Raw genomic sequence first — 72,089 nt, 5'->3', positions numbered from 1 at the left:
ATTTGGATCCAACAAACTTAAATAAATTATAAGAAATTCAAAACTTAAACTTGCCCAAATCACTTCAGCGAAACAAAATAACTTAACACTTCTAAATGAACACAAAACCCCACGGCGGCGACGTGACGAATTTGAGAAGAAACTTTTAGACCCAGCAAGCAATATTTAACAAAACAATAGTTTTTTAAGAAGATTATGAAGAAAAAAAAATCTATTTAATGAGAAAAGAAAAAGAAAAAAAAATATTTCCTCTTGAAAATGTTTAAATACTTCTTCAATATTTTGAAAATTATTAAATCCCATTTTCAGTGAGTTAGTATCTCATAGCTACAAGAGCTTTCATAGAATGAACTATATCTAAACCATCAACCACACATATATAAAAGATACTTCTTTGTGATGAACGAATTATTATTTCAATGAAAATATTAATCCTTGGCAACTATAAGATTGCTGCTCAAAAAGTTTGCTCCTGACAACATCGAAACAAGAAATAATCCTATATACAGTCGGAATTGTTGTAGGTATATGCTTTGGAGATTTGATATACAAGGAAGAAGAGCTTTGTATATAAACAATAATAAACTTCTATCTATATGTAAACCTACCTAACATAAATATTATGAATTGCCCATGTTTTCTACCAAGAAAGGACACTTTCCCTTTCCGATGATATACTAGTATACAAGAGATCAACACAGTGTCAGAATTTAGGACAAATCATAAGAATATTTTCTCTCCCTTTGGCAGGAAATATGCACAAATAAGTTGATAAATCTCAAACATACTCCAATTACAAAACGAAATTGGTATTGTGGGTTTTTAAATAAAAAAAAAAAATACCTTCTTGTGGAAAACTTCATAGCGTTTAAGGATTTATTGAAAATTTTCAATACAGGTCATTGCACTTATTTCAAAGGTTTTTTTTTTTTCTCTTTTGATACTGTTCAATTGATTTCAAATAAAATCAAAAACTTATTGGCCAATATACCTACTGTCCAAAAAATGCAGAAGTACTTTCATGGCACTCGAGTAATAAAGAAATTCTTTTGTTGTTTGGAATAGAATAAACTTTTTCAATATTTTCTCATGTAAAAACCACACACACACACGTGGGTAGGAATTGGCCTAGTTTTAAGAAGTTTAGATTAGATTAGATTAGATTTTTATTTCGTAATAACATTTTTTCAACAAAGCTTACGACCGCACGTTTTACATTCAGAGATTTGAAATACATTTTCTTACTACTGAAACATTATTTATAAAAAGAATAAATTAATTAGTTTAATGAATTTATTTACTTGAGGGAAAAATACGATTTAAAACCCTCATTCAAATTAAAAAAAAAAAAAACGTATGTATAGTAAAAAATTGTATATATATATGTAAATACATATATATATATAAGTATACATGTATAATGTATACATATTCAATAAATAAATAATCAAAAAAGAAAAAACAAGGAATGCTCATTTACAAAAATTGTTTAGCAAGTATATAACAAATATGTATGTACTTTGTTTTTAATACGTCAGGAAATATCACACAATTTATTTGGTAAATAGATAAATAAATAAATAAATAAATAAATAAATAAATAAATGAAAAAATAAATAAATAATATATAATAAATAAATAAATAGTAAATAAATAAATAAGTAAATTAATAAATAAACAAATACAAAATAAATAAATAATAAATAAATAACAAATTTTAAATAAACAATAAAAAAATATTAAACAAAAAAAAATAAATAATCAAAAATAAATAATAAATAACAAATAATAAATAAATAAAGAATAAACTATAAAAATAAAATATATAAATAAATAATAATGAAATAATGGTTAGTAGTGTTATTAAGTTTTTAGTATATAACGTTAGTAGTGTGTTAGTGAGCTTGTAACAATAATGAAATAAATAACATTTATACAGTAATATTGTAAACATTTAAAGAACAATATGAATTACAATATTTGAAAAATAAATAACAAAAAAAAGCAAACGAAATAAATCAATTATTATTAATCACAGGTACATAAAGCTGGCGTACTAGAGGATTTTCAGAGTTATCACAGCTATTGTTAAAATTATTTGAAAGCTTACGAATCCTGTCGGAAATCAATTCAACATTCGCTCTTCTGTGCAAATCAAGAGTGGAGTGATGCCAAGGAAGGTTAAGCATCATTTTTAAAACTTTGTTTTGGGAAATTTGCAACTTTTTTATGTAGCATTTTGCAACATTTTCCCAAACTGGACATCCATATAAAAGTATAGCTTGAAAGATAAGTTTATGTAAAATAATTTTATTTTCATTTGTTAGCTGTGATTTTCGGTTAATGAACGGATAAAGAAGTTTTATTGCCATACTCATCTTCCTTAACGTATTATGAATATGGTCCCTAAAAGTTAGTTTGGTGTCGAGATAAACTCCTAGGTACTTTACACTCTGTTTCCATGGTACTATATCACCACTAATTTGAAGTTGGGTACTTGGAAGATAGCAAGGTTTTCTTTTTCGCGTGAAAAAGATTGCTTGCACTTTTCCAGTATTAAGCTTAATCTTCCATTTGGTATAATATTTTTCTAAAATTTCAATTGCATACTTTAGATTTGTCTCAATATTGAGAGCAAACTTATGCGATGAAAATATAGCTGTGTCATCGGCAAAAATAGCTGATTCACAAAGTGGAAGAACTGGGAAGTCAGAAGTATAAATATTGTACAATGAAGGTCCAAGAACTGAGCCTTGTGGGACACCATAATCAAAAACATATAAACAAGAAACACCAGAGTTAACATGAACTTGAAAACATCTACCTGACAAGAAACTTTGAACTATTTTACACAAATAAACTGGGAAATTGAGTTTTATCATTTTATATACTAGTCCATCATGCCATACAGAATCAAAAGCTTTTTCAATATCTAATAATATCATTCCTGTAGATCGTCCTTCTGAGCGATGATCTTTTACATAGTTACAGATTCTTTTAATTTGATGAGAAGTACTATGAAAACTTCTGAAACCAAATTGTTCATTAGGAAATATATCATTATTTGAAACAATCTTTAAAATTTGTTCCTTAATTACTTTTTCATAAATTTTGCTAATGCTGCTTAGTAGGCTTATGGGTCTATAATTGGCAGACATTTCTGGTGCTTTTCCGGCTTTCAAAATAGGAACAACTTTAGCTTTTTTCCAATCACCAGGGAAATACATGAGTTTAATGCATGCGTTAATAATAATTGTTAAAAACTTTATACCACTCTGAGGTAGATTTTTTAGATAGACATTTTTTATTAAATCTAATCCTCCAACTTTTCGTATCTGAAGGCTGTTAACAATATTTTTAATGCACTTTTCGTCAATGTAGGCATTTAGTGGTGTCATTTCAACTGACACGTTTATGTTTTGAATCGTGTTTCTGACAAGGTTATTAGTTTCACTATCTCCTAAGTTATGAGATACAAGATGATTATTTGAGAAGTTTCTGGCAAGTTCTTCAGCTTTCTCAGTGTCTGTATAAAAAACTGAAGATGAATCTTTCAAAAATGGAATTTTTCTGTTTTTACTCTTAATTACCCTCACAATGTTCCAAAATGGTTTACCATTCTTTTCTAGCCTACTAAGCCTATGATTCCACTCATCATTACGATGTCTTACTAACTCATTCGAAATCAGTTTGTTGAAATGGGAAATCATTGTTTTAGAAAAGGGTTGCCGATAACGTTGCCAGTTTCTTTTATGAACATTTCTCACTTTTATGAGTTCTAAAATGTTAAATGGAAGATTCTTATGAGTATCTTTTTTTGCTAGTTTTGGAACACTTTCTTCTATAGAAGAAAGAATAGTTTTTGTAAATTTTTGTATTAGGGTATCCACTTCATCTGTACAGTTAATTGTTTCTAAATGAGTGCAATCATTTTCAAATTTGACATTGACTGTTCTTCTAAAACACTTCCAATTTGCATTTTTCAAATCCTGAAAATATTGCACTTTTTTTTCACCCGACCATAAAACGTCACAAAAGACCGGATTGTGATCAGAACTGAGAGCAGGAAACGATGTAGGTTCTGTAATTAGACTAGAGACATTTGATACAAATAGGTCGAGGACGGAAGGACTTCCACGGGAACCTGCAGGAAAATACGTGGGACACGGTGGATAGAAAACATTTATTGGTAACGACAATGAAAGGTCTGACAAAATATTACCCCAGGCATTTGCTCTTAGGCAACCCCAATCTCTATGACGGCAATTAAAATCCCCTCCTAACAAAAAATCACCACTCATTGTGAAAAACTTCCTCAAATCTTGCTTCAGCCATTTTCGTTTAATTTCAGATGAAGAACCACCGGGAAAATAAATAGAGAAAATCTTAACCTTCCTTTGATTACGTAACAAAATTTCTACCCCTATGTTTTCAACAATTTTCGTTTGAACTATAGGTAAGAGCGAATGTTGAATTGATCTCCGTATGAAAATCGCAACCCCACCACCCATTTGATCAATCCTATCCATTCGGTAGCATTTGAAAATAGATGATGGAAGTTTGATTTCAGAACTAAGCCAAGTTTCAGTTATTAAAGCAACATCAACATCGTTGCTATTCAAAAAATTTAAAAATTCAAAAAATTTATTGCGTATGCCTTTAGCATTCCAAGTAATTATCTTAATATGTGTATCTGCCATTTTACTTAACATTAGGATTTGAGTACAAAAACTTAGTAGCTAAACGTGCGATCGCATTAAATTGATCTAATTTTGTTTTACAAACAGATAAACTTGTAATCATCTCCATACAGAGCGAGTTGAGTTCTTCCATGGAAAATAGTGTAGAGTTGCCAACGCCCACATTGTTGTTGTTGTTAGCTACATTGCTAGTGGTGGTTGCATTGTTGTTGTTGGGTACAACATGAGTGCTATCATCCCATACATTATTTGTCAAACCCGAATTTGGTATATGGGAATTTGAATTCGGTAAGCTTTTATTTGATGCAATGACCTGTCGCCTACGTGGCAGTGGAAGCGAAGGAAAAACATTCATCGAACCATAAGAAACCGGTTTTTGCACAGAATTCAAAGAAGGAGGAGGCTGTGCTTGTAATGAAGGGAGATGGAGCATTTGTTGGTGATGCTGAGTTGGTCTTCTTCCAGCTGATTTTTCTCTAATTTGTAGGTATCTAGTTCTACTAATACACGTTGTGTCGGTAGACTTATGATTTCCATTGCAGTTTGCGCATTTAGAGACAGTAGCATTATCGCATTCAGAGGTATTGTGTGGGCCGGCGCAGTTAGCACAAAAAGTTTTAATGTGACAATTTCTTTGTCCATGCCCAAACATTTGGCAATTGTGACATTGAGTCAGCTTACCTTTAATTTTGCGTTGAAAGCTCCAACTCACTTGGGTGTGCAAAACAGATCGAAAGTTTTTTCTTAGATCAACTAATTTGATGGAAGCATTAACCAGAGACACAATATAGAACGTATCACTGTATTGATCGTATTTTTTATTTATTTTCTTAAGTTCAATGCACTGTAGGCCAAGTGAAGTGAGTTCATTTTTAAGAACATTTATATCCATATCTTCTAAACCATATAAGACAACTTTAAATGCACTTGTACCTTTGAAGTCATGAGAAAAATATTGACAGTTTTCTTCTTTAAGTTTATTAATTATGATATTGAAGGAATCAAGAGAGTTGCACACAATTTTAATGCCGATTGAAAGTTTCTTAATTGAATAGTCGGACACTTTTAATGATTTCATAAGGGAATGCACATATTCTGCTGACTTTTGCAGCACTTTGATAGGAGGCACATACACTTTTTTAATTATAGGTGTATCTGAGTCATCCATATCTGAATTGTCAGTATCTGGGTGACATTGTAAAGGAGCAAATTTATTATGAAATAAATGTTTGGGAAACATTGTGGAGCACAGTTTTTTATCCGAGGACAAGTTAATGTCCCCGGGTACCGGCGATCTATTACGTTTGGTAATGGTGAACTTTGGAACTAGCGACAGAGATGAAAAACGTCATGCGCAGTTGAAAGCTCGGGTTATACTGTTTTTTAAGAAGTTTAACTTTAATGTGTTTTATAGTTTGCAAGGAGAAGAAAGCCAATATTGAAGAGAAAAATATACTTGAAGTGTGTAAATCAATTTATTTATTTACCTATTTATATTTTTATTTTCTATAGCTACACAAAATTGGCTTTCAGCAAGAATCAAATTTGGAATTGTTTAGCAAACATAGAGAATATTGTGGTTATGCTGAAGGAAACAGAGAACAGAACAACTGAATGTACATTCACAGACATGGATGAAATTATTAGGCACCCCTTAAAAGATGCTGGAAAATAAGATGAAAACAAAAACGATAAATGTAGAAATCCAATACATCAAATTTTATTACTGGCAATGCCTATTAGCGTTGCCACCTTTAATTTTTAATTACTTTAACATGGGTTATAATATAAGCTTGCAGTCTACAGGCGAACTCATTGTATTTTATCCTTGTGTTTCAAAACTATGATACAATTTTTGAGATGCTTCCCGAGTAAAAATGGAATTCCGCCGCACCACCGCTGCACCACGTCCGCAGCACTCTTTGAAACCTTCACCTACGCTGCACCACGTCCGCACTATTATCAAAATTTCTATTGCCCCGCACCACCGCTGAACCACGTCCGCACCGTTTCCTTTTGAAAAAAAAAAAAATTGAAAAAATATGAAAAAATTCGCTGGACCACCGCACCGCGGCACCACGACTGCACCACAATCGCACCATTTCATTTTGTATGAAAAAAATCGGTGAACAACCGCCGCGCCGCACCACGACTGCACCATGTCAGCACCATTTCATTTTGAATGAATAAATTTCTATTCTCGTCCTTATACAAATGTTTAAGTGGTCTTCAAAGATATTTTGACTTAAGTAACAAATTGCTAGTTCTTACAAACATGACTTGGTGGTCGGGTTCGAATCTCCTTTTCGTCGGTAGTTTTTTTTATTTTTAAATAATCCAACATTTTGTATCATGGTGTGGCGAATTTTGTATACAAAATGAAATGGTGCGCACGTGGTGCAGTCGTGGTGCGGCGGTGTTGCACCCAAATTTTCCGCCAAACGGCAGTGGCGCAGCTAAATTGAAGATAAAAATCTTTAGAAAAAGTTGAAGCACGTTCGATTTGTCATTGTAACTTGTAATACCTCATTGCAATTTTAAAACATAGAAACTATCGAAAATTGTACAAATCCGGCCTTGTTTCGAATTTTCATTGAAAACCATACACTGAGCCAAAAAACAACGTAAAATCAATCTAAACCACTTTGAATCAATGGAAAATCACTACATTTTTAGCCTAAAGTGGAAAATGATTGAATCAAAGTAGCACACTTTAAATCAAAGTTGTTCACACATTAAATCAAAGTTGTTCACACATTAAATCAAAGTTGTTCACACATTAAAAAAATAAAAAAAGTAAAACTGGCATCCGCTGGGGATCGAACCAGCTATACCTGGGTTGACAAGCTTGTGCTTTACCACTGTGCCATCTCACTTATAAAAATTGATGTGACAAACTGTAAGTTAAGCATAGGACGACTTTTTAGAAAATTAATGAATATATTTTTCACCATTGATTCAATGTAGAACGGATTAAAAATTACTATGCGTTTTTTCTCTGGGTGTACCATCACTGAGATAGATGGAATAGTTTTAACAGGTGCTATAGGGAGTATTGTAATAGTTCTGTCCTGCATTTATTCTACTTCAACGAAAACAAAAACTACAGAAAAAAAATATAAAAATAACTTTTAAACCAGACAAAACTAAGCCACCACTATTCGCAGGACAACATACAACCGAAATGAATGTTGAAAACTTTCAAGTACTGCCAACTATATATTTTTTTTTTTAATTTTTGTTACCTAAAATATTGGAATGGCAAAAAAAAGAAGAGAAAAACTATACAAAATAGAATACCCTACACTCACCTGAAACATTTAGTTTAGTTGAGCATGGAATTTAGTGTTTCGGTATGTTGCTCCAACTATCTGATTGGACTTGGTTAGCGAAGCATTTCAGAAACTCTGCTGTGCATTAGCAGAAACAATATATACCTACATTCATGCCTATATAGCAGCGGTAGGTTAGGTATATATCTATTTTTATAGAACCACTAAAATTCTACTATTTTATAGAGGAAACATTTTAGCTGGTGCACTGCACATGAATATGTATTAACCGAGCAAGGATAATACCGTTGCAATTTTGACTCTTATCTTTCGTAAAACGGTCCAAGCGATGTACACTATACAGGTAGTTGATATCATCCTGTTGAATTTTTTGGAAGTTGGTATAATGTTGAATCGGGAGTAGAGTGGACGTGTATATGTACGTTTGGGTGAGTTTAATTTTTGTTTTTGCATATTTCCACAACTTTTCGCCGAATATCAGTCGAAGTTTTAGCCCGAAGGAATTTCAGACAAGAAGAATACTCAAGCGAGAAAGCCCAGTGAAGAGATTGTGCAAGTGAATATGAAAGCAGTCAAAATTATTACCAATATTTTGTTCAACTTGATTCGTTTCATTTCATGTCCAGAAGTAGCTGGAAGCTGGATACTTGAATATGATTAAGGATGTTTAGATAGTGGATATCTAAGTACAATACGACGGACCTATTTAGATTCACTATGGCGGAATTCAATGTTTGATGAGGGAAAAGGAAAATTTTGTAATTGAAATGATTTGATCTAAAATTGATCCCTTGCAAATAAATCGAACTTGAATGGGAATCCTAATATTTGAGAAGCTCATTTTATTTCAATTAATGAATCTGTCAATATTTGCTTTGCAATTATGTACCTACATAAATTTACCTATAGAAATTAATTGTTATGATCGAATCGTTCGGGTACTAAAGAAAATCGAGAAAAACTGTGAACAAAATTAAAACGACTGGCATTTTTGGATCTTGAACTTCCAAGATAGACTCCAACATGTAGTTTAAAAAAAAGTTATACTTTGAGTTCTATTGGCTGGATATATAAAATTAAAGTCTTCCAGACTCAGGGAAAATGACAGAGTATCATATTTTGTAATAACACTTTAAAGTTATAATATCACTATAAACTGTTGATTGCAAAAATGCATGCTATAAAGATAAAGGGGTCTCATTTTACCACAATATCCTCGTTCCAAACAAATTTGTCCATTCTCCTATGTTCAGATCTTTTTTGTTTTTATTAGCCCAAAAAAATGTTCTGACTGAATTGCTGAAATTGTGTTTCAAATTAATTATTTTGTAATCTGAAGAGCAAAGTGGTTTTATTTTTATTTCTGAATATTCCCCAAAGCTGTTGATTAAATTTCAATGAAAATTAAAAAAAAAAATGGATTTTTATAGGTACCTAATTGATTTTGTTTTAACCAATTTTTTCATAATTAGGTAGGTGATAAACCAACTTTATTTAATTTTTTTTTTTTAGTTAAACAATTATTTCTTTAAACGGCTCTTACGTGCAAAGTTTTTGAGATATTTAATTTTGAACGTCCAAAACACTATTTTTCTGATTTTTGGCATGGTAATATGTCAAAAACGTGATGTGATAGAATTTTTCTGACTTCGGATTCTAGTTCAACGCACAAAAAACCATTAGAAAAATATACTTTGATTTCTATAAAAAAAACTTTTTGACTAGTGAATTCGAACAAGGCATTCGATTTTTTCTTCCCTGTTCGAATTCACTAGTCAAAAAGTTTTTTTATAGAAATCAAAGTATATTTTTCTAATGGTTTTTTGTGCGCTGAGCTCGAATCCGAAGTCAGAAAAATTCTATCACATCACGTTTTTGTCATATTACCATGCAAAACATCACAAAAATAGTGTTTTGGACGTTCAAAATTAAATATCTCAAAAACTTTGCACGTAAGAGCTATTCTTGCTTGATTCAAATTTAAAAGGTCAATGACCATTAGAAAAGTATAATTTGGTTTCTATGGAAAATTATTTCTCGTGAATATTACTGTCATTTACGGAAAAATCAATCTTAAAAATCGTTTTTTTGTCTTTTTCAATTCTTCTCAATATTTTCTAAAACAAAAGTATAGTTTTTCCACACAATCTTAAACAATAGGTTTTAATCTAAATAATTTCATTCCAAACTTTTCAAAAATCAAAATTTTTTTCGGTAACTTTTTTGATTGAAAAATAGGCTATTTTTTTCAAATTAAACTCGTCAAAAATCTTTCACTTTTTGCTCAAAAAACATTTTTAATAGATAGAAAACATAACAAAGTTTTGCTAAAATCCAACCATTTTTGTAAAAGATAAAAATAAAAAATCAAAAAATCGTATTTTTGCATTTTTTCCAATATTTTTGAGGTTATAGAAAAAAATTGTTTGAGTAAAAGTTGTAGACATTTATACTACCTACAACTTTTGCGTTTGACTTTTTTCGATAGGACGTCTAGTTTTGACAGAAATCGTAAAAAACCATGATTTTTGACACCCACCCCACTTTTTCGCCCACCCACCCCCTTTCCCCCAATTTTTTTGTGGGCAATTTATTTTTCCCCTTTCATATACCATTTGTCCTAAATTTTCCCACCACCCTTATGCTGCTAATAATTTGTTCACCTTTTGCCCTCTGAAAACCGGATTGGCACTGGTCTACATATACCTAATACGTTTTCAATTTTCTTATATCAATAAAAAAATTTTAAAAATTTAAACAGCTTGAACAACTGCCAGCAACTAAGTTCGTGCAGCCCGGTTATACATTTTATTTAAAGAAACAATTTATTCAATTAACTTGCATACTTTGAAATTAAAAGTCTAGAACAAACTGCTGGTTATTATAAAATGTAAATTCTAGATATTTCCTTTACTCTAATATTGTTTTTATGTTTGAACTAGAGATGCCGCTAACATTCGGACACTATTTGGTATTCGGCCTATTCGGTCTATTTTTCGGCCGAATACCAAATGGAGAAGAAAAGAGACATAAATTTTATTATACCAAAATGTGTGTTTTATTAAAAAATTGTAATTTTAGTACTTATAATCTACTAAAGGCAAGTTGTGGTGAATGAAAACTATTATTGTTCCGCATTTGTTGGTAGTAAACGATTACGTTTATCTTCGTAGACTATTCCTGCTTCGAAAAATAGTCTTTCGCTGTAAACACTTGTCCCAGGAGAAGAAAGGTAGACTTTAGCAAATATTATCAAAATATGAAATTTTGTAGTGTGTTGACCACCACTTGTATGGGTCCGCGCCGTTCGATCTTAGCTAACAGTCCTCATATGTATGTATATAATTCGATTTTAGATGTCTACCTTTGCAGGTATAAGTATAGTGTGTTCAGACAATTATCTCAAAAGTAGTTCAGTTATTCATCGTTACAATACGAGTTTGTTGGGAATTTTTTAAACCACATCTATTCTTGAGACAAAGTAGAAAATTTTTGAAATTACCAACGTTTTTTTCTGAGTGTCCTTGGCCGAATATTCGGTATTCGGCCGAGGAGCGTGGCCGAATATTCGGTATTCGGCCTAATCAATGTTCGCGACATATCTAGTTTGAACACAATTTATGTTAAAGTTACTGCTAAGGGCGATTTTATTCACTCAAAGTTGAAAACAACTTCAGGATTTAAATTCTCAACTTGAGAAATTATTTTTATTCACTGAAAGTTGACGTTCTTAACTTTCTATTTTAAAATCTTGAGTTGTTCAATTTAAGATGTTCTCAACTCCTGAAAATATCAAAAGATTGTCGAGCAAACTTGAGATTTTACTTAAAATGTCATTTGAAAATTTTTAATTTTGTCAAAAGTTTATTTTCTTCAAATTAAAAGACGAAAAGAAAACAAATTGTTGCTAAATTATTATTATCTTTTGGAAAATAATCAAAATGCCTAGTTTTTTTTTTTTTTTTTTGATAAAGAAGATAATGAAATTGAGGACCCTTTGTGTTTTAAGTGAAGTGCCAAAATCGAAAACCTTGTTTATTTTTTCAATGTGTTATAAAAAAAATCTTTTTAAAGAAAGTCAATTGCATATTAAATTACTCGTAGACATAAATTTTGTTAAAAAATTTTAAGAAAATAAAAATTTAATTTGTGTGGTGTAAGTCCTTTCACTTAACAGTCAGTTTTCATATTAATTTTGTTTTCTTAAAGAAAAAAAAAACAGGGTTCATATTAAAAAAAAAAATAAACATTACACTGTCGTAGCGGCTTTTTTTTAAGCTGTTAAAGTTTTTTTTCATAGCTATTGCTAACGTTAAAAAGATAATAATTGAAAACGATTTCGAGATATTAGGATTTTTTAAGTTTCAGAATTGGTTAATGAAAGAAGTAAGAAATGTGCTAGTCTAAGAGCTGACCGCAGATTTTAGCTAAAATTTTAGTTGAGTTACATTTTTGAATAAAGGTCAAATTACGTCACAGAAAAGTTGACAAAATTCCATGTAATGGATATATAAATATGAATCTTAATGAAGGCCTCCAGAAGTTCCAAAGAATCTTCATATTGTAATGTATCTTTCCTATACCATAACCAAACCATTTGCTTTGAAAGTTCTAATAAATAAAAGCCCACAGTTTCTTTGAAATTCAAATTTGTTGGTTCAATTTCCAATGAAAAAAAATGAAAACATTACAACCTCGGCCATTTCTATGTCAATTTTTTTTTTTTATTATTTAATAGCGAGTAATCAAAACTTTCGTCTCCATCTCAGATGATACCAGAAGTAAAATAATTTTTTCTTCGTAAAAATTATTACCACAAAAACCATTTCCTTTAACAATATTCATTCTGTTCGGGAAAGTCAAATGTGCGGTCACTAAAATTGAAAATATGAAACCAACGACGACAACAGTCCTCGACAACAAAATGAAAAGTAAAAATCCCTTGCAGATAGACAACCAACAAAACCAACAAGAAAGGAGAAACCTTAATAAAAGTATAACTTTTAGTTAAGTCACCTGAGCCTGAGCTACAAAGTCAAACACAGGTACAACACAAAAAAAAAATAATCCAATAAATATTATTTAATCAGATTGCTCGAGTGGTACTGGTACAATGTAAAAACCTTAAATGGTGTTGTTCTCCTTCAATGTCCTTTTCTTGTACTTTTTGCTAAGTGGTGATTGTGTGGTGGCGATGGCATATTGTGTACGAATACGAAAATATTTTTGCAAAAAGGGCAACAAATATCCATGAACGGGTTTTGAGGGGACAATGGGTCCAGTTGACCCTCTATGACCCCTTTTGTTATAAACTTCTACACTCGGGACAGACGAAGCCAATATCATTAATGTCCTTAAGACCTTTATTAACTTGAAAATCTTGAGGTCAAAAGTTCGATTCGAGATTTTGAAAATTGAGTATGCCCGCACTGTGTCCTTAAAGATTTAAAAAAAGACAATATCCGCTCCTGATATGGATTCTGCGAAATTTGCGTGATAACTTTTTAAATAATTTACCAATTTGTCTCTCTTTGGTTATGTTTTTTTTCTTTTCTTTTTTTTTTTGTTGCTTTCCTGGAAAAAATCCCGACTCAGTCCTTATAGACACAAATCCGTTTCAAACATTCTTTTAATGAATTTTTAGCCTTTGTAAAAATATTTTTTTGAAGTTGGGATGCGGGGGTGGTTAAAAAATACCCTGATGGCGAATCCGTCGCAAATCTCGATTACTGTTATAAGTTTTTTTTTCTTTCTTTTTTTCTTGTTGTTGTTAAACTTTTCCTATTTTAGATGGCGCCAAAATGTTTGTTATGTATTTTGTAATCACTGCACGATTCTGTTTTTTTTTATCGTTTTTCTTTTTGATTAATTTTTTTTTTTTTTCGTTTCAGTTTTTTTTTTCTTTGTCATCCTGTTTGCTTTTGATTTTTGTATTTGATGGAGGTTCGTTCGTTTTCTCAATTTTCGTGGGCAATTTACATGGTAATTCTTTTAACAAAAAAAAAAAAAAAAAGGACGAAAATTTATTTGCGTGATGTTTAAAAAGAGACGATTTAATTTGGTTCAATTTGTAAGTTGTGTGATGGGGGTTTTTGGGGTTTATATAAAGAAGAATATAGAAAAAGAATGAGTAAGCAGGTGGAGCTATTATAGTTGATCAAAATTTTGAAAGTAATTTTTATTTTTATCCTTTTTGTGATTTAATTCGAAAAAGTTTGGATATATGCATGCAATAAAAGGGATTGTTATATTTTACTTTTCTTAATTGAAGGAAGATGATGAAATGAGTTTTTTTTTTTTGGTTTTGTTTTGAATAATGTTTTTTGTTTTTTTTATTTCAACAAGGGAAATTGAAATGAATTTAGTCTGTAATTGGTCAAATTAAGCGTAGGATTTAAAGAAATTGGAGCTTAGTAGGCAATTATTTTTTAACTGCATTCAATTCTGTTTTTGGTTTCCTTGTTTGTCAACAATTCGTAGAGAGAAATTATTATTTGAGAATTTTATGGAAACGCGGTTTTAGTACCGAGAGAGTCAGAAAAATGAATTCATGAATTTTTATGATTGGTATATACCTAGGTATCGACACAGATTTTTACTATAGCAACAGCCGGCCAAAGTCACTTTTGGTTGGTAAGAGGTGATTGTTTATCACGAACAATTTTTAAAAAGACTTTGCAGTTTACACCTGCAAAAATAAATATCAAATTATTTTTCACCAAAACCAGAACAGAACCCAAAATTTCTTATTTAGCCGATTTTTCGGCCATTTTTTAGCGGATTTAAATAAATTGATAAAGACCAAATTTTTTTAATATCAAAAGTTTATTTTTTTTATTTATGTAGGTACACACATAAATAAAATTAAAAAAAAAATCTTTTGCATACAAACTCTCTCTGAATTTGAATAAGTCGATTGGGAGAAATTAAAAAGGTAAAGGACGGTGGAATGGAAAAGCTACTTTTTTCACCAAAATATATAGGTAACTGACTTAAAAATTAGCATTAATTATTTTTTTTTTATCAAGATCTGTTTTTGAGAAAATAAATTGTTTCCAAAATTGGAATAAAGGCGGCACCGTTAGTGGATCGTGCAATTCTCTCTGTCTGTCTATCGCGTCCGTCTGTATCGCGATTTTCTTCTCACTTGGAAGTTATGGTTTTTATGAGATTCCCTAAAGGCGAAATTAAAATTTCCTTTTAAGAACTAAAATTAACGATACTTGTCATACATATGACCAAAATGGCAAATTCTGTTTTTCTCAAAAACGGCTCTTAAGAATTTGATCAAAAAAATACATGTATTATGGCAGATAAAGTCCTACTTTTGATATCAAAAAAATATTTTTTGGACCGTTATGAATGGTACCTGCCATAGAACCGGTTTCTTGGTTTCTGGCTTTTTCGTAACCGATTTCAACGGCACTTTTTATACAAACACTTTTTAGTACTTTTAAATTCAAAATTAAGAAATATTTTTGAAAAAGTCAATTTTGGATTTTTAAAGCATATTTATTTTTTTTTTTTAATATTTTTTTTTTGCAAAACGGATTAATAAAAATATACTTGAAATTTTTTTTAAATATATGGAAAAAATTCTTTAAAACGGCTCATACTTTTTTAGAACAAATTTCGAAAATACATAAAAAAAACGTTCAAATAATTGCAATTTTTTTTTGCATCCACTTTGACGGGGAGGAAACACAGTGTCCCCAAAGGATTTTTTGCTGGCAAAAGTTAAGTGAAATTATTATTTTTTTTAATCATTTTTTTTTTTAACGGATTGATAAAATTACTTCAAATTTTATTTAAATATGCTGGAAATAATTATTTATTTTTCCGCATTTTTCTTAGAAAAAATTTCAAAAATATTTATATATGTATGTTCAAAATATTATTTTTTTAAAAACCGCTCCAACAATTTTCAAAAAAATTTCAAAAATTCTTTGTTATGTAAGAAATCAAATGGAAAACTTCACTTAGAAACTAAAACCATTCGAAAATGGTTTTTGCTATTTAAAAACAAACTTTTAATGCTTTTTTTACGTTTTTCTTATAAAATAATGAATAAATTAAATTATGAGATCCTTCATTATCTAAGCAACTTTAACCAAAAGAGTAAGTATACGTGCAACCAAGTCGTGCATTTAATTTTTTTATAAAAACCGTAACTCAGTTTTGATAGAATTGCAATGACAAAATGTTTTGAAAAAGATATTTTTATTATATTTTTCCGGATGAGTTGCCACATATGTACATAATTAGCTTATTTGAGGCTATGAGAACAATAGTGACGTAACCCACTTTTTTCAAAAATGAGTTTTTAATTTAAAAAAAAAAAAAGTTGTTTAAAAAAACCCTGTTTCTTAAATCTCTCGTAGCTGAAAACTGAATTTTATGGCTTACGTCACTATTGTTCGCATAGCTTAATTTGTGCTTTGAAATAAATAAAATATACCGCAACATGTGCTATGAAAAATGTGATTTTAGTGGCCAATTGGCCGATTTTTAAGATTTTGTCTTCTATATATAAAATCTCTCGAAAAGAAATTGGAAAAATTTGCAACTTCAAACATTCACTAAACATGTTTTAAGATAAAATTAGTTTTGAAATTAGTCAATAATATGGGCTCAATACATTTACACAAAATGAAAACAAGCTTTCAAAAAATTCATCTACCCGTTTTTAAAAAACAGATATCTTCCAAAAAAATTTGATTTTTCTTTATACAAAAATGTATTCCGCGAAAATTGTATTTATTTTTAATTTTAAGGTAAAAATATTCGTTGAAATCGGTTGAATCGTGTACGAGTACCTAAGTCAGAAATAAAAAAAAAATCTGTTTGATGACAGATTAAGTTAATAACCGTTCAATTTTTTTTTTTTTTAATTTCAAAAGTACTTTTTTTTTGGCATTGTACGAGAACCGCCCTGTATATTTTTGATTTTACAAATAATTGTTTATTTTCTAAAATATTTTTGTTTTTTTATATTAAGTTACTTGTTTAACCATTCAAAGTGCAATGAAACGTTATAATTTTTAACAGCTGCTGCACTATATCAACAATTTTTCTTATTTATTCCAAAATAAACTTTCACTTTTTTGATAAAACTTAAACAAAATTTTACTCAAATCTTTTGAAGCTGAAAGAAAATGCTAAATGGCAACAAAAAAAAAAAAAACAACAAGAGAGAAAGAGAGTCTTAAAACAACTTTCTAACCTTTTAATACAAACAAAATAGCTAAAGGCAAAGTTTTATAATTGAATTTGAATCTTTGACAGAATTTAAATTTCAAAATTTTAATTAAGAACTTATCTTTCTATATAGAGAAAGCACACCTAGGCAAAATAATGTAGGTATCTAAGGTAAAATTTTTGTCTTTCTTCGATAAAATTTTCAACCATAAAAAAATAACACCACAGAAAGATTCAAGTTTGGTAAAAGGTATATACTCGAAGAAGTTGAAAAAGTTTCCAATTAACATTCATGAGATTAACTTTGGCCATCAGATATTACAATTTAATCGATTTCAATCCAAAAGTCTACAAAAAAATAGAGAAACAAAAAAACAGGTGCGTATTAGATCTAGGTACACTGAAAACTTTATCCCAAAAGGCTAATTTGTTTCAAATAAATATTGAATGGATAAAACCACCTTATGTTTTCATTTAAATGCCCCACACAAGTCATCTGAATACAAAAGTGACTTTATCTGGAATGAGGACTTTGCGACCATGCAGAAAGAACTTTAATTAATTTTCAAAACTCTTTGCTTCTCAAACAGACGAAAAGACTAAGGGAACACAGAGAAGAAATACAAAAAATTTCGAAATGAGGGCTGGTCCTAATTAAAGTCGCATAAATAAAATACGAACAATCTGGGGCAATATTGCAGTGCAATGTCGAGGGGACACCAACCCAAAACGATATCATGAATTAAGTTAAACAATATCGACCGACCGACACTCTGACTACCTCTCTACCTAGAGTCATACTCTTTCTTTATGAATGACATGACGTCTAAGCATAGTTGCACGTCGAACGACAATGACACTCATTTCATTTCTGTTGGCACTTGGCAAAGCCAATTCAAGTCGTCTCGACGTTATCGTCATCGTATCTCAGTGTGATTATCTCTCACTCGATAAATAAATCCTTTTCCTGTGCATGCGACATACACATAACATGCGGGAGGGCTGTAGTTCTAGTTGCAACTGTACGAAAAAAACTGTGTTTTTTTAGCTTCCACATTGACGGGGAGGAAACACAGTGGTCTCAATACATTTTTTTGCTGGCAAAAATTAGTAGAAATTTTTATATATTTTTGAAGTGAAAACTTCTTTAATATCGTAGTGATTTTAAACAAGATGAAACGAAAACGCGGCACGAGCATTCAACTTGTTATAACTTTTTTGCTTCAATAGATAGATGAATGAAATTTGAACTGTAGATAGGTAATTAAATAAACTATAAATGTATATGTATAATGTATGTATAAATGAGATAACGGTAAAAAGATGTTCTTTTTCTACACACGATATATCTTTTGATCTAGTGCACATACAAATTTGATTTAACTTTAATACGTATGCTGATAACATAACCTTTTATTTGATATATCACACATAACGGTACGTGCTCTGCAAGTTACACAATCTTAAATTGAAAAAAAAATGAAAAATACCTCAAAACACCTGTGGAGATCTGTTGCCGATGACCAACCACCAGTGTAGGAAGTACCGTAATCTCAGTCTGGAAATTCGACATGGTTGACTTTAAAAAATTCTAACTTTTCTTCATCTTTGAAAAAAGATTGATACGTCATATGAAAGGTGCAACAATAAGCTTTCATATGGTATACATTTTTTTTATAGGTTTTTAAACAAAAGAATTGATTTAATAGCATAAGAACATAAAAAATGTTTTTTTTTGCTTTTTTTTGATGAAATTTCATCGAGTTTAAAAAATTCTAGCTCTTTTTGTAGATGTCAGGAGAAGATAAAATTACGTGTTTTTTTCGCTTTTTTTTAAATGAAAATGATTGTTTTCAATAAATTATTTTTATACTCTTGGCGCATTGTAAAAATTTTAGTATGGTTTTATTCTTTAGGAACATTTTGTAAGCTTTTGAAAGGTTTAATTTTTTTTTTTTTAAATGATTTTTTAAGGTTTCACTTCTACCACGTGTGAATTACACACATGATTTTTTTTTTTATCTGGATTCTATAAACTAAAGATCCAGGCGTTATCAAGGTTTTTAAAGCTATTATAAACTATTGGAATTTCAGAAACGTAATTTTTTAAACTATTAATTGTCATAATCAAAATTTAAATGTTTTTGATGTTTTGTAAAAAATAACTTAGATAGGTATATAAAAATCCCACTAAAATCTCAAAGCTATCATTATTTTTAAAGAGTATTTTTCAGCGCTATGTATTAATTTAGAAATTTTGGTAATTATTGGAAAAGATAAATTACGTTGATAGAAAATTTAGTATATTTTTGTTATTTTCACTAATTGGTATAAACTAGTCTAACCTTCAAAACGAAACAGTATAATTTTCCATGTAGTTAATTCTTACCATTTACAAATATTAAAAATATTTGATTTTTGTCACCACATAAAAAACTTGAGACCACTGTACGATATGGCGACGCCAGCATTTTTTTAAAATCTTCATTCTTGTTCTGCCGGGTTAATTACCACCAGATTTTATATGTCTGGCTTGAGAACTGGTGAACTAGTATCTGGATCTGGGTGTTCTGGGATTCAGTTTTTTTTTTTCAGTTTTGTTTTTCAGAAAAAAAAGGGGGCCATTCCATGCACGCACATGCACATTTTAACGACCGACAAGGTTTGTTGTTTAAACATTTCAATTCTTTTCCTTTTCCTCCCTCACTTTTTTTTTTAATTTATTAAAACCTCAAATGGAAATAGAGAGATGTTTTTTTTTTTTGTTTTGTTTTAGTTCAAACATTGATGTACAATGAGGCATAAAAGTCAAGGTGGCGTTTTCTATTCGTTTTTTTTTTTTCGGATTCAATTCAAATGACTCGTGCGTGTGATGATAGTTCTAATTCAAATATTGACTTAGGATTGGTTACATCCTGTTTGGTTATTTCTCATAAAAAATTTATTACCTTAATTTTGATTTATTGAATATAACAGAGAGGAAGAAAAAAAGAAAGTTCTATGGAAATTGATGACACAAGGGGAGGGTGATATGCAAAGCAGGCAGGTTTTTGTTTTTTGTTATTATTACTTTTTTTGTTTTGTTTGTTTGGTTTGTAAATACTCGTAATTTGAAAAGGTTGGCCCTTCGTTCGGTATTTTATTTTAGATTTTGCTTGAATTTTAAAATTTTCGAATTCACTTTAGAACCTTCTATTGGTTTTAGGAACTGTTTTCTGTTTTCATTTCTCTTTGTTTGCAGAGAGTAAATTAAAAATCGCGAGAGCAAAGTTTTTTTTTTTTAATGCGTTGATAAAAATTTATTTAAAGTAGTAGATACCTTTGCATTAAGAAAAATGTATTTGTTTTAGTAAAAGAAGTGTTCAATACTTTTTTTTACTAAGAAAAAGAGGAGGTTCTCATTTTGAAAAACCGTGCTTTGAAAAGAACATAGTTTTGAATAACAGAATTTTGAATGCAGAATTTTGTAAACAGGATTTTGACCCTGGGAGAATTTCGACCCCAACCCAAATATTTTTCTATCTATAGGGCAATTTAAGGATTCGTAAAAAACACTGAAACGATGAGAGAGAATGCTTAAAAGTGGGTATTGCAATTCTGTATGTCAGTCTCTATCTCGATCTTTTTCATCAAACTTGATAGGTACATAAGAGTTTTGTTAAGTTTCTATAGAGGGGGAAATTTTTTAATTTTCATTACTGAAATATTTGGGTTTTGGTATTCTGTTTCCAAAATTCTGCTTTACAAAATTCTGTTTTTCGAAATTCTTTTCATAATTCTGTTTTAAAAAATTCTGCAAAGAATTAAAAAAAGGAAGCGCGCTTTTTAACATTTTCAAAACACTTTTTTATTTTTTTTGCAGAATTGTTTGTTTGATAAATCAATAAATTTGAAAATATGAAAAAAGGTTATTAATATTAAATATTTGAAAGAAATAATTGATTTATTCATTTATCAAATATAACTAGATGGATATTCAAAACAAAGAAAAATAAAATGCACGACTGGGTCCCACGAACTTGCTCTTAGAGTTCAAGTTGATTAAATTTTTAAGACTTTTTATATAGAAACTTGGGAAATGTTGGTACATATATAAAAAACAAAAAAAAAATAAAATTAATTTTTCAAAAAAAATAAAACAATATCTGAAATCAAATCGCCCCACAAAACAAGTATGCAGTTTTATTTGATATATAAAGGTGCATTTTTAGAAAAAAAATTTTCAAAATCGTTAGAGCCGTTTTTTAAAAAACTAATTTTTTATAAATAATATTTTGAAAAAAAAGTTTAAAAATAAAATTGGTATGTCATTTTGTACAAATCACTAATCAACATCTAAAAACAAAATTTCAAAAAAATTCAATGTCCCGTTTTCAAAAAATTGATTTTTCAAAAAAAAAATTTCAAAATTTTTTTAAAAATCCAAAAATTATCTTTTTCAAAATTTTATTTTTGGCTTATGTTTAAATTATATAAATGCTTTTGTATAAAAAATTTCGTTGAAATACAATAAGTAGTTTTGCAGAAAATTCGATTTGAAAAAAGCGGTCCTACGGCAGGTACCGTTAATAATGATTTTCAAAAAAAAATTTTTTCTTCGAAAGATAGACCTTGTTAAAAAACTAACTCTTGAATTTTTTTAACAAAATCGTTGGAGCCGTTTTTGTGAAATTAAACTTTTCCGAAATTTTTGTATGACAGGTACCGTTATTTTTGGTCCAAAAAAATTAATTCCAAAAACCCCTCTGGAGAGCCTCCAAAAACTGCTACATAGCAAGTTTGGAGTCAATCGGTCCATCCGTTTAGGCTCTAGTTCCTTATACAGACAGACAGACAGACTGACAGACAGACTTACAGACGGACTTCCGGGACCCACTTTTTTGGCATTGTCTATCATCGTAATGTCATGGAAAAATGTTATCTCAACTTTTTTTTTTTGTACGAATGCATAACTTGATATATAGTACCTATATCGCAAGTAAAAATAATAAGGAAAGGAATATTTTGCATCACACAACATCGCTTATACTATGTTTATTAGAAATAGTTTTTTTCAATTATTTTGAATTATATTAAAATCAAACAGAAGTCATTTTGGATATTGGACAATGGCATATGTAGTGACAAAAAGTTTTCAAAATATGTTGGATATTGAACAAAATAACTCAATATTGAACAACATAGAAGAAAACACAAACAAAAAAGTTCATACGCATATTGAACCAACCTTCCAAAAAAGTCGATATTGGATAAGATAGAAATTATGAAATTTTTTTAAAATATAAGTACCTACTTCCATTTGTTCAATGTAATAAAAAAAGATAAAAAGGAATTTACTGAACAAAAATAACATGATAGACCGTTTATGTCCTATTGAACAAAAAAGTTCTCTGTAACTTGAAAACTAAAAGAGATAGAACAAAATAGTTTGCGTCAAACGAAAGAGCGTCCCAAAATTATAAAGACTGCATATTTAACTAAATTTCGTAAAAAATGGCCATTAAAACAAAATAGATAGCATCCAAGCGACGATTTGTTATAATGCATAGAGTTTCTTATAAATCTATAAACCGTTGAAAACTTTTAGAAATTTAAAAGAAAGATACAAAATATTCCTTTCAATAAATTTTACATACTTATACTTTTGAAAAACGGAATTTTCGTTAAAAAATCAGAATTTTGATTTCAGAATTTTGACCCGCTCCCGAAATATTTTTCTGTTAAAAAAGTGTTTTTTTTTTTCAAATAAATTTTTCAATTTTGTTTATATGATGTGTGGATTGAAAACTTCATAAGTAGGGTAGGCTAAAATTTTGTTTTGAAGAGTGAGCAAAAAATATCTAATAATCTTACCTATTGCAGAATTTTTTCAAAAGAATTATGAAAAGCATTATTTAACACACCAGAATTTAATGGCTGAAAATGTTTGCCATTTTTAGCTCATGTTTTGAAAGCAGAATTTTGAGTTTTTGTCTTTTTTTGACTATTTTCTTTATGATCTCTTTAGATCGGTAGGTATAACATTAAATTATGGAAGAGTAGTTGAAAATTGGTTCCACTCCAGAATTTTGAAAAGCAGAATTTTGTGTTTTTGTCTTTTAATGGCTGAAAAATTTGCCATTTTAAGCTCATGTTTTGAACGCAGAACATTGAGTTTTTGTCTTTTTATGGCTGAAAATGTTTGCCATTTTTGACTCATGTTGCTGTGTTTATAGATTTAAGTCAAACTATTCTGGAACTTGTCCATTCAAGGAGCCAGCTTACTCATTACTCATACAATCTGAAAATTGGTTAAAAAGAATCGACCACTAAAAACATGCCATGTTATCAAACTATATATAATACTTGAATAAGACATTATATTCTACCCATCACCAAAATTATTTTTGGTCAGTTTTCTCAATAATTATTTTGTCTTTACTACCTACTCCTAAATGGATAGTCCAACTGTGTTTTATGTAGGTGTTATATAAGAAACCATATCTTTTGAAATGTCAAATGGTTATCCAAAAAAAATTCTTAAGTTCATAGTATATACCAGTTAAGCTTAAAGCTTTAAAAATGATAGATATATCAAAATTAAATCAATTCAGTTACCCACAATAAGTTTTTCCTTTCCATTATGCAAATTTGTTTCAGTTCCGTTTTTCTTATTTCACAAATTCACCACAATGTTGTCGGTTTCAGATAGGTTTTCTCTGCCTCACGTCAATCAAATTTTGGAGAAGCGAGATGGTTTAAGAGAGCACCAACCGACACCAAAACAATATGCTACTTTTACCAGCCGCTGCTGATGCCAAATCCATGCCATATCAAATTTTCCAAATGGTAGACCAAAATATTACCAGTAACCTCAGAAGCATGCTTTCTGACCGCTTTCATACCAATTTAATTATATATCCTTTAACCTCTTCGTTTTCAAAATGTATATAGATACACCAAAATATATACAACCCAATATTGTCTATTATTATATACAAACCTATAGATAGTGATGGTTTAGGCTTAGGAAAACGAAACCTTTGAACTTATAACAAATTCTATAACAAAACAAGACACGCACCGGACTCGAACTGACTAGGTATATGAACATCGCTGAGGCACATTCAAGTGGCCAATCTATTCAAAAACTCAAATTCAAATTGTTTGGCATGGTTTTGTTGTTGTGATAGTGTGCTTATATTGGTACACAGGAGATGATCAGTTGAAGCCGACTGCTGCATCAATCCCCACAAAACCGAAATCAAACAGAATAGGTATGTTTATTGTCAGACAACCGCAAGCTGTAGCCAACAACTGCTTTGCGGTTTCGTTAAGAGACAGTTACTTAGGGGGAGAAACAGATAGGTATGGAGACTCAACAACACAGTGTTTATAAAAGGTCCAATCTCCCACTCATTCACCTCGCAAAAAACCCCCCCAATATACAACCCAAACCTCATCTCCTACTTCACCTTAAGCAATATTTGTGCATTTTGTCGGAAATTTGACCAGGATACCGTTTTTCATTGCGGTTAAATGATTTTCGAACAATGATGATGGCTGCCACAAAAAGGACAATCCACCCCCTAGAATGTCGACAAACAAAACAACTAACTCAAACCCTAAGGTTATCTACCCCGAGTGGGCCTAGGTCTGGGCCGGGGTTCAATTAAAGTGATTTCTTTGACATTTTACTTTTCATTATCAAAAATTTATAAAACTAATTATTTTGTGTTTGAAAAAGCCGAACATGGGTTTGAACTTTGCTTGTCTTTTACTCTAAGAACTGACTACTCCCCACCAATCCCCTCAAAAAGGATATAACTTTGCCAAAATCTCTTACCTAAAAAGTTGGCCAACAAACAAATAGATAGAACCATCGTCATAGTCGGTAGTCGTCCACACCTGTGTTCCAGGATATCATTGTTATTACGGTTCTGTTGGCTACGTGTACCTGTGTATAGGTACAGTTTGGCTACCTCTAGTATCCTTGATGGTATAGGTATAGTTGTAGGTTTATGTTTTTTTGAAAAAAAAAATTTGCTTACCAGTTAAATCCCTGTCTATCCTTGTTTCATCTGGGCCCTAAAGTGTAATGCTCGCTAGACTATTCATTCGCCAGATGTACATATTCATCGTTTTGTTCAAATCATGGGCTCATGGTGGTAGTGGTAAGGGGGCTAGGGAGGGGGTTGAATAGTTTTGTGGATCCTGTTGCTAAAAAGGATGAACCCGGCTTTGGTTTTGTTTGCCAAGGATTGCAAATATATGTGCGAGTAGAGAAGTTGCTACATGTACTTGCTACTGATGCTGCTTTATCCCCTCGTATCACCCCCCCCCCCCTTTTCACTGTTGAATGTAAAATGCCAAGAAAACCACATTTGAGTGCATTTTGTGAGGAAGATAATTTTAGATTCATTTGCAGGAGAGATTTTGTGCATCTGTGACATAGGGATACACAAATATATCCATACACACATACAAACATAAAACTAGCCGAATAGATGGATATAGGTCCTTTTTGGCACAAATTGCATATAGCTTTCGGGGTAAGGGTTTTATATGGTAGCAAAAATAAAAACAAAAAAAAAAAATAAAATGAGACAAGTATGTGGGCATCTATAGAATTGGATATACCCACTCCTGCAGGGATATATGAAGTCCTTATATTTCGAATAAAAGCGAAAATTATTATTCTGCCTATACACACAAAACCCTCAAACCATCTCGACTGTATTCTATATGAAATGGATTTTGGATGAAGACCATTTTCTGTTTCGTCCTTAAAATCTTGTTAAAATGTCATTTTTGTCGTATTTTCGAATATAAAAGGCAAAACACAGAGAAACATAACCCAGGATTATTGGATTTAGTTTCTTTTGGCCACAAAATTTTGAGTGCGCTATTGCATTTACAGTAAACGAATGATATGGGCGTATATGTTAGTTTGTGTTTGTGATATCTAATGCTGTTGCATGTAGAAAAAAAAAACATATAAATCTTTTGAAATGAAAATATTAGGTTCTAACTCCGACTAAACCAATTTTTTTTTAGTTTCTTTTTTTCTTTTCGAAGTGAATAGGTATGAGAATGTTTGTGCGTTTAAATTGAGTTCAAGTGTCTGACCACGAGACATTTTGAGGGTAAACGGATTAGAAATCCTTGAAAAAGGATGAACATTCGAAGAGGAATATGGAGTGTGGTGTTGTTTTTTTTTTGTTCTATAGAAAGCCAATGTAATTAATTTTAATTTGGAAGAACCAAGAAAATCAAAAGATTTAAGTCGGTTTAGTGCGGTGAAAGAGATTTTCTGCTGCATTTTATGTGGGTACTTCATTAAAGAAGGGAGAAATTGGGATTTATTTTGTGAACTTCTTTAATTTTTCTGGTAATTTTCAACGTTTAGCAGTAATGTATATTAAGCAAATTTTTATAGAAATTATTGAAAATTTAGCTTTTTTTAATGACTTTCTGGTCTTTACGGGGAAAGGTAAGCAGCCTTTCAAATATTCAGAAAAAAGTAAGAAAAGCTTTCAAGAACTGATGCAACGCTTGTGTGACCCACTGTTCTGGCCTCTCCATCTCAGATACCGAAAAAATTTTGATTTTTTTTTCCTGTGAAAAAATCGTTTGTTTAAAACCGTGGTTCGTTTATCCCAGGATAGCCCAACTTGTATGTTAACGATTTAACGATTTAACGATATTTTTATTGAACAGTTATTATATATACAATTTGCTTAAAGCTAGTAATCTAAAAATGTACATTGATTATATTAGTAATATGTTGGCACAAAGGGGCCTAACGTTTTTACATTGTTTTTTTTTTAAGCTAAATTTACAGTTAATTGTCATTGTGTTTGTTTTAAATATTAATTCTGTTGGCAGCTTCTTAACTCGGGTTGTTCAGGTCTTGTATGTTCGCTATCCTACGCTTAGTTTAAAAATTATAGATGAATTGGTTTTTATTCACCTCACAAAAAAAAAAAAAATAGTACGTATACACCACATTGACCTTTTAAATTTATAATTTAGAAAAAGTAAATCCATCGGTGTTATTTGACTTAGAATTCTTACTTGATTGAATGTAGGTAGTCCATATAACAATAACATTCCTGTTTAGAAGCTTAAGTTGATTTGTTTCATTTCACTTTAAATACCACAACATACAAATAATTTTCCAGTTATTGATTTTTTTGGTTTGCCATAATATAAGCACCTAGAAAAGCTACATGCTTAGTAAAATCTATTCAAACATTTTTCAAAAGTTACAACAATTATAAAATGGTGTGTGAACTGTGAAGTGATTTCTTTTTCAGTATACACGAATTGAATTTTTCAGACCTTTCTGAACTAACCTGGATAGTTCCAACAAATCACTCGTGGACTCGTTAGTCCAACCTAAGTTCAAAGATTATGACAAAAAGACTTTTTTCAAATTACTAACCTCTTTTTTTTTTCAGTGTAAAAATTGTCCTTTTTACACTAAGGTTGGACAAACCAACAATTTTTACTGACTAAAAAAATTATTTTTTTGTGATTGTTGAGATGAAAAAACAATTCCGTTATAATTTTACTGTGCAAGTTTTTTCAAACAAATTTTTGAGACAAGTGCGTTGTTGACTGTTCCCAGCTATTTCCGATCTGAGAAATCGATTGGCATCATTAGTTTTTCGATTTATCGGTACGACTTCGAACAACATTTTTGCGGAAGTTTTTTCAATAATTTTAAGCATTTTGCCCGCTTTTAAGTCATTTTTCTTGTTTATATTGCTATTTTTTCTGCTTAAACGTTATTAACTACCAACATAAAACAAATAAACAATTTTATGCAATTTATTAAACAATTTAACAAGTTTTTGTTGAAAAAAATTCAAAAAAATTTGGATCTTTTTGCATTGTTATCGTTTTATTATGTGTATGTGGAGTAAATAAAGCAAATTACAGATCCAATTTCGATAATTTCTGTTCTTAAACGTCGGTAATTAAAAATACTAAAAAATCTATGTGTTAAAAATCGCCGGTGTTGCCGTTTTGTTTTTTAAACTAAAAATGCATTTTTTTTTTCAAAACTTTTTTTTTTTAATTTCATAAATAAAATGATGTATTTAGGATTACTAAGATTATTAACAGAAAAAAAATATATTGGAGTGAATTATAAGATTAAATCGTTTAGGCGGTAGAAGGAATTTTCTCACAAATCGTCTTCAAATATAAAAAAGAAATGTATTAAAACACAACGGCAACACATTCATTACTAGTTTATGCTGGTAGTAAATGACGCAAAAGGCTTAAAATTATTGAAAAAACTTTCGAAAAAAATTTTGTTCCAAGATAAATCGAAGAATAAATGATGCCAATCGATTTCTCAGGTCCGAAATAGGGAAAACAGTCAACAGCGCACTTGTCAAAGATTTCGACTTGCACAGTGAATAAGAGAGGGTCCTCTTTGCGGTTGGCGTATCGAAGAACTCAGGACTTTCCAAAGAGAAGGTCCGGACAACGAATCCATAATTGAATAGAAGGAACACAAAGAGCCAGCGTCCGACTCTGCTCTCGTTTGAAAAAAAAAAAATTGCTCCTTCCTCTTAAAATAAAATTAAAAAAAAAAAAATTTTCGTTGAAATTGCTTAGGTTGATAACGAGAAAGTCAGAAATCAAGATAACGGTTCTATGGCAGGTACTTTTAACAAAAGTTTAAAATTTTTTTTATTTCAAAAAACAAAAATAAAATTTTTTTTTCAATCAAATTCTTTAGAGGGGTTTTGAAAAAACAAACTATCGATTTTTGTCAAATGACAAAATATTAATTTCCCCTCAATTTTGAAGCAAATCTCTTGAGTGGTTTAGGCTGCAACTCGATAGAGACAGGCAGACAAAATTGCGAGACTGGTTTTTCTTGCATTCTTTTTCATTGTAATATCAGGTCTGTCTGACGAATCCTCAATTTGTCTTATTATGAAAGGGGGCTTTAAACCCACCGGAGAGTGGGAAATTCTGCGTCCATACCAATCATTAAAAAAAATATATGAATATATTTTTCTAAAGTTCTCGGTAAGTCCCTATTTCTTCTCTGCAAATATTTCAATTTATTAAGCTTTTAATTATATTTTTCAAAAATCTGAAGAATTCAAAAATCGTTTTCCCCGAAATTGATTAAAAATTACCACAATGCAATCTCAAAATAATATTATTCCGCATACTTCCTAGAAATTTCCGATTTTCAATCGTTTTTTATTAAATTCACTATAATGAAAGAAATAAGGTTCAAGGTTCTCACTGTTCTTAAGTGCTTTAATATTTTCCTAGAATTTTCATTACCTTCTCTTTAAGCTTTGATTGAATTAATATTAACTAATCTATTTTCTATAGAAAAATTCGGCTTACAGGATAAATATTATAATTGGAGTCCTAGAATTTGTCCTTGACTCACACGCCCACCAATTCAACAAAAATTCCTATAAATTTATCCAATTTATGTTCTGGTAAAAATTGGTATGAATTTTGTGGCTACCCTCTAAACTCGTATAAATGTGAAATCGATATTATGTTCAAGTGATATAGAATTTCTAAATAAATATTTCTTAAATTCTTCATAATTCAACTTGAAAATAAATTGTTCAAACAACAAAATATCATATAAGTTTAAATTCTATTTAATTGCCTTGTTTGTATAATAATGCGTAGGTAAATAAAAATTTTATTTATTTTTTTGTTATCCATTATATACCTATAACTTCTAACATTCATAAACCTATCTAAACTATTTAAGTTCATAAAATCATGCATGCATGCATGAAATCAAAACTTACTATCATTATGTTTGTATGATATATAAAATACCATTTATTTATTAATATTAATAAATCTACGTACATTTTGTTTTTTTGTTTACTCTCAAAATAAAAATATATAACTTTTCATATAAAAACCTATTTACATAATTTCCCATGAAGCCTCTTCAACAATAAATTCCATAAATTATTTCAGGCCTATTGAATAAGTCAACTTGGAGAAAAAAATGTTATAATTTGCTTTTATATCAATAAATCACGCCCCAAACAAATCAATAATTCACAAGAGTTTTTTTTTTTATATATAAATATATGGATATGTAGGTATCTACCTTAGCTATTTAACATTTAAACACACATACACGCAAGTAAACACACTTATACAATAAAAATGACAGTCAATATCATATCTTGTATGAAGGAAAAACCTCAAATAAATTGGTCAAAGATCAATATCGAATATAACATCATTCATAACATACAATTTAGCCCTTGGATACAAATTACCATTCCAAAAAAAAAAAAAACAAAAGAAAATAACTGTAAATAGTAACTAGGTAGGTACTAATACTATACTAGGTACTACTAATACTATACAGAGAAATAAGGACGACCGCAAGTTATACGACGACAAACGTCTGCCCAAAAAGAAATTATTTCACCCACGTACCTATTTATCTTTTTTTTTTCTACTTATTTATTATTTTTTTGTGGTTTTGTTGTTAGGGTCCTTATTTCGTCCTGTGTCGTCCTCTCTAGATATGGAAGTTGTTTTATTCATTCACTTTGTGGTCGTATAACATTTTTCTTTTGATTAATATCTCCATTGGAAAATAATTGCCCAAAAGATCTGCCATGGACACTGACATACACCAAAACACACAACACAAGAAAGGAACATGACTTTGAATCTGGCTGACTGAGTCGCGCAGAGCAGAGGAACTAAGTACAACCAGGAGCAACAAGAGAAAACTCCTCTTTACTTTTTTGTTTATCTTAAACTAAACGTCTTTGCCAAGGACTCTCTATGTGATGCGAATGAAATGAAATAAAATGTGTTTTTCTGTACTTTTTTTGTTAATGTAAAGTTAGGCAGAATAGGGAAGGAGGGGGGGAGGGGTACTTCCCACCCATTTGTGATGATTCTTCATCTCCATTCCGAACTCCACTTATTCTAGAGATTTTTCATTTCTTTTTATTTTTTTTTTTATTAAATTCGCCTAAGGACCAAACAGTGTTCTCATCCCAATGGGGGAATGGAATGAAGCCGAAGGACAGTAGTACCTTCAGAAAATATATATACACAAACCATTCGAGTGAAGGATCTTTCTAAACGGGAAGAAAACAATTTACAATCATCCAGAAGTAAAAAGGAAACCATCACTGGATGCCCCAAGGACATTTACACGAATTCAGTGTTTTTTTTTTTTTGTGTTGATGTTATTTGTGTGTGTTTCTGCTGTTACTCGTCCTTTCCGTTGTCTTTTTGGTTTTTTTTTTTTATTTTGAGAAATATTTGTTGTTTATTTTAAATTTCTTCTTCTTCTTCTGAAAACAACATTCCCCATTGGATACTGGACATAAAGTCAATTCGAGTTCTTGAAGAAATTCTTCTTCACTATCATCTACCTACTCTTCTTTTCTATTTATACATCATCATCATTATGATTATCATCATCATCGTCAATGTCGCCTTGAGGAATGATTTTAAATATCCTTGATCCTGATTTTTGAATTTCTGGCAGATGATTGCATTCACAATATTCCTTCTTTCTTCTTCTTCTTTTTTTTTTTTTTTTTTTGAAGAAATAATTCTTGTTTATAAAAAATGATATCATGTCCGCTACAGACTCCATGTTTCCCATCAGCATCATCATCGTTATCATGGTGCGTCGTAGTCGTCGTTGTCGTCGTCGAAACCGTTAAATTGTTTGTTTTTGTTTTTTTTTTCTTCTTTCTTTTTTTTTCATTGAATAATAACAAAACAACACAACATCAAATAAAAAAAAAATCCTTGTGCCTCTGTGCCCCCAAATAAGCAATCTGCAGCTTATCACATGCGAGTTTGTAGGGGAGAGAGTGCACAAGCACATGGGGTTTGGGGTTTATACTAATTAACAACCAAGATATCCATGAAAGTTAATTAGATGCGATCTGTTTGGCTTCCAAATAAAATTATATATATTTTTTTTTTGAGCAAACAAAGTTTTTGTTGTTGTTATTCTTGTATGAATTGATGAGAAAGACAGTATGGGTGACAAGCAAGAAGACAAAATAATTTCTTTTTCGAACATAAAGGCAATTAATTAAATTTAAGGTTGAGAGGGTTCTTGTTATGCTTTTATTTTTTTTTTTACTTAACAAATCCGACATTGTTAAGACGGTTAATGCGATTTGATTTTGACAAAAAAAAATCCATCTTAATTCAGCATACCTAGATTCGAATTTTTTTGGCATAGAGTTTGTGTGTCTTTGTTATATAATGACATATGCGACCTTCAACTCAAGATTCAATAAATAAAAATGTGATGGAACTTGATATAAATTTAATCTGATTGAAGTTTTTTTTAAGATCTCAAAGAGTGGCAATTATTTTTGAGTTGTGGTGATCTATTTCCGGTGCTGTGAAAAGTGAAATAAGAGCGTACCAAGGCCAATTTAAAAAATACAATCCAAAGTTAGGTAGATTACACTGACTTTCGATAACAATTTAATTTTTTTTAGCTTTGGCAAACTTGAGTAAGGACCTATTCCTATATGTTTTTAAAATATTAAACAGGCAATGGAAAAGCGTTAAAATGAAACGTTTCAACAACTTCAGTGATATTTGTACAAGGATCTTCTTAAAAACTTTTTAAGAACACAAGAAAGTAAAACTCATGAAATATTATTCTTTTTCAAAGTACAGAAATCTTATCGAAGCTTTACCGAAGTTGAAATTATGCTTCGGTAAAATCTTTTAAAGTTAACATTTTATTCAAATTATGCTATAAGTTAAAAAAAATATCAAAATCGTTAGAGATTTTTAAACTTAAATTATTTTTTTTTTTTTTGAAAAATCAAATTTTCGAAAACGGGACATTGAATTTTTTTGAAATTTGGTTTTAGATTTTGATGAGCAAGTTCTACAAAATGGCATAGGTACCACTTTATTTTTTTTTTTAATTTTCTTTCAATAAATTATTTTAAAGAAATTATTTTTTTTAAGAAACGATTTTGAAAATTTTTGTTCTAAAAATGCATCCTGCACACAGAGAAAAAAATAGTCATTTTTACTATTTTTTAACTATTTTCATAGTGAAAATCAGGATAACTATTTGTAATAGTTAAAAATAGTTATTTGTGACTATTTAAATAGTCAGATGGAGGAAGGGACTATGGGATATATAATATGCATTTTTTTTCCCTTCCCGCTTATCCGGGAGGGAAAATTATATAAAAAACCTAACCTAAAAATGAAAAAATAAATATTAAATTGTTTTTTTTTTTTTTATACTCCAGTCAAAGCGTCGGAAAAAAGGGCCTAACCTTGCGCACAGAGGCACTGTCAGTTTTTAATTCATGGATCGATAGGGGTATATATTTAAAAGGCTTAAACCCAATTTCTCACCACTTGATCATTCTTTTTAGCGGAGTTATTCACAAAAATGCATTTTTTGGGATATTTTACTTCCAAGCTAATATTTTTGCTCCAGATTGTCGTAGACAAAAAAATAAATAGAGAGCTAATTTTTTTTCTAAATTGTAGATAATTTAAAGGACTACAACAGTATTGTATTTCGTCAGTCAATACTTGCACCGTTTACAAAATAATAAGGCAAGAGTTTTCTAAACAAAAAAACGTCTTTGACTTACTTATTTTGTATTTGTTTCAACAAAAATAATGTGTACCAAATAGATAGAAAATGTTGTAACGAACAATATTAATAGCTTTATTTTTTGTCGTAGGACATTCTGAATCCGAGTTATTATCAAAAAACGATATTTTTGGGTGGTTTCGCACCGGTTTTTTGTGCGTTCATTTATCAATTGCTCGGTCATCTTTGGTGATAAAGAGTTGATTTTTTTGTTAAATACAGGAAATTAAGAGGGCTACAAAATAGGTTAGAAAAATGTTGACCATAATTTAAGCTTTTTTCGAAATAAAAACGAAAATATGTTTTTTAACAACTAAAATTTGACTTCAACTGGCTGCCATTTTGTAGTAACTCATTTTAATACAATGAAATTACATAAAACGATGGAAAATATTATAAGGAAGAGAATGTATTTTTATTTTTTGGTCTACGACAATCTGGAGCAAAGATATTAGCTTGGAAGTAAAATATCCCAAAAAATGCATTTTTGTGAATAACTCCGCTAAAAAGAATGATCAAGTGGTGAGAAATTGGGTTTAAGCCTTTTAAATATATACCCCTATCGATCCATGAAATAAAAACTGACAGTGCCTCTGTGCGCAAGGTCAAATGACGCTTTGACTGGAGTACCTATTATTAAGAATCGTTTTTTTTTTCTTATATACAGAGTGCTCCGAAATTAATGATTCAAACGAAATATGCTGAGCGGCTAAAATAAGGGCTCGCGGAATTTTGTAGCTTTCTCTCCCTGTTCATAATTGATTTTTTTTAGTAATAATAATAATATTAATAATAATAATAATAGTAATAATTTTGAACAGTTAATAAATTAATTATAATAATAATTCCTTCCTTTTTTTTGCGCAACTTCTGTCAAAAAATAGTTATTTGCCAAATTTCAATGAATTCTATAAAGTGACTATGCAAATAGTTATAAAATACTTAATTTTTTCCCTGAGTATAATAAAAGAAAGCAAATTGCATACTTGTTTTGGAGCTCTATTTGATTTCAGATGTTGTTAGTATCTAGGTTGGGTTTAAACAAGAAAACAAATGTATGAGTAATGGGACTTTTTCTTCTGTTTAACCCTCTGTAGGCACACCCCTTTTTTGCGCATTTGGTTTATATACTCTTTCATGTCGCTAGAACTTTTTTCGGTCTCGCTATTTTATAGAGGAATTCGAATTCGAATATTGTATTCACAATTCAAAAAAAATATATTTTCACTCTTATAAAGACACTTTTTTTGTGTGCCGACAGAGAGTTAATAAAGAGAGACAGTTCTATGAAAATTATTTAATACATCGTGGACTCAAGATATTATGACTAATTATATCACTATTATATCAAATTAGGGAGAACTAACTGAAAATATACTTTTTTTTTTAAATCTTTAAATTCTTCTCACAAAATCAAATTTATTTGATAAATAGTCTTTGAAAAAAATTTCTAATTTCTAACTTTTACTTTTTTAAAATCTTTTTCAAACTAGAACTAGAATAGTTAGTGCGCTGGACTATGGCCCCAAAGGTCTGGGTTCGATTCCCGGCCTCCACTTCCTCAAAAATTAACGCACTGCCACTTGAGAGGAATTGACAAAGCCTAATCCACCAAGAGTATCATTGTATTGAAAAAGTGCATCTCTCCTTAGTTTGTCGGACTCGGCCTAAAATTGTAGGTACCTTCCATTCTTGCAAAATAATAACGCGCACACAAAAATGGTTGAGAGTTGTTAGTCAATAGGCTTTGGCGACTCGCATGTATGTATGACATGTCGCGGTGGTGCCACAAAATTAAAAAAAAAAAAAAAAAAAAAAAAAAAAAAATTAATTTTTGGTATAATTGAATGTGAATTATGAGAATGCAAAAACAAATTTATCAAAGCTTACAGCATTGCTTAAATACCGCATTTCGAAAAGGTAAACTTGTCTGAAAAATCAAAACTAAATTTAGAAACTAAGAAATGTATCCTTTTCTGTATCAGAAACTATTTTCTATATCCCATTCAGAAGCATCTGGTTCATTTTTAATCATTCTATTTTTAGCTGTTTCTTGCTATTGCCAGAGTGAAACAAGAAAAAAATAAACATCTTTGGTGGCATGCATCTAGTTAGAGAAGATATTCATCTTCATCATCATTAGAGCCATCTGCATCAGGGATGCGCTCCTGCTCCCGACTCTTGCGATGATTAAATGGACGAATCTACATAAGCATTTATTTATTCAGCTAAATTTAATTTTATCTTATTTTTTGTTCAACTTTGTCTTCTTAACTTTGGCCTTCGGTTCTTTTTGTCTTAATAAAAATGTCAAACATATTACGCGCTCATGTCAATCAGCTTTAGAATATTGTCAGATTGGGAGAGACTTTTCTCCATTGGGACACTGTGAAAAAACAGAGATGGGCTTGTGATGTGTTTTTGTGGTTTTAAATATTTTTTTTTTGTCATGTTTGTTGATCACGAGACACAAATTCCCATGCTATTCGATGAGGTATTTATATGACCGAACTGATGGGGGAAATGGTTATGGTTTGAAACATGAAACATTCCTTTGATGTATATAAGAAGGTATAGGTAGTATGCCAGTGTTTGAGATGTGGCCCCGTATAGTTGATTGCTTGTATTTGATGATTGACGAAGTTTATTTTTGACACAAACCACCGCACATCAACGAGTGTGTATATGTGCTAAGAATAGACTTTATTTCCTTGAATAACCATCAGAAACAATAAAATTTAGAATAGGTAGTTTGAGTTTTGAGGTTGCCATTGCCATAGGTATACAAATAGCTTTAGTCCTAATACCTACAATATGTTTGTATAGAAATAACCAGAAGGAATGAATGCACAGATGAAATTGGAAGAGCTATGTAGGTAGGAAATTGCTTTTTGGATGTTAATTTGTTTTGGAAATTATTTCTCAGAGATGAAACACACATATTTTTGTGTACAAGAAGTTGTGTAGGTATGTGTCGATTAATTGGAAATGAAAATTCTACGAATGACTTCAATAAACAAAAGCAACTTATTGGAACTATACTCGCCTACACTACAAATCTTATTTTTGTTTCTTTTATGTCAAATGGATTTTAGGTTTTTATTGTATTTTTTCTGAGAATTATTTTTGATTGTTAAATTTATAGGATAAAAAATAAAATCCCTTATCAGACTGTTATAAACTGTAAATTCCTTCAAATCTTGACAGTATGGTGAAAATGCTTCAAAAATTCGAAATATTAGAGACAATCTATACATTTCTAAGAATTAAAAATTTATAAAGGTTTTAAAAAAATTCAATAAAAGCTTTTTTGTATGAATGCAGCTGATTGAAATGATTGAAAAATACAAAAAATGAAAATGCTGGTATTCCTGTGAGGTTGACTTTTCTAAGAATATACGAACTTTTGAATAGAGCTTAACTCCTTTATTTTGATGTTATACTCGATGGATTTGGAGGAAATTTTTTAAAGTGAACTATTTTTAGTCAAGGGGTTAACCTTGATTAGTTTTCAAAAATCCGAAAAAAATAAATTTGTAATTTTTTTACATAAATAGATAGGCCTGCTCATTGTGAACTCGTTTCAGTAAACCAAAACTTGTTTCAAGACCTTGATCGGAAAATATCTGCTTCCGAATGTAAGAAAAAAAATCGATTTCAGCATTTCGAAAGTAATTCTGCAACCAGACCTCTAAGAAACTTTTGGTTTTTAGCTATGAATAGAGCTTAAAGAGACCTTTATTTTGATGTCGCACTCGATGGATGGAGGAAATTTTTTTAAATTGGACTATTTTTTTTGCAAGTGGTTAACCTTGATTTTTTCTCAAAAATCCGAAAAAAATAAATTTGTAATTTTGTTTACATAAATAGATAGGCCTGCTCATTGTGAACTCGTTTCGGTGAACCAAAACTTGTTTCGAGATCTTGATCCGAAAATATCAACTTCTGAATGCAAGAACAAAAAAAATCGATTTCAGCATTTCGATTAATTCAGCAACCAGACCTCCAAGAAACTTTTGGTTTTAACCCCTTGTAACCCAAGATCGTAAATTTTAAAATTAATAATGTCAATCGATTGGCCTTTACCTATAATAAAACACGTATTTTTTTAAAAATTCAATTAATTCATTATTTACTTAGTTATTTAGATACTTAGGGAGCAAAAAAATAAGTTTAAATAATTTTTTTTTATACAAAAATGCAAAAATTCAAACAAAAAAACTATCTAATATTTATTTTTAGGCACTTTCCTAAAATCCAAAAATAAAACCCCGTTGGTTTATCCAGAAAAACTGTTTTTTCTAATTTTCGTAGTTTTTACACAAATTTGCTTATTTTCAAAAAGAGCCCAACTTTCAACATTAACTGCCAATTAAAAACTATTGTTGCCAATTTTTAGAAATATGGCGTTCTATTTCGATAAAGCAATACTTCAAAGATTATGTAAGAAGCTTCAAAAGAAAAAAAATATAGTTTGTACCTATAGTTTTTGTGCAATCTTTTTCGGTTTGTTACAGAAATGTCACATGGGGCTGCAAGGGGTTAAGCTATGAATAGAGCTTAAAGAGACCTTTATTATGATGTCGCACTCGATGGATTTGGAAGAAATTTTTTAAAATGCACTATTTTTAGGCAAGGGGTTATAACCTTGATTTTTTCACAAAAATCCGAAAAAAATAAATTTGTAATTTTTTAACTTGCTTATTGTGAACTCGTTTCAGTAAACCAAAACTTGTTTCTTGGTCAGGGCAAAACACTTCGCAACATCATTAAAGCATGTTTATATAGAGAATATTTTCGTTGCTTCTATAAAGAAATTCAGAGAATATCACGAAAAGAATTATATCAGCATTGATTTCGCATGTTTTAGGTACCAATTACACTATGACTTTAAATTCGTGAGCAAAATTGTTAGTTGAATGCTTGAACACAATCGTCTCTTGAAAAGCAAAGTGACATATTGAAATACATATTACTATTAATGTCAAGCTACGATATAAATTTCAAACATTTAAATACATTTAAAAAAAAGAAAATTAAACAACTAGAAACAATTGTTTGAACAGGAAAAAAAAAGAGAAAAGGATTATTTACTACCCTTCACTTACTTCACTGTCATATCACTTGAAATAAATATCAAATCCGAAAAATGTCAAACAGTGAAGCAGTTTTACACTTTTGTAGTATTTCTCTCATTTTGTTAAAAAAAAAATAGTATAACACTAACTCTAACTGAACAACTACCATTCTGGTGAATTTAACTCAACTAATTAAAAAGAAATAAACGAAAAAAAAACATCAGATTTATCCCAACTGAATGGGAAAAACCAAAAACCATCACAATCACCCATTAAAATAAAAAAAAAAAATCACTAACAAAAAGATTCCCGCTTTACGAAGGACGACAATGATGATATGACATGCACTCTTGGTGGCGATGATGATGATGTTTGTCAGGACAGCGACGAGGATGACGATGAAAAATATTGAAGTGAAAATGTCTTGCGGTTAAAACTTGAAACAAAAACAAAGAGAAAAATGAAAATGAAAACTTTCAAAAATCTAAAAAAAAAAAAGGAAAGTAGGTACCCACCGTAGTCGTCCTCATTGGTCCTTGTAGAAAGGAGAAGAAGAAAAAAGATGAAAGAAACCTTCGTGAAAAATGCAAAGTGAAATTGTTTGTCAAAACTTATAGGGAAAATAGTTGGGTGGTGCAAAATGTAGGTGTGGGTAAGGATGCAGAAGCACGTGTAGGTACAAAAAGAGGAAGAAAGCAGAGGTGTTAGCATAAAGTGGGTGAATGTGGAGAAAAGGATAAAAACGACACTTTATGAAATTCCCATGCAGATGATATTTCTCTATGGATTTCATTTTATAAAATAGATTTGGAAAGTTTGCACTTAAAGACGCGCAACTTGTGTGTGGTGGTTAATGCCAGTATTGGTGTTGCGTTCGCCCAACAGCCAGCCCATCCAGCCGGGCACAATTGTAGAAAAGATAGAAATTTTTTTTTTTTTACTTTTAGTTTCATTCCCGCACTTAAGTTTTGAGGTTTTTCCGAGGGATTTTCTTCTTTTGAGTTTTACCACACAAAACGTCGTCGTCGTTGTCGTCTTCAACACCGCCGCCGACCAACGCCGTTGGTTAGTAAAAGGTAGTGTGTTGATGGTGCACCATGCGCGCGGCAAGAGAATCATTTCCTCTTTATCGCACAGCCACACTTTGCGGATAATGATAATAGTGGCAACAAGTTTTGCGTTTTCATCAATTTTTTTTTTTTTTGCACTTTTTAGTTTTCGTTTTGAAAAGTGCCACCCTGTAGAATAGCAATTATGAGGGAATTTTTCGATTGAATTAAGTGAGTGTGCGGTTCGTGTTGATTTGTAGTCGGAATCGCTTGGAAAAAAGTGTTTTTTTTTTTTGAAAAACTTTGCATTTCTGAAGGATTTTTTTTTCTACTCCATTTTTTTTTGTGTGTGTTGGTAGTTTTTATTCTTTGAATCTCTGAGATATGCTAAATAGCAGATGCAATTTGAAAAGATTGGTTGGTTGGGTTTTTTAACGGACAGAATAAAAAAAAAAAAACGTAGAAGAAAGAGCAAGTTCAAGTTTTTTTTCTTTTTGGTAGGGCAAGAGCAGTTAAAAGTTTTGTTAAGTGGAAAATTTAGCATTAATGAATGTGGATTATTGATTTTTAAAGCTGTTTTCAAGGATTTTTCATTTAAAATAATACAAGTGGTGTGTGAAAAAATTAAGATTTTTAGATATAAAACTTTTATTTTCAATCCGAAGAGGGGAAAAGAGGTTTATAGTTATTTGAAAATAGTGGAAAATATGTAAAAGTCTTTAAACGCAACTTTTTTTATTATTTTAATTTGGGATAATAGAAAAGTCGTCATAAGTTCATCTTAAGGAACTAAACAGTAGCTCATTAAGATATTTATTAGAGGTGAGGGACTTGCCCTTAAAATCCACACACACCTTTTGAGCATCTTAACAAAATTGTTACAATTCAAGCTTAAAGGAATTTTCCATAAAAGTCATTATACAATTTCCACTATATATCTACAAGCTGATAAGACTCATCAAAAATACTAAAAAATAAAAAAAAAAACCCAACAAGCTTTGGAACTACCTAATGTTATGAAAATGTGACATGTAGAAATCCCGGTCTCTATAACTCCTACTCAGCAAAACGCAATTTTTCGTTTTGAGACCATAACTCTTTTGACCTTAATTGTTTGCGGAATTGTTAAGTGAACGTCTGGTCAAGGAAGACAAAACTGCGATCAGATGCTTTTGGTCATGAGAGACTGTTGGTCTTCTTTTGGTTTGTTCAACAATCGTTCGGTTTGTCATGCTGACGATTTCTTTACTTGATTCCAAGTCGAATTCAGCAACGCCAAGTCCAAAGCCGAATTCATACATCAGGGGGCCTAATGAGGCTTTTTATCGAAAGAGAGGTGGGAGAGCTTAAATGTTTAAACACCAACTATACACTTTAATGATGTTCACTGCCAGAAGAGACTCCAGGCCATTAAACCAAGATCAGGCGCATTCAGCAAAGTTAAAAGCTTCTGACAAAATTGGCCTTCTATGCAAATAATTGTCACAAGAACTAACGGCAAGGTTTTATTAAGCGAGGACGATTTCAAGGCTTCTGCAGACTGCTTTAAAGACCATTTCCAACCAAATCTACTAGCGGATCCAAGATTTCTTGAGGAAGCAAACTTTTCTATTCAGCGAGAGCAATTGCATTATAAGAATACTAAGTTCAGTGACAATAATTCAGGCAGTGATCCAGTCAACAACACAGACTTAACCTATTCTGAGGGTATCCAGAACATCACTCACAGGAGCCACACAAAAAAAAAACATGATAAGATACTGTACTTGCAATTATTCTCAAAATCTGTATAAACAACTGATATTTACCTACCAAATGGCAGCTTGCAAAAATGTTTGCTATTTCGAAAAAGTATAGCCACAACAAAGAATCTGGATTTATGCCGATTTCTTTCCTCTGTAACCTCAGCAGAATATTGAAAGAACTCCTGTTCCGGCGGAGTTCGTGAAGTGAAGTTCAGACTCGACGAAAGCCACTACACTCTTAACAGCGGGCAAAGGTTTCAAATTACCCTTCAAGCAAGAAAACGGAGTTCAGAAAAGACACTCCGACCGCGAAAGATGGGGTTGCACTCACACACTTGCAACTTTTTGTATATGAACACAAAGTCGAAGGAGAAATCGTGGTGAAAAAACCAATACATATAAAATCGGCTCCGCGGTGATTCTAATTTCCATACTAATTTGAGCCGCCTTCGGACCAGTGTCTGCCTCGAAGTCGGACTCAGCTCCGCCTGAGGCGGAACGGATTTGGACCGAGGTCGGACCTGTTTGCTTGAAGGGTGCGGGCTAAGCCAAAAGACTCAGCTGATAAGTTTATGAGCAACTTATAAGGCCTATCACTATCTCCAGATTTTACAATTTAGCTCCCGGAATTGAAGACACGAACCTTGCAGTTTTGTACCTTCAAACGGCCCGTGGAGTGCGTGTACCTACTATTCCATCTTAAGCACTAAAGTGAGCTTAGCAGCATTTTCTAGTTTAAAGGGGCAAGAGGCTTAGGCATAGACAATAATAAAAGTAAATAACAAAAATCCTTGAACGATGATTACTTACTTCGTCTTATTCTCCAGTATGTTCAATAGTCTTTCTGAAAAGTCGACTAAATACAAAAAAAAAAAAAAAAAAAAAACAAATATACAACCAACATCAAAACAAAACTGATACGAAACATTATGCCACTTAATCTCTTTCGTAAAATGACATCCACCCCAAGAAGAAGAAGATAGAATATTATATACCTACTCAAAACATAATCCACTGGGAGACAGACACACCGGTGTCCAAAAGCAATTACCCCAGCAGATTTTCATCCTTTGACATCAAGCCAAGACATAAAGACTGGACATGGACAGAGATCTAGGATCAGCACTTAGCTGTCATATTTTCAATATAAATTGTTATATTTTTTTTTCTTCTTCTTCTCATTTTCTGTTATGTTTTCATATCTATTAAGTTATGTAGGTATAGAGTTTGACCTCTTTAATTTTGAGGTTACTTCTATTAGGGAAGATGAAGCTATAAGATATTAGAAGGATTTTTTTTTTCCTTTCATTGTCTTAATATTAATGACAATGACAATTTCTTATAAGATTTGTTATCCTCAGAAAAAATAGATTTAATCAATAAATTAAGAGAAATGGCCAATCGATTGAAATTTTCAATCATTATAAATACCTTAGTTTTATAATTCAGTTTCTCAGTTTGTTTTCCCTACTTATGAAAAATAAATTAAGTTGTAAACGTATCCTTGACAAATAACAAATAACTTAATTATATTCCAGTCAATGTGGTCTTTCATTTTCATTTAATTCAAAAGTGTCCCCATAAAGCTCTTAACTACTACATCAAACTGATTGATGTTCATAATAATAACACAAAAACCCAAAGCACTTTGATTTAATATTTATCACAAGTTGTTGTATAATTCATGTAGTTTTATTTCCCACCACAATATGTCAATGTTTAAATGAATCAATCATTTTTATCCTTTCATGTGTGCCACGATTAGTTATGCTTTGTTTAACTGCAGTCCAGGTGTATTTCACGAAAAACTAAGAAATAAGTTTGCAGTCAGTTCTTTAAAAAAAAAATTTTCAAAATTAAAAATAAATTTAGATAAGTAGGTATAGGTATCGTTTTTTTTTTTTAAATCCTTTTTATACCTATAGAAATTTGGAAAAAAAAAATAAAATTCGTTTTTTAAAAAAATAAAATAAAATCTGAAATCAAATTGCCCCCCAAAACAAGTATGCAGTTTTGATTGATATATTAAGGTGCATTTTTAGAAAAAAAAATTTCAAAATCGTTAGAGCCGTTTTTTAAAAAACTAATTTTTTATAAATAATTTTTTGGAAAAAAAAGTTTTAAAATAAAATTGGTATGCCATTTTGTAGAAATCACTAGTCAACATCCCGTTTTCGAAAATTTGATTTTTCAAAAAAAAAATTTCAAAATGTTTTTAAAAATCCAAAAATTATTTTTTTTGGAAATTTTAGTTTTGGTTTATATTCAAATTACATAACTGCTTCTTCACAAAAAGTTTCGTTTAAATAGAATAAGCAGTTTCGGAGATAATCGGATTTGAAAAAAAACGGTTCTATGGCAGGTACCGTTAATAATGATTTTCAAAAAAAAAAATTTCATTAGAAAATAGACTAACACTTGAATTTTTTAAACAAAATCGTTGGAGCCGTTTTCGAGATATTTCAATTTTACTAAAATCGGTATATGACAAGTACCGTTATTTTTGGTCCAAAAAAATTAATTCCGAAAACCCCTCTGGGGAGTCGCTAAATAACTCTACATACCAAGTTTGACATTAATCGGTCCATCCGTTTAGGCTGTAGCTCCTTATACAGACAGACAGACAGACTGACAGACGGACTTCCGGGACCCACTTTTTTGGCATTGTCTACCAATGTCATGGAAAAATGTTATCTCAACTTTTTTTTTTGTACGAATGCATAACTTGATATAATAGTAGGTACCTATATCGCAAGTAAAAATTATTTAAAAATCGATTAAAAAAATGCACGACTGGGTCGCACGAACTTGATCTTAGAGTTCAAGTAGCTAAAATGTTTAAACTTTTTATATACCAGTTTGCTATATGAAAAAAAATCAATTTTTTTTTCATAGTAAAAAAAATTTATGAATTTGACCTATAAAATAAAATATTAAAAATCGTTAGAGCAGCTTTTTAAAAAAATAATTTTTTCTAAAATATATAAAAAAAAAAAAAACAAAACCGACTTACATGGATAAAAACTGGGTTTTATGGTTTTTCTAATAGTTCCTATGGCCAGAACTGAACGAAATTGAAATGGGACCATTGCAGCCACCAGCTTTCCAATACAAAAAGAATTATCAAAATTGGTTCACTCAAACACAAAAAAAAAAAAAAAAATACAGACGAATTGAATACCTCCTTCTTTTTGGAAGTCGGTAAAAGAATAATAATTTGAAGCAATTGAACCAAAAGCCAGCAAAAACTTAAAAAAAAAACCTTCGAAGATCTGATTTTAGAAACAAAATGAATTCAAATGTTTTTTAAAAATCGAAATATATAACATGTAATTTTTTCAAAATTCTATTTTTGATTTACTTTAGTGCTTTTATTTGAAAAAAAAAAAAAAAAAAATCGTTGAAATTAAGCAAATCGTTTTGAAGAAAATTAAATTTATAAAAAAACTTTTTTTTATCAAAATATAGAACTTGTCTGAAAACTGATTCTTTAATTTTTGTATGAAAATCGTTGTAACAATTTTTAAAAAAATTAAACCAAAAAAAAAAAAAATGTATAACTTGACGTAGGTATATATAAAAAGTAAAAATGGTAAAAAAAATGGTAAAATCGAAAAAATTAATTTTTTTTTTGAAAAATTGATTTTGCCTCAAGATTTTTGTACAACATTTTTTTGAAGAAATCGGTTATTTTGTTTATGAAAAAATATAACATCAAGAAAACTTTTCTATGGTAGGTACCGTTAAAAACGGTTTAAACATTTTTTATTAAAAAAAATAGGACCTAATTTCCACAGTACATGCAATTTCTTTTATCAAAATTGTTGTACCTACCAAGAAATCTTGTTTGACAAAGTGTAGAAAAAGTGCAAGGCAAGATATAAATTTAAAAAATAAAAATTAAACTTTAAAAATACGGAGAACCCGAAAGCTTTTTGATTTGACTTAACACTGTACTCTAACAAGTAAAATAATGAATTCTACGAATTAAAGATAAACACAGTGAGCCTGAACAAGTTTAAGGTTGACCTAAAATGACGACAAAAACTAAAGATGAGGCTTTGTTCCTGAAGGCCTCAGCAATAATAATCCGTTTTTACCAAAATCGGATTAGCTTCCTTTTTCGAGATACCCCCCGTAAACGTGTTTTTTTCGAAAAAAAAAATTCATATGAACGCAAGGCTCGAGTACGATAACTTAGGCGCCGAGAATTAAAAACGGTTTTTAGTAGAGGTATTCAATACAATCATTTTTTGTTATGGGAGGGAGGGTCTATGTCCCCCCCTTTAGACGGGAGGGGCAATTTTCTAAAAAATCATACAAAAAATTATTAAAAAAACAATGGCAACACTTACAGTTATGAATGATACCTTTTTCAAAAGCTAGAATTGTGCACTTAATTATAGTTTTTAAATCAAGTTATTTTAATTATTTGCTTTCGAAATAATCGATTTTAAAGTCAACAATTGTAAAAAAGAAGTTTAAAAAAATACATTGAATACTATTTTTGTCAAGACTTTGGGTTTCATTACGGGATAAATTGATAAAGTAAACTACCTCAATAAATTCCTTATCAAATACTGAAAACTATATGTTGGTAAGTGTTGCCATTGTTTTTTAATAATTTTTTGTATGATTTTTTAGAAAATTGCCCCTCCCGCCTAAATGGGGGGACATAGACCCTCCCTCCCATAACAAAAAATGATTGTATTGAATACCTCTACTAAAAACCGTTTTTAATTCTCGGCGCCTAAGTTATCGTACTCGAGCCTTGCGTTCATATGAATTTTTTTTCGAAAAAAACACGTTTACGGGGGGTATCTCGAAAAAGGAAGCTAATCCGATTTTGGTAAAAACGGATTATTATTGCTGAGGCCTTCAGGAACAAAGTCTCATCTTTAGTTTTTGTCGTCATTTTAGGTCAACCTTAAACTTGTTCAGGCTCACTGTGAAACTCTTAATTTTTCACTTGAAAAATTGTTTGTCTTTCAATTTGAGCTTAAAAAAGCTATCCAATTAAAAACAACATAAGTACAGTACATAAAATACTCAAATCCATTATATGATTCACTCTCATGAATCTGTAGGACTTTGAAATTTTCCTGGATTTTTTTTTTGTTTAAAAAATTGTATAAAATAAAATCCTGGAATTAAATAAATTTTTCTGCCCAAGAGTGCCAATCCCATTTGAATTTGCACAATATACACAAATTCAACATTCAACAGTGTGCTCTTAAGAGGGTTTTGCTCTTTCAACTTGAAAGAAATTTTCAGAAAATCACGTCAAGTGACAACTCAAAGGTAACCATAATCTCATTAAAAACAAAATAAAAAAAAAACGAATAAAATATAAAAGATTTATAGTACAAAAAATAAAAAAAAAGCTGTTGAAAATCTGAAACCTATTATCATTAAAACTGTTAAACACCCTCAACGCACTTTACAATGAATTTATTTATTAACAACAACAACAGCAATACAAAAAAAAGGTTTACACGTGTAAAAAATACACAATTGAGTTCTTCATCCGCATGCTCAAAGCTCATAGCACTTAAAAAATATACAGGCGAAAAAAAATCACATATCCCAGGGATATGCTTTTCGAAAATAATGTTAATGAGTTCTTTTCACTTGTATAATCCGTGAAAAGGGATATTTTATCAGGACGTGCCAATAAATATAAGTGTTACATGGTCCCGCGTTCTGCCTATAAAACCAAACCTATACAAACACAAAAATCTTATGTTTAAAAACTCATGTTTTTCAATACAATGGTCAAAGTATGGGTGTAAGGGTGGAGCGAAATTTTATGAGTGAAAAAATTGTTAAATTTTTTATTAAACTTTTGAAAATTAACTGTTATACATTCACGTATAACAGTAAATTGTGTGAAATAGTACTACATTGCCAGCTCAAGGTTAGTTTTTTATGCTTAATCACTTAGTTCTTTTAGAATTACCAATGAAACTGTTATATTTGTAAACTATTATAACAGTTGAAAGTGTTATAACTGTTATACATAAGCATTTTTCAAGCTATAAAAGCAAAGAAATATAATAAAAATAGTGGCATCTTTTTCTGCTCCACCCTAATGCACATAAAATCATACATAATATCTATAATACATCCTCCTGATGGTAGTATCTATGTAGATGAATTAACAAAAACGTCATATTCTGTGGATTTCAAAAGGATTTGCCATTTGCCAATGTTTTCCTATACACACTGTTCGTGTTTTATTAAATAAACTTTCATGCTTTCATGGTGCCTTACTTCACATGAATATATTCTCTCTCGCTGGCTGGCCGCATGGAATGAGTTAAAAACGGAGGTCACTCAGCATGTAAACACGGCCAAAAAGCAATCGAATATTACATTTATATGCAACCATACGGCTTGGGCTAAAACGAAGGCTATATAGTATGGGCTCTTTTGAGGCGAGTGCAATGACTATCCGTCGTCATCATTGTCGGTTGTCCTTGTGCATGTATACAGTTATCATCATCATCATGTAGTCATTAAAATGGATAATGGTTTGGAAATCACATACGGACCACCGAGGGCGCAAATATATAAACTCTTCATACATATAGACACAATCGGCTCTATACAGAGCTGGCCCCCGCAGGCAAAACAGAGAGATGAACAAAATTTTATCCATTAAACAACTTTTCGTTTATAAGCATTGCTATTGCCAAGCCAACAACTACCAGCAGACCACTTGTGCAGAATGAGAGATAGCCTGCAAGCGAACCGGCTACACGATACTATAACATCCTAGGGCCGTATTGATGTCTTTGTTCAAATTTTGGGCGCAGTGAAACTATAGATTTTATCAGAGCCTTGAGAATTTAAATGTCTAAGGGGGCAAAAAGGGGTTTTATGGGATATAAACTTAGTTTGTAAAAATACAAAAGTAATGAACTTCTTTGATATCTTTTAATAAATTTATTAAAAAAAACAAAAGCAGTGATCAAAAATACCCAAAACTAATAATCAAAATTTGAAACCCCAAAGTCTAGTATTTCAAAGGGTAAGATCTAGAAAACCTCATCTACAAAAAAAATCTTTGATACCCAATGATATTTTTTCGCAAATTTTTTCCAATAGTAGTAGAGTAACTAAAGCAAATTATTAGGGAACCCGGCCGAATAGCTCTGATTTTGACGATTTTTTTTTTCAAACGTAGGTAATCAAAAATACTTTAAAGTCTATAGATTAAAAATTGCCGGTGTTGCCGTATTGTTTTTTAAAATTAATTTTTTTTTTAACAAAACCATTTTTTTGCTTAAATTTCATAAAACAAATGATAGCAAAAGATTCTCTAGGTAATTTAAGGAAAATATATAACAGGCAGTAAGGGACAATCTTCCATCGTTTAAGCGATAAATGCAATTTTCTAACATTCTGACCTCAAACACAAAAAAATATTTTGAAAACAACAGCAACACCTACAATATTTTAAAATACATTTTTAAAAAGCCAGAATCTCATTCTTATCTCTTAAATTTAAATCCACTAAATTTAATCAAGACTTTTTGAAAAAATGGTCCTCAAACTCAGAATTAAAAAAAAAATGTTATTAGAAAAATTTAAAATGACTTTTTTCCAAACTTTTTCTAATAAAATATGAATTTTTTTAAAAAAAATTTTTGGCCATAAATATTATCAGTTGAATTTCGAAGCAAAAAAGGTAAAATATATCACACTTTTGAAAAAAAAAATGAAAAATTACTTCAATTTCAATGGTTTTTTTTGATTACAACTGAATTTTTGCATTGAAATAATTAATTTTCTCAAAGACTGTGGTAAATAGGAACTTTAAATTTTTGCTATTTAACTTTCAACAGTAAGGGTTATTAAATGAATAAAAAATAATTTTATGTTTAGATGTTGAACTTTAAAAAAAAAATAAGTTACATTTTTTTTCAAAACTTTTATTAAAAAGAGTTCTTCGAAAATGAAATACTTTTTAATTTTTTTCATAAACCGTAATACATATTGACATTTCCTTTTATAATTTGAAATCATAATAAATGTGGCCAAAAAAATTTTAAAATAAATGCATTTTATATTACGACCAAGTTTAAAAAACGACATGTTAAAATTTTTTCAATAATTTTTTTTTTTCAAAAATCTGAGTTCAATTACCATTCTTTCAAAAGCCGTTCATTCAATTAACTTAATTTTAATTTTACATATATGACTAAGCTTCTAGCTTTTAAAAAATGTATATTTGAATATTGTAGGTGTTGCCGTTGTGTTCAAATTTTTTTTTTTGTGTTTGAAGTCAATTAATAAGAAAATTGCATCTATCGCTTGAACTATGGAAGATTGTCCCTCACTCCCATATATTTTTTTTCCTTGAATTTCCTAGAAAATCTTTTGGCATCAAATAATTTATGAAATTTAAGAAAAATTTTTGAAAAAAATTGGTTTTTGTTCATAAAAATCTTCAATTAAATTTAAAAAATCAAAACGGCAACACCGGCAATTTTTAATCTATAGACTTTAAAGTATTTTTAATTACCGACGTTTGAAAAAAAAGATCATCAAAATCTAAGCTGTTCGGCCGGGTTCCCTAATATTGCTAATTTTTGAGCTTTAGTTACTCCACTATAGTACATATTTATTTTTTATTATTATTATTATTTTTTTTTTTTTTTTTTGAGAATTCGAAAGTCCCCAAACCCGGTACCGAAAATATCGAAGTTGGTTCCCAGACTCAACCTCCTAAAAATAAAAAGATCAAAGGGTAGTTCCTGCTGATATCCCAGACTCTAGTAAACCCGAATAACAGAAAATTTCTGATACCCAAAACCCAATAAATTTTTTATCAGTTTCTGAGATCCAAAATCCCCAGAAGTTAAGAAATCTTCAAAGGGTAAAAACTGTAAAGAAATTTGAAAATCCGAATTACTAAAAATCCCTGATACTCAAAAATCCAATCAAGGATTCTAGGATTAATGATTGGTTTTGAATTTTTGGATTTTGGGTATTAATAATTACGAGGTTTAGTGTCTTTGGGTTTTAGTAGATTGCAACTCTTGTCTCGTATATAAATTATTAAATTATTTCAGACTGCTAGTTGAAAAAATTGGCGCCCTTCTCTACAACATTTAATATTATTTCAAATCCATCCCTCATATCCTTTTCATTTGAGTATCCTCCTTTCACATTGAACAACAGCTCTGTTAGTTCAACAATCGTTTGGGGACACCATAAATATAATTATTTTTTGAACCAACAAAAAACATTCTTAATCTCTTGGATAAAATTTAACAAAAGTATTGAGAGAATTCCTACATACCCCATACCCCCAAAGTTTTATGCAAAACATACAAAAAATTGTCTTCTCTCTTTTTAATAAAACATTTTACACCATAAGTTTAACTTAAAATGACGGTCGAATAAGCCTTTCATACCACACATATACATAGAGTCGAGTGAAGCTTTTCATTTTGGCATTGAAAGGATTTTGTGGGCGTGGTTAGTTGCTTAAAGTGACCTCCAACCATGACCATTATAGAAGTAGATTTTCATGTTGGTACATATCTCTCTAGTCATGTGTATATGGATTATAGTAAAGATAATGTGACAATTTCAAGTGCACAAACATTCCATGGACATGGACATTGGCCAGACTCATATTAAGGTTTTTGAATTTATCCACTGTGTAGGTATTATGAAGTTAGTATCTTAGAATAAAAGTCCAAATTGGTGTATAGATAGCAAGTTTCTTGATACAAATTGGACATGGACCAAAAATAAGAATTTGGCAAGAGTGCAAAATTAGCTTTTCGTAATTTTCGTAATATTTCTCATTGTAAGGACATAAAGGTTGTATCAAGGATAACATGGCTAAACAATAATGCATAATATTTGCTAATTAGGTATGTTCTTTGTTGTATGGCTTTGATCATAAGGCTGACAACAAACCTTAATCCACGGCCACTTATGTGGAATGGAACTTTTCCAACATTTTTCGTTTGATATACAGCTACATGGTAGTATCTTATGAAGTTCAAATAATGTTGTGTCAAAGACATTCGTTGCAGTGAATTGTTTGATTTTCATTATTGTAATATAGTCTATTGAATAGGACCTTTTGAATGAAACAAATTCGCTCAAGAGTTTTGATTGCTGATTATGATTCCTTGACATAAAATAATACTCCAGCCAAAAGTGCTACTAAATCTATTGGTGCATTTCTGAGAAAACGGCAACACTGGTCGGTTTTCAGTTTTTTTTTTTTTTTGTCAAGAAACAACTTAAATGTACCTATTCAAAAATTAGCACTTTTTCAAAATTTTTGACTTTTTTAGTTTCAGAAACATTTTCGACGCGTTTCGGAAGCGTTTTGGACGCGTTTTGTACGCGTTTTAGACGAATTTTGGACCCGTTTTGGACGCATTTTGGACGCGTTCTTGACGCATTTTAGACGCATTTTGGGCACATTTTGGACGCGTTTTAGAAGCGTTTTGGACTTGTAAATCTAATGGTATACTTTTGTTAGAAATTAAAACCATATAAGAAGTTGAATTCATTCTTTGAAAAATAAATTTTAATACTTTGGACATTTCTTTTAGGATTATGATAAGAAAATTGAACGAAAATCATTATATAATAATAATACAAGCTTATAACTACTTTTGATCATTTTTAGAAAAATATTCGTGTCTTTATAAATTATCATTATTTTTTACATTTACAAACAATTGCATGTTTAAATTAATTAAAAATAATGAAAAAATTCCAAGGCATTGCATATTTCAAATTCCCAAAGAATTCCTTATTTAGGTACATTTATTTTTTCTCTATAACATGTTTGTAGTAGGTACATGAAAACACTTTCTATTAAAATATTTAAATACAGAAATCTATCGCACCTTCTCAGGAACAGGAATAATTTTCCTTCTTTATCCCCATACACATTTGTACATACCTACAGCTACAGACCTAGAAACATGGGTGTAGGTATATTAATCGCATCTGAAAACAATTTTGCGGAAACCTAGTTTTGCAAATCTACAAGAATTTGTCCTGAATTACGTTGCATGCAACCAATCCCATATTCCAACATATAAATTGTTTGTGTATATATGTATTTCCTATTCCCCGAAAAGGGACAAAAATTTCAACTCTTACTTTCTCTGTGGCTTTAGATGTGGCGGTGGTGTGGTGGCAATGGCATCTCTCGCTCTCTCGTTGTAGCGAACTATACTTGCATTAGCATTCGAAATGTGTAGCGTTTTAGTTTTTTAATTAAAATTCAAATCCCATCTGACATTCATGAGTATGCGGTGCAGCACTGGTGAAGAAAATACGGTGGCGAGGTGCGATGTGACATTCTGGTGGAAGGATGGTAGCAGACAAAAGTTTACCCAACTCTTTTTCAGACCCCCACCAACAACAAAAATATAAAGAACTTTGTTGCACATTCCCATCAATGTCCTGTAAGCTTTGGGGAATTGGGGGGGAAATAGTTTTGGTATTGTGTTGAAGGGATAATGTTTGAAATCTGCATGCATTGCCTGAATTTTGTTTATCGGTGCTATTTACTTCGTTCTATGTGTCATGCCATGACCTATTTTGAGCGACCAACTTTCTTCCTGTCGACGTTCCCTGGCCTTGAGTATTTTCACTCATCTAATCCAATATAGTCTCATGCACTGGGTAGGATTTATTTGTGTGTTAGTGTGTGATTAGTCGGCTGTATAGTCTGGATTTATGTTTCCATAAAGCTGATGGTGCTCTCTTGTAACCAACAGACTTGTTGTATAACTTATACTTGCAAAGTAATAGTGCTGGAGGTGGAAGACCACAGGACCGCACTTATAAGTGTATTGTAGCAATTTTAAGTTACTTGAAACTGTTATTTGTAGGTATCTGCCTTTTTTTTCAGTACATAATTCTTTTCAGGACGTAGAAAAAATGTTTCTGGTAATATTTTAACCCATGTTCCAAAGATCCAAATTTTTAATTAAGTCCTTCCACTTTCGAAAAAGTACCGCCAAGTAAGTTTAATGGGGTTGGGGTCAAAATTCTGTATGTGCCAAAATTCGGATTCCAAAATTCTGTATTCCAAAATTCGGTATTTTAAAATGCTGTAAATTCAAAAATTTGTATTTTAAAATTCTGTAAATGAATGAAAAAAAATCATGTGTGCAATTCACACGTGGTAGAAGTGAAACCTTAAAAAATCATTTTTCTTGCAAAAAAAAAAATAGAAAAAATCTACCTATTTTTATTCTATCACCTTAAAATCCATGTTTTTTATACGACAACCTATATTTTTATCATCTGAAAGCTGATTGTCTTAGCTTACAACATTTATGTCGATCATGTCAGTGAGACATCTACAAAAAGAGCTAGAATATTTTGAACTCGATAAATTTCCATCAAAAAGAGCGAAAAAACACGTATTTTTATATTCTCACGATATTAAATCCATTTTTTTCCCTAACAACCTATACAAATTTTTACACCATCTGTAAGCTTATTGTCTTAGCTCAAAATATATATATATCGATCAGGTGTATGAGACAGCTACAAAAAGAGCTAGAATTTTTTAAACTCGATGAAATTTCATCCAAAAACGAAAAAAAAAACATTTTTTATGTTCTCATGCTATTAAATCAATTTTTTTGTTTGACAACCTATAAAAAAATGTATACCATGTGAAAGCTTATTGTTTCACCTTGTATAATGATGCATAAATCTTATTTCAAAGATGTCTACAAGAGAAGTTAGAATTTTTTAAAGTCAACCATGTCGAATTTCCAGACTGAGATTACGGTACTTCCTACACTGGTAGCTGGTCATCGCCAACAGATCTCCACAGGTGTTTTGAGGTATTTTTAATTTTTTTTCAATTTAAGATTGTGTAACTTGTAGAGCACGTACCGTTATGTGTGATATATCAAATAAAAGGTTATGTTATCAGCATGCGTATTAAAGTTAAAACAAATTTGTATGTGCACTAGATCAAAAGATATAACGTGTGTTTTAAAAGAACATCTTTTTACCGTTATCTCAGAATTTTGAATATGAAATTAATTGAAATTTTGTATAATTATAATTTATTTAATTACCTATCTACAGTACAAATTTCATTAATCTATCTATTAAAACAAAAAAGTTATAACAAGTTGAAGTCGTGTCGCGTTTTCGTTTCATCTTGTTTCAAATCACTACGATACTAAAGAAGTTTTCACTTCAAAAGTGCGCACTTTTTTTCATTATCAAAACAAAAACAGAATTTTGGAGTACAGATTTTTATTATTTTCTTTGAAGAAAATGTTGAAGTTAAGTACCTCCCCAATTAATTTGCATATGACTTACAGCTATTGGATTGAATTTGAATGACATACCTTGCATACCAAAATACTAGTAATATTTAGCCAAGAATCTTCATACATATTTCACCATTTTGTTTTTTTGTTATTTTTTATTTGTTTTTGTCTTTTTTTGCAAGGTCTGAAACGAAACTTAAATATTTATGTAGAACATAATCTCTTATTCTCTAATTTTTCCTCTGCGTAAACTGTCACATGAGGTATTATGTAGATAATAAATCCTTAAGTTTCGTTTTACCAAACGGCTCTTATACACTTTTATACTTAATTTATTAATTGAATACAAATTGCTTAACAGGAAAGACAAAAAGGTATAGGATTCCAAAAAGCAGAATAATGAATTTCCAGAATTTTGAAAACAGAATTTTAGATTTACAGAATTTTGAAATACAGAATAGGTAATAGAAAAGCGGAATAATGGAATACAGAATTATGTTCATACAGAATTTTTTATTGAAATACAGAATTTTGGTCATACAGAATTAAGGAATACAGAATAACGACCCGTTCCCAGTTTAATGTTCAAAAGTGTCTTATGTAACGTCAATAAATAAGTTTACAAAATTATTCTTTTGTTTTGTTGCCGAGACTAAACATTACTTTTCCGAAGGTTTTTGATGCGCTGAACTCTGAATCTGAAGTCAGAAAAATTCAATCCGCTCCCGATTTTGAAATATTAAAAAAAAAAACGATTTTTGTCTATACTTTTGAGGTTGCCTTATGCCATGTGAAGAAATTTGTTTAAACACAAATCGTTTCGGTATATATTTTCGATTTCCGTTTCAGTTTTTTGTTTTCCTTCTTTCAAGGCTTGTTTAAATCTTTATAATAAGGGTATACTAAGGGTATAATAAGGGTAACGAGATAATTTTCTACTTTGCAGAAAAAAAAAATTCCGCAAAAGGTTTAAATGAACACCCCAGCAGAAAATAATTGCGTAAACAAGGGAAACAAACACCTGTTTGTTAAACGTAAAATTGAACTTATAAAATGTGTTCAATTAAAAAAATAAAGTCAAGCTAATTTTGCAAATACTATGCAACAATAAAAAAAAAGAGTGTGTGTACACATGTACACGGGACTGAAGTTATACTTCTCATTTGTAATTTCTATTATTAAGTAATAAATCCCCACTTATTTTTTTTACATTTTTATCAAGTGAACAATAAATTAATTCTTTCATCCTCCTTGCGTCCATGTAGTTTTCAATTTATTCTGTGAAATTTACACATGTTGTGCGGTTCAGAACGTACGGTATACGCTTAACGACTTTTTTCAAAATTCCGAGAAAATCGGTTTTGAAAGCTAAACCGCTTTAGAGCAATTTTTGGGAGTGATGCCAAATGATAGCTTGTGTCATGGGCCTACGCTTTGCACATTATCAGATTTTTAAAAAATCGCCTTCCATGCTAAACCACCACATCATGCCTTTTCTTTCAGAATCGCGCCTATTTTTTTTACTTTTAAGTTCTCCCGGTTTGAGAACGCGTGGACCTACAGGAATGGGAGTTGTACCCAAATGTAGGTTAGAGCCCCCCTATCTTTTGGCATCAAAAATTTTATTCATTTTCTTCAAAATTCCACGATATAGGCGTTGGAAGTTGGGGGCGCGAAAAAACTTCTGGGAGCTGAACGCTTTGATCTAGAGACAGTGGAGTGGTGCCATATGAAAGCTTATATTCTCAGCTACCCGATTGTGGTATAATCCGGTTTTTCGATTTTTTTCAAAATTCCGAGAAAATCGCGTTTGAAAGTTGGGGTAAAATCTTTTTTCGAAAAATCCCTGAATCTTTGAACGCTCCTGGAAGCTAAACCGCTTGAGAGCAATTTTTGGGAGCGATGCCAAATGATAGCTTGTGTCATGGGCCTACGCTTTGCACATTGTCAGATTTTTAAAAAATCGCCTTCCATGTTAAACCGCCACATCATGCCTATTTTTTCAGAATCGTGCCTATTTTTTTTTTTACTTTTAAGTTCTCCCGGTTTGAGAACGCCTGGACCTACAGGGATGGGAATTGTACCCAAATGTAGGTTAAAGTCCCCGCTACCTTTTGGCATCAAAAAATTTTATTTTCTTCAAAATTCCGCGATATAGTCGTTGGAACGCTTTGATCTAGAGACAGGGGAGTGGTGCCATATGAAAGCTTATATTCTCAGCTAGCCGATAGTGGTATAATCCGGTTTTTCGATTTTTTTCAAAATTCCGAGAAAATCGCGTTTGAAAGTTGGGGTAAATTTTTTTTTCGAAAAATCCCCGAATCTTTGAACGCTCCTGGAAATTAAACTGCTTGAGAGCAATTTTTGGGAGTGATGCCAAATGATAGCTTGTGTCATGGGCCTACGCTTTGCACATTATCAGATTTTTAAAAAATCGCCTTCCATGTTAAACCGCCACATCATGCCTTTTTTTTCAGAATCGTGCCTATTTTTTTTTTTACTTTTAAGTTCTCCCGGTTTGAGAACGCGTAGACCTACAGGAATGAGAGTTGTACCCAAATGTAGGTTAGAGTCCCCGCTACCTTTTGGCATCAAAAAATTTTTTTTTCATTTATTTCAAAATTCCGAGATATAGGCGTTGGAAGTTGGGGCGCTCACTTTCAGCTCAGCTCACTTTCAGCTCAGCTCAAATGAGCTAAGCTATGGTACCTAGCTCAAATTTGAGCTGAGCTGTGAGCTGAGCTGAAATGTGAGCTTTTTGCAACCCTGGCAACTTGCCACATGGAAATTACCACATGCAACTTGCCACATGCAACTTGCCACATGTAACTTGCCACACGCAACTTGCCACACGCAACTTGCCACATGCAACTTGCTACACGCAACTTGCCACATACAACTTGCCACATACGACTTGCCACATGCAACTTGCCACATGAAACATGTAACTTGCAACGTGTTGTGTGTTTTATGTTTGCCGTACTGCGGCGTACTACATTTTTAAATACTAAAGTACTGCCTACTCTAAAGGTGAAACGACAGCCCTGCTACCCAGGGTGATCTCGTCATAATCCCTTTGACATTCTTGTCAAAAAGTAAATTTTCATACCCACCCTCCCATAAGAAGTATAACTTCAAAAATCGCCTTCCATGTTAAACCGCCACATCATGCCTATTTTTTCAGAATCGTGCCTATTTTTTTTTTTCACTTTTAAGCTCTCCCGGTTTGAGAACGCGTGGACCTACAGAGATGAGAGTTGTACCCAAATGTAGGTTAGAGTCCCCGCTACCTTTTGGCATCAAACAATTTTTTTTCATTTTTTTCAAAATTCCGAGATATAGGCGTTGGAACGCTTTGATCTAGACACAGGGGAGTGGTGCCATATGAAAGCTTATATTCTCAGCTACCCGATAGTGGTATAATCCGGTTTTTCGACTTTTTTTTAAAATTCCGAGAAAATCAGTTTTGAAAGTTGGGGTAAATTTTTTTTTCGAAAAATCCCCGAATCTTTAAACGCTCCTGGAAGCTAAACCGCTTGAGAGTAATTTTTGGGAGTGATGCCAAATGATAGCTTGTGTCATGGGCCTACGCTTTGCACATTGTCAGATTTTTAAAAAATCGCCTTCCATGTTGTATTTGTATTTTTGTGTATTTTTTTTTTTACTTTTAAGTTCTCCCGGTTTGAGAACGCGTGGACCTACAGGGATGAGAGTTGTACCCAAATGTAGGTTAGAGTCCCCGCTACCTTTTGGCATCAAAAAATTTTTTTTCATTTTTTTCAAAATTCCGAGATATAGGCGTTGGAAGTTGGGGCGCTCACATTCAGCTCAGCTCACTTTCAACTCAGCTCAAATGAGCTAAGCTATGGTACCTAGCTCAAATTTGAGCTGAGCTGAAATGTGAGCTTTTTGCAACCCTGGCAACTTGCCACATGAAAATTACCACATGCAACTTGCCACATGCAACTTGCCACATGTAACTTGCCACACGCAACTTGCCACACGCAACTTGCCACATGCAACTTGCCACATGCAACTTGCCACATACGACTTGCCACATGCAACTTGCCACATGAAACATGTAACTTGCAACGTGTTGTGTGTTTTATGTTTGCCGTACTGCGGCGTACTGCATTTTTAAATACTAAAGTACTGCCTACTCTAAAGGTGAAACGACAGCCCTGCTACCCAGGGTGATCGCGTCATAATCCCTTTGACATTCTTGTCAAAAAGTAAATTTTCATACCCACCCTCCCATAAGAAGTATAACTTCAAAAAATGTAATTTGCTCAGATAAAATAATATTCTTTTTTTCAATATTAACATATTTTATTTGTGGTTATCTGAATAATAAGACATACATAAGATTATTCCAGATACGGGTAACCCAGATTGCCTATCCGATAGGTGATTGAACACACCCAAAGTTTATCAAATTTTTTTCTACGGTTTCTGCTTCAAATTTATGAGATAAAATTCTATGATTTGCAGAATATTTTTCCCATACAAATTTTGACAGATCATTTCTACCGATAATTCTACGGTTTCTACAGTTTCTATGGGTTTTCCGCGTTTACGTGAATACCCCTAATATTTTTTTTTATTGCCCGAGATACCTATCTCAAGTTTAAGTAAAGTGTGTTTGGCTATATCATAAAGAAGATTATAACGTTTTTTTTTTTTTTTGAATTTTTGAACAGTAATATTTCAAAAACGGGAGCTAATCAAATATTTCTGACTTCGAATTCGAGTTCAGCTGGTTATTCGGTTTTACAAAATTCTGCTTTTTATAATTTAGAAAATTCTGCTATTTCTATGCAAAGGGTTAGAAAAATAATTAAAATGCGAATGCTTACTAACCAACCAGTTTAAAGCACAAAAACTAATTCTTTGCAAAGAATTTTCCTTGAGTTGTTAATTTTTCTATTGACATTCGTCAATAACATTTTTAGCAAAAAATGCTGGACATAATTGTAATTGTCATTAGGTTGCTGTCAAAGTAAAAACAGCGGCTTGCAGTGCACTAGGTTCAAAAAGTGTCAAAGTAGTAAACCGCACTTTTGTGCTTTTTTTGTTTTTTTTTGTTTTAAGCTAGCACAATTTGTTCATCTTTTCATTTTTCATCTTTCTTAATATCCACTTTTAAACATAGTTGAGAATTAAATAAAGCGGAAATAGTCAATTTTGTATGAAAATAAATAGAGAGGATTTCAAAAATAGATCTTTATAAACAAAAAACCCAAAAATAGCACAAAAAAAGGACAAAAGGGCGAATTACTACTTTGACACTTTTTGAACTCTGCTTTAAAAATGTTTGAATTTTTGTTTCATTGAATATGAACATTTTTGTACCTAATTCAAAAGTCGAACATCTGTTTTACATCAATTTAACTAAATTTTTAGCTTATAAACAGTTTCGAAAAAGAAGATTCTATAAACGCTTATTCTGTCCGCCATTTCGGGACCACCATTTTGAGTAAAAAAAAGTTGGTAGCTTTTTCATATTTCTTATAGGTATTTATATACTTCAGTGTACTAAATTTCATGACTTTTCATCAAAAAATGGTTGTGAAAATGATTTTGAATATAATAAAAGCACCAAAGGCACCACTGTGCGGCAAAGAGAATAATAAATAGCCAAAGCGTTCTTGACCGAATGATTTTTATATCTTTAGCGTCTTCATGACTTTCACTGATTGTGTCAACTTTATTTTTTTTATTATAATTTGGTTAAAAATAATAATTTTACAAATACTTTATAAAAGTAAAAAAAAATCGTAAAAATATGATTTTTTGATGAATCTTGAAGCATATGTGCCACCGGAAGTTTTTAACCAATTTGGCCAATTTTTTTCTACTTAATATTTAGCTCATAAATAATAGTTTTCTAAAGTTATTATGTTCAAAAAATTATATGTTAGGGTGGTAAATTTTTTTTTGTAAAAATACCATTTTACTTAATTTTACCAACCGACCGAAAGATTTGAACTTATTTTGATTATTTTTCAAACCCTTATTAGTCTTCACCATTCTTAAAGTAAATTTACTTCGCGCTATTACGATTTGAAATTCGAAAAAAATATTTTTCGGCCCTTTCTAACCTATATTCAATTATTTTTTCGGTAATTGTATAAATATTCAACAACAGTGACGAGTTCCAGTTTTTAAGAACTCAAAATAGCCAATACTTTCATGTATTTACCACTTGGAGGAGCTTTACACGCAATATTTTGATACGTCCCTGTTATTTTAGTTACATCGGATCCGACTGCATTGCAACAATTCATTAGTGTACATGATCACCACTTTTCGTCCTAGTTTCCACCCAAAAAATAGTTACACTTTCTTTCACTTTTGTGTGAGTGTTATACAAAATTCTAATCATCAATTTTTTTTTATTTTTGTGGCAAGGAACAGATTGAAGCCAAAGCAGTAGGTACATAGAAAAAGTTGGGGGTGGGTAAGGATGCTTGAGCCAACAAAGTCGGACACAACATGACTGCGGCCAACACTACACTAATACCGGACGACTACGATGTAATCGCCATAGTAGACTGACTGCTTTAATATTCTATAGATGCGGACATAGGACACGTAAAATGTGCTTAGATACAGTTTTTCACAATTTTTCGTTCTGTTTTTTTTTTCTTGTTGTTGTTGCATCACTTGAGGTTTTATTTTTCGGTCAGATTCGGGATATGGAAAAGGATTTTGGACATATTTTGAAATGGCAATGGCATGCACGTAGGTACTCTTGGCCAACATTTACAAAATATACCAAAGACGAATAAAAAGAAGGATACAGTGGAGAGGGAAGAGGGTGGGACGAGAATGTGGAATGTGAATAAACTGGAAAGTTAGTACGCGATACGATAGGATCGTCTCATTGCCATCAAAATCCCCGTACACGAAACATTCTATATAGAATCTCGATATAGTTGAGGCAATTCTATGAGAGAGGAGGAAGAATTTATGCTGAGCTCAGATTTACTTGAGAAAAATCAAATCTGGCAGAATTTTGTGTAAAATGTCCTTCTGCCCATGGCAGCCAGTAGCCATCTTACTCTTTATATACGGTTTTAGTAGTTTTTCGTATGTTTGAAGTTGTTGGGATAAGATATTGGCAAACTTAACTATTTTGTTGAGTGGGTGAAAGGGAGGTTTCTTATTTACCTTTTTTTTCTTCCTACGTTGTTGGGGGTGCTCTATTTCAAACTGCACAGAGTATGAAATAAAGGATATCCTAGTCAGGGCTTAAGATGTCCTTGGGTAGAATCTGAAAAGAGATTGGGAAGTGATTAGAATTTTTATATGTTATACTTTGTAAAGTCTATGTGTGTGTGTTTGTTTTTTATTTAGCATTTTGTGAATTTTAAGGCAACGATAAAAAGGATATTTAAGGACACACTTCCACAAAACCATCTCTACTAACAAAAAACATCAACACCAGTTAAAAAAAAAATGTTGAGAGAAAAATCTAATGTAAATCGGTTGAAATTTTATTGATATGCGACATACAGAAGCTCCCAGCACATTCAAAAAGGACGACATTTTTGCTGGTCAGAGTTCAATTTTTTATGGTTTTGTTTTTGAGATTTAATCAAGTGATAACGTTTTGTAAAATGTTTTACACAAAATCTGCTCCGCTTCAAAGTGTCCTCTGTTTGTGTGTCTGTGTGTGTTTTGTGTGCAAATAAATAATTTAATCTCTCTGACAAGAAAATTGAGGTTTTCGTTTTGTATTTTTTTTCAGAAAACACAGATGGAGGACTAGGACAACGATAGCAATGGTGATGACGTCTATCTAACTAAACGACAGGGTTAAAAGGTTTTATTGGATTTTTTTTCCTGTTTTTTTTTTTGAAAATGTAAAAAAAAGGTCCTTTGAATTATGTGAATGGTTTTGAATGAGGAAAAAGTGTCCCAAATTAAATGAAGCGGAAAGTGATAAGATACATTTGTTTAATACAAGTCCAGTGTTGTCTTTTGGTTGAAAATGATTGTATAAAAATCGTCTATCAATTTACACCTTTTTTTTTATTTGGAGAAACACTTAAAATGATAGAAATGTTTGTCTTTTTTTTAAGGCTATTTTTTTTACTGTAAGGAATATTTCTGTCACTTTGTACCTACAATTTAAGAATATTTTAGGATAAAAAGTAAGCTTTAATTATCGATTTTGAATGTTTAAATAAATTTTAAAAGAAGCAAGGGCGTGTTTCAAGGCACATAACCGAGTAAAAATGGAATTCCGCTGCACCACCGCTGCACACGGCCGCACCATTATCATAAGTTTCTATTGCGCTGCACCACGACTGCATCACGTCCGCACCATTTAATTTTGTTTGAAAAAAAAATCGGTGCACCACGGCCGTACCACGTCCGCATCATTTCATTTTGCCAGTTCGTAGGTACAAACATGACTTGGTGGTCGAGTGGTTAAGGCGTTAGACTTCTAATTAAAAATACTCTGGATACTCGGGTTCGAATCTTCGTAGTAGTTCATCGGTAGTTTTTTTTTATTTTTCAAAAATCCAAAATTATGTATCATGGTGCAGCGAATTTTTCATACAAAATGAAATGGCGCGGACGTGGTGCAGTCGTATTGCGGTGGTGGTGCACCGAAATTTTCCACCAAATGGCGGTGGTGCACCTGTGTTGCGGCGGCGGTCAAGATTTTTTTATTTTTTTCTTTAAAAATTCCATTTCTATTTTTACTCGGGTAGGTACATTCTTTTTCAATAATTTTTTTAAACATTAGAATCTCAAATTTCAAAAATATAACCGTTTTTCTGAACTTGTATTTTTCTTCAACTTTCATCTGTGACATCATATCTTATAAACTACTTATCGTAAATTGACTAATGAGCTATAAATGGAAGCGTCTTGCTTGTCCGCTAGTTAAAGAGTTTGTTTCGGTGAAAGTTATGTTTACTTGCTCAACTAAACGAATTAAGCGTTTCAAGTAACAATAACATTTATGGTATCTTTTTTTTCAAGGAAACGGAAGTGATGCTAGCAGCCATCTTTTTTTGACTTAAAATCTAAAATCCTTCTTCTTAATTTCCTTCTATTGTACCTTTTCTTGGATATCATACTCTAAGATTTTAAGGAATCTTTCTTCCTTGAGCATAATTATACCATCATTTGGTTCGTCCTTTGTAACTTCATCTTGCTTTTTTGTTTATGCACCCACTCCGGTATCTAAAAGATTACTGTTTCCCATTACCACCACCATGGAAGATACCGTTATACCCTTATGCCTCATCACAAATGCAGCAGCATCAATTCCGGACTGTGAGAACAAACAAACACAAAAAAAAGAAGAAAATTAGCACAACAGCTCTTACCTGTTTTCTGGCTTTGTTTTTTTTTTTTTTTTTTTTTTCTTATTCCTGTTGCCCAAGGAAGTTGCCAAGAAAAAGAAGAAGGAGCTACACCTTCGGTATATCATTAACGGTGAGCTAATGTATACGTTCCGTACCCCCTAAAGTAATTTACATGAATTTATCAAACGAAGGCGCACACAAAGAACCAAAGAAGAGAACTTTCTTACATCCCCAGAAATCCACCAGAGAGCAGCATCAGGACTGTGTTTTGTATATTTTTTTTTATATTCTGCATTAAGAAGAAGTCCTGACTGGTTTTAAGAAATTCTATTTAAAGAACTTCTCCGAAAATGGATGATTCTCCATTTTATCTTGAAACAAACTGGTCCTGTTTTTCCTTAGCTACAGAGCTTATTTGAGTAAACCTTAACTGCTTCCTTTTTTTCTTTTGATACAAAAGATACGATTTTTTTAAGTTTATTTTTTTTTTCTTTGTGCGCAACCTGTTGTTCCACAATCCTTTTTTCTACGGTTTGTTGTTTCACAGTGAACCAAACACAAAAAAATGAAAGGATTCTCTTTTATTTTGACATCAGGAAGTTCTGAGACTTTACATTTTTTTTCCGTTTTTGTTGTTAGGTTATTTTTTGTTCTTTGTGTTTTTATCCAGCGTGACGGGAAAATATTTGCTTTTCAAGGATAATTTCTTCTTGGCGCCTGAATAAAAAACAAGCAATGCTTGCCTGAAGGATTTTTGATTTGATTTCTAAAGAAATGTTGTGCTTTGTGATGTAAGGATATACTTACTACGCGACTTGACTCTCTCTCTTTCTAACCACCTTACCAATATCCCCGTTCAGCGCCATCATTCTTTAATAGAAGAGAAAAACAAAAACCTTGGTGAGCCAAGCACAAATCTGTGAGTGATTTAATGGCGTGTGCCAATCCCAAAAGAATGAAGAAAAAAAGGATATTTACCCCTTTTCAAAATATTTATTATTTCTTATTTGTTTTCTATTCGGGTTTATATTTTCTTTAGAAGTTCTTATTTTTTTTCTTCATTTCTTTCACTTTGATATGTTTTTGGGGTTTTTATTAATTTTTGGTGTTTATATTTTTTTAAAGTCTCTAAGGCTGAGAAATATTGGTACCTACTCGTTCACTAGGTTGAAAGGGTATTTATTTTCTGTTAAAAGTAAAATTAATGCTTAGGTCGTACATGGTGAAATTTTTGGTAGGCTCATAAAATTAAAAACAAAAAGACTTTACCTACTTTTTGAACAAATTGGGTTAAACTTTTAATAAAATAAAAATGAAGAACCCGTATCAGCAATAAATAAATAACAGTTGTATCTATATCTGGGTATAAATATAACTATATATAAGTCAGGCGGCTCAGCATTAAAAAAGAGTTCAATCGTGCATTTTGTGATAAAAGCATGAAATTAAGATCGTTGGTAGTACTCAATACAAGAGTTATTTTGAGAAATTGGGCTACCTTGTATTCTATCCGGAAGGGTAGATACTTTAGTATTGATATTTTAGTATTGACTTTATTCGATCGGGCGTTAAAAATTACCTCGAATCATGTATTATATTAATAAAAATGTTTCATTAACTATACTATGATATGCAACTATGCGGGTGCAACACAGAAAAGCTCTTGTATCTACCCTCCTGGATGAAATCCAAGGTAGCCCAATATCTCAAAATAACTCTTATATTGAGTACTACCAATGATATAAATTTCATGCTTTTATCACAAAGTGCACGATTTAGATGCTAAGCCGCCTCACTATATAGTATTCATTACATTAAAGGTTTATTATTGTTTGATATCAAGATATATATATACTTTTTAAAGCTTTATGTAAAAATACCACTGATCACCAAGGTTTTTGCCACAAGAACAAAAATATATTTATTGGAAGTTTTTAGGGTGCTGAACTCGAATCCGAAATCAAAAAAATTCTATTAGCCTCCGTTCTTGAGATATTGCCGTTATAAAAAGGCAAAAAGTGACGATTTGGATGTTTTCTAGGTTATGTTTTTATGTGAGGTAATTCAGTTAAAAAAAAAAGAATTTTTGACGGTGCCAGTAAGATAAGAACTGGTTTCCTTCTTCCAAAAATGTTTCCGATATCTCTCTTATTACCCGAAATATCGCAAGATTAAAAATATGTCTTTGGTTCAAAAATAGCACTGCTCAACCAAATTTAACTTTGTTTTTACAAAATAAAGGCTTTTTTTATAACGGTCGTAATATTTCAAAAATGGAGGCCAATCAATTTTGTTGACTTTAGATTCGAGTTCAGCTCTCCAAAAACCTTCAGGAAAAGTATTAAAAGTATAACAAAAACATAACTGCTAAAAAAGAGCCAAGTTCTCCTATGTTGAAGTTATGCTGGGTATCAATAAAATGTTGATTGTTCTCTTGACAATTTTTCTTTAAATTACCGATTTTTAAAGCTATTTGAAAAATTGCTAAGAAAACAATCAAAATTCTATTTATACAAATTTAAAGCCAAGCTTTAGATCTTGGTATACTTTAACATTTCAGTACTTTTTGTGCCAGCATAACTTCAACATAGGAGAACTTGGCGCTTTTTTTTAACAGTAATGTTATTGTGGTGATTTCACTACTTTTTGCAAGGTATCACTGTAGAACTTAAAATCTCTATAATTGATAAACGCTCAGAGAAAATGAGTGGTTACCACGCCCCTTGTCTAAAATTCTCAAATTTTTTCTTTTGTATAACATTCTAACATTCTACCAAATTTCAAGATTCTACGATAGTTAGAAGTGCTCTATAATATTTGATGAAAATTCAAAGGAAATTTAAAATTTTGTCCTTTTTATAAACTACCAGCTCTATCTTTCTACCAAGTTTCAAGATTCTACGATAACACTGGTCGGCAAAAAACAAAAAAAAATTCGGGAGCAAGAACTCTGTAAGGTGATTTTAATTAATTTGAGTGTGCTGAATTCAAAACTGTTTACAGATTTATTCCAACACATCTATAGTTTTTGAGCTATGCTCATCACTATTTTCGCTATAAACTCCCAAAAACTAATTTTGAATGAAATGTTTTTTGTTGTTTGATCTAAAATATATTTTTTTCCGTAATATGTATATTGCTTTTTTGATCCAAATCAAGAGTCGAAAACTGTAATTTAATTCAAATCTGCTTCAAAAAACCTTAACCACCAGGATTTTGAGATGTCAGACACTTCTATATCAAATATCTTTTAGAAAAAAAAATAATAAAAAAAAAAATTAACATATCTAAAAGGATAAAATATGGCTTTTGGAGATTGCATAAGTAGTTTTGCAAAAAAATGTAACGGCGATTAAATTCAACGCCAAAAGTACCAAAAAAACGCGTTTTTGACTTGTTAATATTCAAATATTTCGAAAACGTGACGTGCCAGTGAAATTTTGACTTCGGATTCGGAACACAAAAACCCTTTAGAAAACTGTGTTTGGTTCAAGCTCCTTTTTCTTTGCTGACCAGTGTAATCAGAAGTGCTCTTAAATATTTGATTTAAATTCAACGAAAATGGGCGGTTAACCAGTGGCGTACGTTGAGTTGTGGGGGCCCCGGGACAAGACTTAATTTTGGGGCCCCTTTGATATTTGGGGGCCCCTTAGAGACAAAAAAAGTACGTATACGCCACACATTTTTTTTGTATGGCTTATTTATTTTTAGGTTTATTTTAATTTATTAATATGTTCGTAACGCACTTTGCTATACTTACTTAAAATTTCTATCATAAAAGTAGTAAAAACTTGTTCTAGGGGCCCCCAAAATTAAATATTTAGCGGCCCTTAAAATAAAAATTTTTGAAGCTTAGGGGCCTCTGTTCTGAAGTAATGTGTTCACATTTGATTTTCCATCATCAAACATAGTTTATTTCTTTTGGGGCCCCTGAGAAATTGTTTTTGGGGCCTCAAAATTAAGTGCTTAGAGGCCCCTAAATTGATATTTAATTTTCCATTTGGTTGTTTTGAACCACTGAAGTAATAGCTTTTGAGGATCCTCAAATAATATTTGTGATGTCATCAGAAAATTTGATGAATATTTTTGTTCTCCTTAGTATCTAAAAGATTTTGGGGCCCCCAAATTAATATTTGATTGCCTCTCAACTAAAGGGTTCCTGAAAGTAATATTTTTTGGGGCCCTTAGATAAAATTATAATTTTTTATCAGATCAATATACATATGTATATTGTGTGGCTACCAATGCATTATACATTACACTGAACGACATAATTTGTCTCCATTGTATCCGAAGTGATTCAAATACATTTCAATTTACTTCGTAACTCAATTTATGCTAACAGTTTCCTTCTCTGCATTATCTCCAGTGGGGGCCCTGAGTTGACCAGTGTAATTAATTTGAATTTAAAATGTATTGTGTTCACTATGGCGTACACGTATTTTTTTTTTTTAATTATTGTTTGAAATGTATTATCTATGAATTTGAAATGCTTAGACTTATATACAGTCATATTAGACGAAAAGTAGGTTAAGCTTAGAAATTAATTCAAATATATTAAAAGTTTTTTTTTTTAATATACCTACATATTGTATGGATATACGATTACTTGCCTTAAAAATCAAGAAATCATTCACTGACTTCATTCACATAAATAGAATTGAGTGATGGACCCAAAATGGAGCCTTGCGGTACTCCGCTAGATTTTGACAACAAATTTGAGGATTTATTCCCAAGAATAACTGTTTGACGTCTTTCCGAATGATATGAAGACACAAGATTAACTTCATCCGGAGAGAAATTGTAAATTTTTAATAATTTATGGCATGGGTAACTTCTTAAGCAAATATTTATAAATTTGTTTATTACGCAACCAACGCAATATGCAACACGGTAATGTTTTTTTTTTCCTTTTAATCCTCATCTTATATTCTTAAGATCTGGTTATTTTGTTTTTTGTATCTTAACATTATTTTAATGTTGCACAAGAAGCACTACACTCTCATTACATAATCAACTTATGAAGCACTTGCATAGATAACATAAAATGTTCATGATAATTTTCCAAAAACCTCTTTACATATACCTAAACAAAAAATCACTCATCCTTCTAACCACCCCCCCCAACCCACTTACATTTTCTCCACTTACTACAAAAATAAAAAAAAAACTTAGAAGCTAAAATGTAGATTAATCCTTGTGGATAAAACACTGCATTTCATATGCACTCTTCACGATGAAGATGGAGAAAAAAAAAACATGAAAGCACGTAGTTACAAAATAAAACAAGTAGAGTGTAAAAGGAAAAGTTTTTCCCTTTGAATAAATCCTTTTCCTCATCTTCAAGTATTTAGCACGGGAGAAAAAAAAAAACAGGATAAGAAGGATAATTTTAAACACTATGAAATAGAAAAAGCAAAGACAAAAATTACGGAAAAAAGACGCCATGTAACGTGATTGCCTTTGAAATTAAATATCCTTGTTGTCTTATATGTCTTAAAGTTAGAAGATATCCAAAACATTCACACGAATAAACGAAACGGTTTGGTATACATACCTTCACGTCATTCATAGAAAAAAGTATAAAAAGAAAAAAATTAAAACTTAAGAGATCTCTTCTCTCATTTTTGTCTTGTTGAAGTGACATAGATCCTGAAGGAAATATTTCTTATCCTCCTCCCACACGTTCCATATATCTTTGTTCTATCACCCAACAAATCCGAACGGAACCAAACCAACCCAACCTCCCTCTGCCACATTAACATAGCTGCGTCTTAATAATTATTATTAATTGTGGGCATATCTCTTGCCGTTGACAATTTTAAGGATTCCAAATGTCAAAATGAATACTATTTGGGTTTTTGTCGAAGGAGGTATGTTGTTGTTGTTCTTGTGGTTGTTGCCTAGAGGCATAAGCTATCAACGTGCTTCCTGCCTCAGCTCATCATTCACATCAACCATCCAACATCCACATTAGGACACAATTTCGTTCGTGCGGGAGAAAAATATCTAATGCGAATGAGGAGCATCAGGAGCTGGATGGAAGGACGAGGAGGATACGTTTGTCGTCGTCATCTTTTGTGTCAAGGGTCTCATATTTCAATGTGCGAACTTAAGCCTAAGCATTTGCTCTAAGAGACAGCATCTGTGAGCCAACATCTCGCTCGTTGGCGTTGTTGTTGGTATACGGTCGGTGTGCGGTCGTTTGGTGGTTGTCGGCACTTGGCTTAAAGGCAAATCCTTGATCTAGATAATCTGCATTTGTTTGCTGTTTTTTTTTGTCTTCTTTTTTCTTTTTTTTGTTGTATTTCATTTTATTTTATTTATTTTTATCAGCCACCCTAGTTGCTTAGGAAACATTAATAATTTTGAAGTTAAGAATGTTAATCTGCAAATAATGTTTTTTTGGAGGAAATTTTTGAATTCTTCAAAGATTTTCGTAATAGCAGCTGATGCATATTAAGTAATCAAATGAAAATTTAAGTATTTCGTTAGAATTATCTTTTTTTTAATAACTATATAACTTTAATTATAAACTTGAAAGCTAGCTCATGAGAATTAAATAAATCATACAAAACAATACTGTTTTCAGAAATTTTCTGCTTGTTTCTAAATATTGAAATGGGTTTTGGACGTAATCCATAATAGGTTCTTATGTTTTTCAAAGAAATCATATCTAGCTTCGAAACCTTTCTCAGTATTAATTTATTATATCTATGCCATTTTTATGAAATTTCGGTAGAGAAATCTTTTTTCGATGGAAGAACTTGCAGTTAATAATTTCTTATACTTTCCTTCTAAAATTCTATTTACTCAAAACTTCTTTTTTTTTTTTAGTTTTACTTAAATTACGGTTTATTTGTTTAAAAATTGGAATATTCTTAATTCGTAAAAAAGTTAAAAAGGAAAAATTGCACTTTTCGAATTTTTCATTTGGTGAATCAAAAACATAAATTTAAACCTATAAAAATAAGCCGATCAATTCTCAAAAAACTCATTTTGTATACATAATCCAAACTTCAATTGCATTTTCTGGCAAATTACACTGTTCTACAAAAAAAAATTAAATACAAACGGCAAGTAACATAATTACGTCTGTTTATATGGTCGAATTATGCATACAAATATTTTGGTTATATTTTTTGTACCCTCCATTTTTTTTTTATTTACAAAAAACAGTTTTTGCAAACTTAACGCTGTAATCTATGAATATCTCACCAGTTTTTTAACCATTCTCAATATGATACATGTTTTGGAAAGAAAATTATCAGATCTTTCGAATGATGTATAAAACTGTATTGTAACAAAGTGTAAGTTTTTATCCCATGAATGTTTAAAAAGTGATTTTTTCCTCAATTTTCTTAACATTAACCATTTTTATTTCATTTAAATTCAATCCTAAGTGGGCTTGAGGTCTTGTTTAATTTTTGACTATTTCTTACTCCGACGTTTCGACTGTGTTTACAGTCTTCTTCAGGGCTAATTATTTAGAAAATTAAAAAATCGTGATAAATGCTAAAAATCTAATTTTCTATACTTACAGAATATTTTGTCTTTTAATCTTAAGAATTCAATCTTAAGAACTTCTAGCTTTGGTTGGTTTTTCTTTGCTTTTATTGATTATAGTTTTAAATATTTCAAAAATTCAAAAAATTCGAAGTCTTGAAAAAGACGTTTCAAATTATCGAAATTTCAAAATATAAAAATTTTTAATTGTTTGATAACAAATTCAAAATTTCTTATCAAATCATTTTTATTTCATAATGAAACAA

At 31.0% G+C, this 72,089-nt stretch overlaps 1 protein-coding gene and 1 long non-coding RNA gene across 2 annotated transcripts; both read right to left on the bottom strand.

Annotated features, from left to right (window-relative positions):
- Positions 1–4,701: 4,701 nt before the first annotated feature.
- LOC129909413 (uncharacterized protein DDB_G0286175-like) lies at positions 4,702–5,352 on the bottom strand. Its single transcript, XM_055986499.1, has one exon. It carries the CDS (start codon positions 5,350–5,352, stop codon positions 4,702–4,704), a length of 651 nt encoding a protein of 216 aa, XP_055842474.1.
- Positions 5,353–13,060: 7,708 nt separating this feature from the next.
- On the bottom strand, positions 13,061–65,049 carry LOC129908413 (uncharacterized). Its single transcript, XR_008771275.1, has 3 exons — positions 64,339–65,049; positions 62,162–62,264; positions 13,061–13,981 (listed from the first exon to the last, which is right to left on the bottom strand). It is a non-coding gene; the product is annotated as an uncharacterized LOC129908413 (long non-coding RNA).
- Between the last annotated feature and the right edge of the window lie 7,040 nt (positions 65,050–72,089).

The sequence above is a fragment of the Episyrphus balteatus genome, chromosome 2, assembly GCF_945859705.1.
Source record: "Episyrphus balteatus chromosome 2, idEpiBalt1.1, whole genome shotgun sequence".
Classification (NCBI taxonomy): domain Eukaryota; kingdom Metazoa; phylum Arthropoda; class Insecta; order Diptera; family Syrphidae; genus Episyrphus; species Episyrphus balteatus.
The sequence above is the reverse complement of the archived record's forward strand: the minus strand, read 5'-3'. Positions and strand labels throughout refer to the sequence as shown.

What these genes read in the sequence shown, in the direction of transcription:
- LOC129909413 (XM_055986499.1), bottom strand. Translation starts at nt 5,352, where the DNA reads ATGTTTGGGCATGGACAAAGAAATTGTCACATTAAAACTTTTTGTGCT.